This window comes from Oryzias latipes, chromosome 17 (genome assembly GCF_002234675.1).
Source record: "Oryzias latipes chromosome 17, ASM223467v1".
NCBI lineage: Eukaryota > Metazoa > Chordata > Actinopteri > Beloniformes > Adrianichthyidae > Oryzias > Oryzias latipes.
The window spans coordinates 28,219,899-28,291,987 of NC_019875.2; the positions used below are offsets into that span (position 1 = coordinate 28,219,899).

At 38.3% G+C, this 72,089-nt stretch overlaps 1 protein-coding gene across 1 annotated transcript; it reads right to left on the minus strand.

The window, feature by feature from the left end:
* Positions 1-595: 595 nt before the first annotated feature.
* Positions 596-49,152, minus strand: LOC101157488 (corticotropin-releasing factor receptor 2). Its single transcript, XM_004079414.4, has 12 exons — positions 48,867-49,152; positions 48,605-48,724; positions 14,734-14,819; positions 14,002-14,108; positions 11,818-11,935; positions 11,591-11,744; positions 6,724-6,784; positions 6,563-6,635; positions 5,983-6,068; positions 3,495-3,630; positions 2,920-2,961; positions 596-1,593 (listed from the first exon to the last, which is right to left on the minus strand). Exons 1-12 carry the CDS (start codon positions 49,135-49,137, stop codon positions 1,453-1,455), a joined length of 1,395 nt encoding a protein of 464 aa, XP_004079462.2. The 5' UTR covers positions 49,138-49,152; the 3' UTR covers positions 596-1,452.
* Positions 49,153-72,089: the final 22,937 nt, after the last annotated feature.

Consider the following 72,089-nt stretch of genomic DNA (forward strand, 5'->3'; position numbering starts at 1 on the left):
CACAAAGATTTCATAAAGCCAAAAAAATGTAATCTGCTTTCAGTGGGCAAGATCCATAAATCCACGCATGGCACTTAATGCACTGTTTGTACACATTACATAATGAGTGAAAATCCTGTCCACCTCACAGGAAAGGGACTGTTTTTTGTTTATTTGGCAAAAGGTGGTCATTCTGAGGCATTGGAAGGGGTTCTAAGTGCTTCATAAGTTTCTTTTCCTCTTTTCCGGCACCAGTCTGGGTTTTGGGTTTATTCCTCACTCAAATGAAAATTGAGTTTTTAACATGTTTTGGGCCATTTTTCTGAAGATGCTAGACATATATAAAGAAAATCAAGCGTAAAATTGTCTTTCTGTGTATTTCTTTATTTAAATCATTGTGAATCAGGAGCAGACGAAAATAAATTTGTTACGTAGAAAGCACATTCTTCCTGCTCTGCTCCATTCTGCTGCATCCACTTGTAGACCAACAGATCCATGCATGTCTTTGTTTTTTCTCATCCGAGCTGGCATCTGGATCCAAACTGTACGGCTGGATTGCCTCGAGATTTCTTGCCATTTTTGTGAAGCTGGCAGGAGAGCATGTAAATACATAGGTGACGGGAAGTGGGGACAGGCCGACAGTCCCACCCACAACTCACAGGCCAATTTCTAATGAACCACTGCCGCTCTGCAGAAACTATGTCCTTGAAAACGACACAAGGTTTTGATTTTAACCAAAAACTGCATAGTCATATTAAAAAAACAAGAAAACTGGGAATGCTTTTACAACAGATGAAAAGATTTATGCAGTTGCACTTTAAAAAGAATTGGGTAAAAAATATATAATATTAGGGTACGATGATTCCACAAAAAAATCCACAAAAATCCCATCTGTCATTGAGGTCAAGGTAAAACTTGACAGGAGGTTCGAAAAAGGGTCATTTGTTGCAGCTTCAGCACACGTCTGATACAAACCAGTCATGTGCTGCGTTTTGGAGACCATTTCAATCAAATTCAATGCTTTCAAATTCCATCCCATCTGTTACAACCGTTTTTGGGTCATATTTCACCTTTAAAATGTCTCTGAAGCAAAAAAAAAAAAGGACAGGGATGCAGAACCCTTTCAAACAGACAAAAGCAGCGAGGCTACAGAGAGGACATGGTAATGAAGTTCTCTGTAAAATACCCCAGTTTTCCAACAAATTCAGACCAAACGGCTCATATGTTACATATTAAAAGCAGGTGAATCACTTCCTGCAGCCTCCCTGACTGAACAGAGTGGCGTATAGAACATTTGATAGATAGATATGTGGATGAATCATCCAAGAAACTATTTTTATGACAAAATAAAAAACACCCCGAGCACTCAGGCACACAGTTGTTGCAGTAAAGGAATCTTGTAAACACTGTTCCTGCTCCGTCCATGCAGGAGAAACTTGATGACCTCTGCACGTCAGCATCCGTGTCTCTGCTTCACACCGCTGTGGTCTGCTTGATGCTGTGGAAGCTGATCCTGGTTGGCGATGTGGGGATGGACATGGCTCGCGCCACTCGCACTCGAAGGGCGTGGTTGTCCTGCCAGCGGTGCCAACGTTTCCTGACAGCGGAGCGCACCTAGAAAGTGGAGATTGCATACTGTAGGTCACACTGTACACACAAGCTAAACTGTCACTTACAAGACAGACTTTTATTTACAGATTGGATGAGAGGAGACTTAAAGCAGAGGCCTCAACTTCAAAACAGGTTTTTAGTCTATTTATCTGTATGGCACAATGACATAAGACGAACATTGATGTAATGTTTTGTTCAAAACATGCTCAACTTGCATTCCTAATAGATAAAAATCCCCAGACAGAACAAAAAATATATATTTTTCTTGTAAATACTAAATCATTTTCAGCTGAACCAGCTCACAAAAAGTTGCCTTTCTATGTTTTAATGAACAAAGTGCATGGAGGGATATTGGTTGCTAATTTTAAACAATTAGTTACAGCATCATATGTGGTTCATTTAATCCATAAAAAATGTGAATATGAAGCCATCAGCAAGCAGACAGACTACTCTTCTGGTACCAGTCCTCAGGCTATACAGCATGTCTAGCATCTTTATTTAAGATCACACACAAGACTGTTATTGACCTTCTTGTTTCATATTTGTCCAGAGGGGAAATTTACTAAAACAACCAATTAGTGCTGAGTTTTTAGAAGCTTCTATTTGTTTTATCTTAGTTAAAATCAGGCACATTTTACAGTAAAAAGTTTAAAATTGTAGCTGTCACAAAGACAGGTTTTTAATTAATTTTCTAATTTATGATAATTTAGAGGATGACTTTCCTAATATTCTGCCAATGCTTTCCTACAAACTACAATTAATTTTTTCTTTTGTCTTTGACGTGAAAATCCTTAAACATTAAGCATGATGGAGAGAGAGGAGAACGAAGGACAATCATTTTTCAAAATTAGCATCAACTGGATAATTCCTATAAATGGCTAGAATGACTTTTAAACAGCTGTTGGCATTCTGGTAATCTGCTTTCATGCTAATCAGGAGGAAAATGATGAACTCTACTGAAGGCTTTTCTAATATCCTTAATGAGCACAACAGCAAACCACAATATCATCAATGACGACAAAATCTATTTGCAAAGCAGCATTTGCTGGCGGAGTGAATTAAACAAATACTGTCGGTAATAAAAAGCTAAACCAGTGAAAAAAATGAATAATCAATGAAGGAATTACATTTAGGGCTTCATTGGGATCTTAAATAAAGTCCAAATGATTAAATTAGCTTCTATTTACAAATAAAGGCACTTTAAGAAAAAAAGTACGTTGACTTTTCTTTAAACCACTGCAGCTCAACTATTCAAAAGACATTATATACAAAACGTTACATAAAAAAACAAAACAAAACTTTTTTTTTCGCTCAACTTTGGTGACTCACCTCTCCATTTAGGAAACAGTAAAAGACAGACACAAAGAATCCCTGCAGAAAAAAAGAAAAATAGTTTTAGCCTCGGAGCACATAGGAATGCCTAATTATATTCCAGCATACGGACAAATTTAACAAGTATGATAAGAAAAACTAAACTAAAAGAAAGAGACACATTTTTGAGGCAAATTTGACGGCAGCAAAATCAATTCTTTTTTCTTTTTCTTTTTTTGAGATCTACATTTTCCACCTCTCACTTTGCCAGAACATATCATAAGTAAAAGGAAACAACAATTCTACCTCAAAAAAAAAAAAAAAAAAGATAAATTAGCCACAAAGCAGAACTCATGCCCACATGACCCGGTTCATCTTGACAGCAGAGAGCATGGAGCATAAGGGAGAGGGGATCTCATGTGTGAAAGCACAGCCAGGATGCTCCTTCAAATCATCCTCCCACAGGAGAGCTTTAAATCGAGTCTGGAGCGCGCTCAAAGAGCTGCAACGTCTAACCTGATACAAGCATGAAAAAAGGCAACACGCGCAGGAGCATGTTTAACAGCTCTCTGCAGTTTTACTCTTCTTCTCACCTGAAAGGACTGTAAAAACGAGTTAAAATAGATGAAAACAATTTGTGAGATGTCGTCCTCCCCCGGATTCACAAAGAACAGCATGTAGGTGATGCCCAGCAGAGGCAGCAAGACGAGTGTGGCTTTCACAGCTTTTCTATAAAGACAAGAAGGAAACATCAGCAAGCCAAGTTTCTAAATGTAGAAAATGCTTCAAATTGGCCGATCTTTGTAGAAAATAGATGATCACGATCTGCCTCTTCCCTTAAATACTGTTCACATTTTTTTATAAAAAATTCAAAAGTTTTTTAATCAGATTCAGGTTTGTAATAATGTCATTTATATTCAGTCTCAACATACATTTGATGAACTTGTAAGCATTTTCTCATGTTTTCTGGTCTGACAGAATCATAATCAGCGTGAAAATAGTTACATTTTGAGTAAATTGTACCCTTAAAGACCCACTCTGATGGTGTTTTGACATGTTCTAGTGGCATTTTTCTATTGATGGAGGACATAGAATAAGGTCGCAAAGCCTCAAAGTATAACCTCACCGTTTCCTTCCATTTTATGCTTTATTGTTGTCACTCTGAATCTATTGTGTCTTGTTACTTTTTATTGTTTATATACATATTTTATGTCGAGCACCTTGTGATCAGCAGGGCAGCGTGTTAATGGAAGATACTCTATAAATAAAGGAATGGAATATTAGATATAAAAAAGCAATCAAGTTCAAAATTGCAAATCAGGGGCAGACGAAAAAATGCTGTTTGGAAAAGACCTTACTGGTGACGTAGAAAATACAAGGGATGGGCTACAAGCCTCCAGTTCAGCCCTATTCCGATGCATTCACGGGGTGTCAAACTCAAGGCCTCGAGGGCCGGCCCCCTGCTGGTTTTCCACAAACCCTGCCTCATCTGCTGCTGATTACTTGAATTAAGTCTGTTTACCCTGTAAGGATTTTGATTGGTAGGTTGGTTGGAAAAGATGTAAGGCACTTGCCCTTGAGGATTGGACTGGAGTTTGACTTTCCTTGTTAGAGCTGGAATCTGGATCTAAACTGTACGGCTGGATAGCTCCAACATTGCTCCCCGTTTTTGTTGCACCAGTAATGTTAGTTTAAGGGTGTGAGGCATATAAACAGATGGGTGATGGGATGTTGAAATTCTGATGAACTCCTGTCGCTCCTAAAAAACAACACAGGTTCATTTATTTATTTATTTATTTAGGCTAAAAATGGCAAAACCATAATGAAAAAACGACTGGTAACGCTTTGAAAATTGATTTAAATATGATCGGAGTGGGATTTTAAAGGTCAATTCTTCCACTTGTAAAAATTTTCTTATGTTTTTCTTGTTTAATAAGTTCAAAACTGAAGAGATTACATGGATCCCCTAAAACCATTAAAGAAATGACTTCAATGTGTTGCTGGATAGGAACAAACATACGTTCACAGTTCATGTTCACCCACCCTGAAAACCCTGCCTGAACTGCGAGAGCGTTCGTGTTTTTATCGACAACAATCCTCATATTAGGAGAAGGAAATAACATGTGGCGCTCTGACTGACAGCAGGCACTGAAAGCTAGTTTCCCCTGATGGCCATCAGACGCACAGCAACACAAATCAAGACAGAAGACCCCTCACCTCATTTCTCCCAAGCCTACACCAAATGACTACTTTTGCTCCCTCATCATGTCTGGGCTCAAAAAGAAGGACGCGAGACTCTACGCTCTTTTCCAACCCTTCATGGTGGGAGTAAAGAAAGCAGACTCATTTAGAAAGCAATAGACTGTCCTTGTTTGGGGCCTAAAGCATAGCAGGCACATCTCAAAGCTTAAAAGGCTGCAATCATATTTGCAAACACGAGAACAGAAAATGCTAAATTTTTCTGGCTACAATAAAATGTATGTAAAAAGGATTTTTTATGGCTCTTTTCAAAATAAAATGGCAACAAGATAAAGGGTGTATTCAAGCTGGGAAAACCGTTTGGGAAAACCCTCAACGGATATCTGCGCACATCAACGAATGACGATTTATTTATTGTTTTATGAAACTTGTTGCACATGAATGTTTTCGTTCATGTGTAAATACATCAATAAAATTAAATCAATTTAACATTTAGGGAAATGTCAACAATCAGCAAGTTTTGCCAAAATTACACTTGTCTCGCTCAAAGTGTTATCGTCATAAAGAAACACTTAACATAAAAAATGTAGGGAAATTGCTTTTGTGATTTATTGTTTTAATCTACTGCATCAAATGCAAACTTATTTATGAAAATCACACAAGATTTGCACAAAGTGACACATTTGAACAAACTTGTTTTGGTGCTGATTTGATTTAACCCTCGTTAACATTAAATCCATTTATTCCAATCTTGATTTTGGGTAATTCAAACTTTCTATGACATTGTAGCAGATGGTGCCTCTAGATGCAAATGTTCCTGCTGAAATCCAGGGTGAATCTTCATCCTGTCCGTGAAAGTTAAAATTCAGAAAATTCTCCTACCTGTATTGAATGGTTTCCGATGTGGTTGATGCTCTTAGCTTGGTCATAAGAATTCGTACTATGTTGAATAGGAAAACAAAGTTTATCTAGAAGCAAAAAAAAAAAAAAAGAAGAAAAGAGTCTGAGAAACCCTGGGGTTGTGATTTGAATTGAAGAACAGAGAGAACAATTATCTGGCTTCAACAGGCGGCTTGGTGAGATGGGCAGAGTGAGAAGAAGATGAGAAACCGAATCTCAGAGCACAGAGATGAAGGAAACAAGGATCAGAAAAAAGGCATCACGATGCTACCTGCTGGTGAGAGCTTCTATAAAAACCATAACCACGGATGCACTTGTAGAAATAACATTTCTTATGTTCAGGTGACTCACGCTTGAAAATGACTCTAGCCATCAGGAAGATGGCAACACACTTACAATTTTTATCATAACATTTAGTCTGAGGCGGGTTTTTAAAATCAGGTTAAAGAAGTAAGTTGGTATTAATGTCAGATATTACACTGGTGCAAAATGCATGCTAAAGGCTACGTGAAAAACCAATTAAAAAAAAAACAGCTGTAATGAGTGTCTGGTTCCTGCTCACCAGGAGTACAAGGATGACTGGTCCTTGGTAAATGTAGTCCATATATTTTCCAGGTTCTTTACCAAACCAACATCTGTTGAGAGTAATACAAAAAAGACATATGACAAACCATTGCATATTGAAAAAGTAAAAAATATCTCCATGCTTTCAGAAAAACTTACTTTTCATTTTCAAAATAAAGCTTTCCAATGGCCCAAGTGACAATTATAGGGCATGGAATACCTGCAACAAAATAAAAATGATCAAACTGGATTCAGTTTTGGTTTAAAAAAAAATAAATAATGCATGGATTTATATAACTGAATATATGGACTACAAAAAAGGTTTTCCATTCAACGGCACAGAGGGGGATAGTACAGAGCAGCAGCAGACAAAACCAAACAATGTTCTTTTTTATTCTGAATGTAGAACACAGAAACACGAAAGAAAAATACTGACTTTGGTTCACCGCAAAGAAACAGCAACTCATTCTCTATTGTATAATAAAAAACCATGTCTGAGGTCAAAGTGGTCTTTTTCTATTTAAAGACTCACTCCAATTATTTTTTTAATCTATTTTCAAAGCATTCCCAGTGGTCTTTTAATTATGACTGTGCTATTTCTAACCAAAATTAAAAAAACAAAACTTGCAACAAGCAACCCCACCCCCTTCCCTTTACCTATAGTATAAGTGAGAGCACTCTGTTTACATGCTCTCCCACTAGCCTGTCAAGACCCCATCCTAACCTAAATGTTGAGCAATATTGGAGCTATCCAGCCGTAAAGTTTTAATCCAGATCCCAGCTCAGACGAGGAAAACACAGACGTACATGGATCTATTGATATATCAGAATAAAGCAGAACAGGGTGCTTGTTTTCTTATTTTCTACGGCACATATAAGCCCTTTTTCAAACAGCATTTTTTATCTACTCAGGATTCATTATGATTTGAATAAAAAAATGTTCACATATGCAATTTAGGAATAAATGTCTTCATATATGCCAAAAGAACATGTTAAAACATCAAAAATACCATTTTCATCAGAGTGGAGCATTAAGGTCCAAAAGATATCAACTATATTAAATGGTTGTTTAAAGAAAACTATGCTGTGGTGGTTTACAATGTTTACAAATTAATCCTAAGAAAGATTTATTGCTGTATAAAATGCTTTTAGGATTCACCTGTTTTGTTAAAACTGCTTTGGTTTGAAATGTTTTAGAAAAGTAGTTCAAAATACAAGAACATGAAATTATCTTAAGTATGTAAAGAAAGATAAAAAGACATGGAAATAAATCAAAAGATGTGTGAAAGGCGGGAGAGTTTCTTATGTTGATGTTTTTAATCCTTTTTTTTCCACTGAAAGTATTCATAAAAGCGTCAATGCCACTGTGAACTCTTTTCATAGAATTTACTTGTTTTTGGTAAATAAGACTCTGCCACTTTGAAATGTATTTTGCCGTATTTGGTTGAAAAATTAGACTGAAAGCTAAAAAAAATACAAACTGGCAATGTCAATTTCACACTTATGACCCGACATCAGGAGAATCAGATCCTTTTTAGAAAAATGTTTGATTCTTTTGGTCTTTGAAGAAGCTTTTATGATTCAATCTTGTGATTTTTCATTGATTTATTCCACTGAGGACCACATTTTCATTTAAAACTCTCCTGAACAGATAAAATAAACTTGTCCATTAGAGCTCTCAGCCAGTAGATCAGATGTTTAGACTCCAAAGTAAAGTGACACTTAATGGACATTGAAATCCAGGTCTAAAATCGCATCAAATCCAGGGTAAAGCACAGATTTAATCTGACCTTTTCCAGCATAGAGTTCAAAAAGTGGCAAAAAACGTTTTCAGACACACAAAATTCAGTGAAATATTCTTAACGGCGTATTTACAGGTTTGTTTACGATCTAGTAAAAATGGGAAGCGATAATGGATTTCTACACAGACTGTATGAATTGACATCTAAGGGTTTGACAAAAGAACAGAGATTATTTAATCTATTTAAAGTAGGATGATAAAGTGTATATTTTTGTCAGTTTACTAATTTAAGATGTTTTTTTTTTCTTTTTATCTGCTCTTTTTTTAAAGTTTTGCCAACGCTTCATCCATCTGTCATCAACAGTCTCCATTGCTAAGATCTATTTATTTATGCGTCTTTGCTGAGACTACAGCTGCAGTCAGAGGAAACATGTTTTCTCACACTGTCCCTCTGCACCACTTTGGGGAGTGTGATAATGCAGGGATTCCTTATTAAAACTGGTTCAACCAACAAAACTATTGAAAACATTTCAAAAACAATTATGGGTTTGAAATAGATCTGTGTTGCTCTTGCTCTTAAATTGCTGTAATTTTGATGATTTGTTCTGATGGATTACAGGTACCTCGTGGTTTATTTCAAAATCAACATTAGGATTAGGATTAGGATGAATGCTCAGTTTGACTGATAGCACTCTTATAGTCTTGTATTTGTTTTAGTTGCATTTTTAATATATTTTTTTCTAAGCTTCTGGGCCTTTACAAAACACTCTGCTTTTGCTCTGTGTAAAAATAAATTTGGGAAAATGACTAAAACCGCTTTCATTTTCCAATACTGGTGGGGGTAATTTATCTGTTTTTTTTTTTAAATATATAAACGTCTCCAGTCTGGGCACACAAATGGTCTGGGCTCTAAAAGACCAACACTCCACAACAACCAGCAGGATTTCCAACAATCCATTTTTCCTATCTGCCTCATCCAGTTCACGTCTGTGGGGAAGTGAGGCTGTTTACGGCTTTTGAATTTCAGCTTCAGGACTGCAGAAGTCAGCTCAGATCACTCTGCAGAATTACCTTATCGTTAATAAATCTAAGCTTGAAAGTTAAAATTTGAGGATAAATTGACAGCAACAAAAGCATCATTTATCTGATTTTTATTGCAATGTTCTTTTGTTGCAGCTGTGAGTTTGTGTCTGTGTGACAGCATTTAACCACACATTTGTTGACTATTACAACAAAAAGTTCATTATTATAGCAAATGCATCTATTTGTTTAGCTTAACGTTTTCTAGATCGCATTAAATCGATGATATTGTTAAATAAACACAAGCACAGACATGAAGTCAATCCCAGGGGCATTAAGCGGGTGTGTGGCGGGGTCCCGCCGAGAAAGGATGCAGAGGAGCCAAGGTGAGGAGGATCTGTTTTTATTAAAGACCTGGTGAGCACCACGCAGGGCCATGCAGCATGCAGCACTCTCTGTCACTCCCCTTCTCTCTAACCTGTGATGCTCCTTTTAAATGAGGAGCCCCTCCCATGGGGCGTGGCTCTTAATCCTCACCCAGGTGGCACCACAGGTAATAATTTTAAACATAAAATACATAAATGCACAAACAATAAAACACGGTGTGGCCCCCCCTCGTCATCTGACGGTGCCACACCGTCACACCATCCCCCTCCTCTGAGGGATTGACGATGTGCGGCAATCCCCTCCGCAGTCCGCCGCCGTGCATTCCCCACGCCGATCCGCCAGAAACACGTCCTTGCGTCGCGTCGGATGGTTGCATGGACTGCTGCTCCACGACGGCGACCCCTCCGATCTGCTCCTCGGTGCCGCTCCGGTCGGTCCCAGCCCCGGCAAGGGCCCTTCAAACGGCAACACGCCCCCGCTGGTCCCCTTCCGGATGGCACCTCCGCTGATCGGAGCCGCCGACAGCAGGTTACAGGCGAGATGATGCGCCTCTCCCGGAGCACTCCCCTGACGGCCCGGTAGACGTCGGTCCGCCCCTTGTCCCGCTCCGCGCAGGCCTCCAACGCCCGCATCCGCGGCAGTGGAACCGGGCGGTGTGCCGTCCCGCCTCCGGCTGTCCCCGCGCTCCGGCGGTCCGCCCCTGCTGCCCGCGAGGTCCTCCGCTCGTCATGGACGCCGATCTGGATGCCGTAGTTCTTTCCGGGCCCCTGGCCAGGCCTGACGCTCCGGCGAGGCGACCCGGATCCACCCCCTCTTCCTCAGAGGATGGACTGCTCTGAGGAGGCGCTGAGCTGCCGGGGAATCGTTGTCCCCACCACGCCGCTGCGTCCTCACCTTTTTGTGGCCCCTCTGCGATCCCACTTCTGACACCATATGTGGCGGGGTCCCGCCGAGAAAGGATGCAGAGGAGCCAAGGTGAGGAGGATCTGTTTTTATTAAAGACCTGGTGAGCACCACGCAGGGCCATGCAGCATGCAGCACTCTCTGTCACTCCCCTTCTCTCTAACCTGTGATGCTCCTTTTAAATGAGGAGCCCCTCCCATGGGGCGTGGCTCTTAATCCTCACCCAGGTGGCACCACAGGTAATAATTTTAAACATAAAATACATAAATGCACAAACAATAAAACACGGTGTGGCCCCCCCTCGTCATCTGACGGTGCCACACCGTCACAGGGTGTTTTTCATTTCTCTGACACTCAGGCTGTAAATGAGGCTTGTTTCATCAAACTGAACATATCAAATAAATGTGCTCACAACACTTATTTACTCAATTTTCTAAACCATAGTGTCAGATAAAATAAAAGCATCAAATAGAATAATTTGAACAGTTTTTCATGTTGTTTTGGTAATTTTTTCTCTTTTTTTAACATGTTTCCAAGGTACTTATTACACTCTACTTAACTCTAATATAACCTAAATGAATGCTAAAACAGAATATACATTTAGCGATGATGGGAAATGTATTTTTCATAATACAAATATATTCAAATGTGTGTTGTCCAATATCAAGTTTACTTTTTGCACAAAACAAATAAATAAACTTGGTAAATACTTGGATAAAACATTTTTAATTACTTTAAAAATATTCCAAAATTTAGGTAAACTACTTTTTATATCTTTAGAGAAGGGAAAATACAAAGTACTGTGTCTAAAAGGAAAAAAAAATACTTTTGTGTGGGTCAAATTGTAAAAATGAGCCATTTCAGACAAACAACTGCTTAGTGAGGGCAAAACAGAGAGACATCTTGCTTTGCATTTTTAATCTGTGCAATTGGTGATGTAAATGAAGCGTGTGCTGTTACTGTGAAAGCACTTACACCATCCGATGAAGAGGAAAACCCACTTTCTCAGCTTATCGGTGGAATAAGTCATGACGATGGCCGTGTGAAGGTAGCATCCTTCAACGAACATCCAGAAAAAGTTCGTCACCACAAAGTAGTTGTATATGGTTGTAATCAGTCGACACCACGGCTGAAAAAAAGGAGAGACTGAGTCAACCAGAGGATTCTGAAGAATTCTGTTCGATGATCATCAGTGGTAGTACCTCATTGCTTTCGTGGATGTTGTGGTCAATCAGCTGAAGCAAAAACCACATCACGTTCCTCAGTATGAAGGTGGTGATCAAGTTCCAGTGGATGATGTTTCGAAGACACCGTATGCTCCTGAACCACGACAGAAACTGGGATTATTATGACAAAGGTGCTTGAGGTTTGCTTCACTGTCTACATCTGTCCTTGTAGATACTTATACTCATGTACCACGAGACGAACACGTCTTTGTAATTTTTAGAATCAGCAAAAGTAAACTTTTGGATTTCCTCTGTGTTTTTGTCAACCACGCCCACATTCCTAATATGTCAAAATGTATATCGTTTTTTCAACGTGAGGAAACAATTCATGTATTACACTTTCAAAACAGTATTTGTAAAAAGTGAAAGCAACAGGGAAAAACCACTTTTGCAAGATCCCCACGCTACTGGCTAGAAAGCCATCGGTCCTGTGGCCATCCCATTTTCATTTCCAAACTTTCTTTGGATATCCCTGACGCCTGTATTTTGGTTTCTTTGGTGGATCTTAAAGAATTTACCATCTTTTTTTTTTTTTTGAGCCTCATACAAGATTTTGGTCCCATTCTTTTTTTGATGGTTTCTCCCGTGGTGATGTCATCATAAGGTATTTTCACCGGCTGCTAGGTGTGTGTGAGATGTGGCTGGGGTGACATTTTTGCTCAAAAGCACAGTAAGAAGGAAAAGTTGTGAAAACAATCTTGTCCTTGTGGTCCAACACTGCTGCAGCAATAATAATAATAATAGACAGGGTAATGGTCAAGATCTCAAGAACACAATGTAGCAAGTTTTTCAAAACATCCAGCATTTCACGGTTTCAGCTTCTCTGCATTTTCTCTGCATAGTTTTTCATTTTATTTTTCTTTGAGGAGAGCAAACAAACATCATGCATGCAGTTTTTTTCAACTAAAACCTATTAAGTTATTCCAACTGCACTCTTATTCTTGGTGTGATAGCTGTGATTTACTTCAGAACAAATTCTAAAACACATGAACTCTGATAAATGTTTCTATGACTCAGAAGCAAAAGCATTTACATGCAAATACAGGTTTCACTGCTTAAGATGTAGACTCTGTCTCCTGGCTCATCTTACTACTAAGAGCTACTCAGGAGCTACTTAAAAATCAACTCTATGCAAGATTTTACATTAAGTTTACATAAAAGAGCAGATGGTAGGCATGGGGCACAATAGAGTCAAAACAGCATTTTGTAAGAGCATTTTTTTAAGATAATATTCAAAAAATAATCTTTGAAGACCCTCTCTGAAATTCTTTTGAGTGGAACATAGGCCGGATCTGAATTCACTCCCTACCCCTACGGCCGCTCCCTATTGCTCCAACTGTAGGGGCATGTGGAGCTTTAGTGGTGTCCAAACTTAAGCTGTAGTGACTTAAGGCTACGCATCAACCACATTCCTTCCTATGGGTGTGCTCTGAAGCCCAGAAGTTTACATTACATTTAAATCCAAATAAAAAAAGTTTTAAAGTTTTAAAGTTTAAACCGATGTTTCGTATTTTCTGAGCGCTGGCAGCTATGCGCTGACGTAGATGAACGGTGACTATTGATGTCGTCATCAAGTGGGAATAAGGTTTTTGAAGATGCTATTTTTCCATAACTCTCTGGTTGGTTGGTTGATTGATTGATTGATTTCAAGCATTGTAGTCAAAGCAATAAAGAATTTCCACAGATTTTTCAAATTACTTACAGAAATGATGAAAAGCATAGATCATTAAAAAAAAAACAGAAAACAAAACCAGGAAACATTGAAATCACTTTGCTTAATTAAATATAGTAATCATTAACCAAAGTCATGCTGAGCTTGATTTATTGCTTGAAAAGGAGTGGGAAGCAGCAAGTTTATATTCAGATTCGGCCATAGTTTCTGCAGAGCGGCATTGATTCATGAGAAGAACATATAAAAAACACATTTTTTCATCAGAGTAGGTCTTTAAACTAGGACACTCAAAGAGGAGCTGCTGCCCTGAAGAGCGAAGTGTTGGGAGATGAAGCCTCTGTTAGTCAGAGTGGTCGTCTGCACGGAGATACAGAGCTCTGCTCATTTGACATGAGCGAGTTAATGGTATGCAGTCTCAGATATGACATGAATTCTACTGATTGTCCTCAATGTGGTTTCATGCATTACCGAATTATTTCTGTACTTGCCTTAAGCACAAGAAGAGAACGAAGGCTACGACCAGAGCCCCCACAGAGATACAGTGGCCCAGGTAGTTGATGATCAGAGCAATCTTATAATGCATGGGATATTTCCTCTGCAGAGACATCACAGAAAACATTATCAAGGTTTTTCATCATCCAGAAATAACGAACGTTTAAAAGCAGACAAAATAAACACCTTCTCTGGTAATAAAATAGGTATTTTAGGACCCTATTGGTGGAGTAAAAGTGGATTTTTTTGTAACAATACATTAAATTAAACGTATCTCTACAACATTGTGACCGCACTGGAGACACTTGAGATATCTAAAAAGAAAAAAATGTGTCACAGCTGCGTTTCTGTCAAAGCTTGAAAATGCAAATGTCATTGACATACTTCTTTTCTTAAAAGGATCCGATAAAAATACAGCAAGACCCAGAAACACACATGACCTGGAGAAACACGAATGGAGGTAACCAGGCCACGGCTCAGCACAAACTGCGTGTTCCTCCTCCAGCCTTTGTGGTGACATGAGAATGGATTTGCATGTTTTCATGCTTTTTGAAGTATTTAATAGCAGCACATCAAACAGAAAACTGCAGTTTAATGAGCCAAAAAGGAACAGAGCAGCACATTTACCTTTTTTTATAAACTGGAAAATTGTGATATTTAACTCCAACTACTGAACTAAGACGGTTATCAGGCTGTTTTCAAATGGACCCCCTTATCACCCCACTGACCTTCTCTTCTAAAATGGGCTCACAATTAGAGTAATTGATCTTCAAAGCCCACGTTCCATTATCCATGCACTCCCTGTACGCACTCCCTGCAAGAAAAAAGGAACAAAAGCATGAAATGCTCCATACACACACATCAGAATCTGTGTTTACCTGTGGAGGGAAGCAGTTTAATACCCTTTTCAAGCTTTTTTTTCTTCTTAAACATTTACGTTGGAGTGCTACATAGGTGAGCTGAAATATGCTTGTAATTTCTCCCAAGCTCATTTCAAAGTTGAGCTGTCGTATCTGTCTGACTCCTGCACAGAATACCAATTCAGCAAACACAAATTTTTATTCATAGGAAGGAAATGCAAAGCCTCTTACTGTCACTTTATTTGCATATCTCCTAAAACCTGCTTTCGACAATCAACTTTGAACAGTTTTTCATTTTGAAGTCCCTCAGAACGAGAGAGCCCCTTATCTCTATTAAAGAAAAAATGAAAAATTTAAATAATTATTTTGTAAGAATGAGTGGCAAAGACAAGTAATATTGTGTACAGAGCATTTTCAGAAATATGTTCATTAATTGGGTAATTTATTTGATATTGCCATTGGTTTTTCAGCATAAAAATGTAAAGAAATATTTAAATATAATGAAAAAACTGTGCACATTTTGAAAGGTGACATAAAATGTATAAATATTAATGTTGGAATTTGAGCAAGAATAAAAATAAACGTAATAAAAACAACTGTGGAGTAAATGAGCCCTTGAGTCAGTGTTAAGTTTGCCTACATACATGAGGAGATGAATAAATAACTTGATTCATCCTCTGCACATTTAGATTTTCTCCCTCCCCATGGCAATAAACAGTTCAGACAAATCTCCGACAAGTGTAGACTCCTCTGAAATCTCGCACGAGTCTGCGGTTAATGCGTGCTTATCCCTCACTCGAGGATTCGTGCTAACAATAAAGGGAGAACCATCCACCTCAGAAATGCCTTTAGCAACTTTTGAGGCAGCGACAGCAGCAGAGTAATGTCTTTTGCAATCAAATGAGTCTTATGTAATGTGACATTTTGTTATTTAGGAGAAGGCAGCAGAAAATGCTTGTGGCCAGCGGAAAGATAAACAGAAGAAATTCTCCAAATCATGGCTCTCTAAAATCTTATAGTGTGTTTTGGTTTGGCTACATTTGTTTTTTTCTGTGTAAAAAGTAAAATTATTTCTTAAGATAATTGGTGGCATGACAACAAATTACGGCAAATTTAATGAGAACATTTATCGGTAAGTTGAGCAAGAAACATATGTGTTGTAGCCCAGGATTGGAAAGTCTGAAAATTGTCAAAACGACACATTTCTAATAATGAAGGACATGTATAAATAAAGTTGAGATCAGAACTGCATTTCTGAGTATTTCGCAATTCAAATAGTTATGAATCAGATGATGCATCCTCTTTTTGACGAATAGATCCAAATGGATCCATATTGGAGAGTGTGTGAACAGAGAGCTCTCAGCAACAGGGAGGGGAAGCGGAGCGGGGTTGCTCTGGGCCAACAGTTACACCTACAACAATTTCTGATTAACTACTGCCACTTTGCAGAAACTATGTTCCTATCATAATCATAATTAAAAGATTTCTAGGAATACAAACAATTATAATTATTATAATCAGAATTATAAAGTAGATCAAGGGATGATCAGAGTGGGTGTTTAACCCTTGTGCTATCCTAGGCACTTTAACAGTGGGAGTTGGGTCATCTAGACCCACTAGAGACTGCTCTGAACCTTTTTCTTCAATGATTTGTGATCTTCACTGGTGTCCATGGATTACATGAAATCTTTCCACCTTTATCCACCTTTGTCATGGTAGGGATAACACGTCCATGTAAGGGGGGGGGTCATCTAAGATAGCACAAGGGATAAAGACTCCTTTTTTGAGCAGCTTCCTTAGGATGACTGATTCATTGATGCAACATTTGCATGTATGGCTGTTTTTTTTATTTTTTTATTTACCACACATTAGCGAAAAACTATAAACTGAGGTGTGGATTCCCCCCCCCCCCCCCCCCCCCCCCTGTGGCCAAGAGCTTGTCTGTCCACTCTCTTAATCAGCCACTAACTTCTGGTTCAATGTGGGAGTGTCTTGCTGAACTGTCATTTTTGACGTTTTTTCCTCAGTTAAATATGATTACTTTTTTAAAAACTGCTGGTTTGTGACGGCTTTGACAATGTAAGACATGTACTTAAACACTTTAGAGTGCCTAATAAGTTTTTCCATGCTTGTTTTTATTTTTGGAAGTGAGAGGCTGAACATCTAAATCAAATGTCCTTTCCAAATGATTTTTTGTTTTTGTTGTCAGTTTTAAAGGGGATCCACAAATGGTCGAAAACTCCCATCTGCCCGGCCAGGAAAAGAAGTCTAAATTTGCACAACCTGACCACAATATTTTGAGCAAACTATTGTTGATTAAATGCCACAGCCACAAACCATACTTCAATTTGACACGCTGGAAAAACAACAAAATCCATCATGTAAAAATGCAGCAAGGAAATAAAGGTAAACATGCTGTGTGTTTCCATGAAGGGTCACAATTCCACTTTTCTGCAGCGTAAAGAATTGAAGGATGTACAGTTCACCAGAATGTATGTGCCTTTCTTAAATTTGATCTTTTTCTCCATTGGTTTTGGTTTTGGCAGTGGAATATCAATCACAGGAAACTTATTCTGGAGCTGAAAGCTGGAAGTGGGTGCAATGGCATCAGCAGCGCACTGGCATGTCTGAAAATTACCAACTTGCTAATAAATTCCTCCCATGATGCAAGTCTGCAACGTCAGAGGTAACACCCCAGCCAGTCAGACAGCTGGTGTTTATAACCGTTCAGGGTATTTAATCCCCTTCAAATTTCAGATTTGTGTTTAAAACATCATACATTTCGTAACTGTATTACATTTGCAAACAGGGCTGGACAAATGTCATTGACATACTTTTTTGCATGTGGGTAGCAGCTGAGCTAATATTAGCATTTCAAAGATAAAGTTCTCATGCTCTTCAGGCAAATATCACACATCATGTTTGTGGAAAAAAAAAAAAGAAGAAGGGAAGGTGCACACAAAGAAAAAGGAAGCAGCTTATCAGGTTTGCCCCTGTGAGCGGTTCCACTGAGGCAGGACTAATTCGAAGCTCAGCGCAGGAAAGCCACATTTCTGACAAACCATCTGTGCATTGACCATGAACGGCTTCTCTTGCCTTTTATTGGAGTCTGTGTATTATTTTCACGCTGAAACCACTTAATGAGTCAGTTTGAGTGGGAGACAAATCTTGCATTTAAGGAATGAATCAATGCAGTAAGTAAATCCAACTACACTTTTGTCTTGTAAAGGAGGATGGAATGAAATGTGAAATCCCCACCTGACAAGTTAAATGCCAACATTTCACGGCTATTCTGCCAGCAAAACTGCCAACTTTCATTCTTTTCTTGTATACTCCTACTCATATATGCAGAAGGATGCCTAAATGTTTAAAAAAGTGTACTTGATAACTGAATTAATAGGCAGATGGGCCTTGCAAAACAGGCAAAATAAATGTGCTTTTTTAAATAAAATCAAATATTTCAAATATGTCTGGGACATAAATGTTATAGTGGAAGGCCGGATTTTCTTGACTGAAAATAAAGGAAGAACAAAAAAAAAAAAAAAAAATATGATCCAAAAAATATTTTCTTTACATTTTAGATAGTTTCTTTATGTTTGCATCTATGAAGTATGCATTTAACATTCTTATTTGCAAAACTCTTTGGTTTTAACATGAAGAATACATTAAAAAATTAGTTTCACTTAATTCAAAAATCAAAATTTATCTGCAAAGCTGTTATTAAAAAAATCCAAGCCATTACCTGTTTATGTTTCTTTTAGCTTATGTTTTATTAACATACTAGTGAATGCCACAGTCATTTCACATGTGTCTGTGGTCTCAAGTGCAGCAGAAAGTCACCAGAAGCTCCCTATAGGACTTACATAAGCTCACTGATACAGAAGCTGCTATGGGGAGTTTGCCTGTTGTGAAAATCACACAATTAAATAATAAAAAACAGGGTCACATACAAAAATAAAATGAAAACAGAAAGAATGATTCAAATATTGAAAATTCAATATTAAAAACATAAAAACACTTATAACTAATTATATCTCTTATTTATTGACAATTTTTGTTTTTTTTATATTTGCAAAATCAACCTTTTGAGCTTTTAAGTGTATAATAATGTTCATTTCTCTCTATAAACAATCCCAAAGCGGTATTTTAAACCATTCACGCACATTATGACGTAGATGATTGAGGAACAGTTGCTTCCAGGACAAGTCCATCATCATTATTATTATTATAAGTCTGCGCTCCAAGTCCCGCCCCCAGGCTAACAGACACAGCCCCTTTCTCCTTTGAGCTAGTGGCGATCGGCTAAAACACTTTACTTTCTATGCACAAAATGCACATCCATCTTTGCAAAAGTTCAGATATGTTTTTTTTTTTTTTTGTGGGCGAAACGTAGACACACTGTTAGTGTTAGTTTGATGTCATAAAATGGGCGGCACCCAGAAGGAACGAAAGGCGGAGCCTCAGAGATCAAGTCATCTTTCTTCAGTGATAGGAAAATACACTGTGAAATTATTTCCTATTTCTTTAGTGTGCTAAAGGTAATATATTATCATCTACGTGGATATAGTTTACTCTGAAAGGCTAAAGAATAGCATGATATGGGCCCTTTAAGGTCCTCTCTGCATTTTGAGTGTCTCCCAGGAGCTTTTTGGACAACATCCTAAGGAACTGTCATCTGTTTTTGTGTCACTGTTCCTCTCTATTGTCACTAAAAGGAACAAGATGAATGTCATGCTGGACGAGAACACAAAACAGAACACTTGTGCAAAAATCAAACAAATAAACAGATGCTGTATTAAAAGAAAATCAGTAAAATGATCTCAGTGTCTTACGTTTTTTACAAATGTTAGATCTAATAGAGCGTGACCTGCCACCTCGAGCTCCTGACCTCCTTTACATGTGGCTGCTCCAAAACGCCCTTGAGTGGCCCGGGTTGATAAGACCTAACATGGCAGCTAAACAAGCTAACAGAAGCATCCAGTCCTGTCCTTGTCACATTCATTTTGTGCTGCAATCCATTTGTCCCCAACTCCCCAGCTTTATCGACAAATCTTTAAAACCTCAGAGCGCTTAGAGTGAACATTATTTGTTAAGATTTTTATATGACATCTCTTTTGCCTCAGACATTTAGACAGATTAAACAAGCACCATAATCTAGTGACCACTTGATAATCTTTGGATCTGCTTTAGATCTATGAGGTTAGGGATGTTTTATAAAAGGAAAAAATCTTTTGTTGTTTTACAGAGTAAGCCATACCTACTCCCATCCACTTAAGTCCTCTGAACTGAGAATTTGCATATCTCTAAAAATCTAGAAGTCGAAAGTTGCGCTGAACCTTTTTTCTTCAATGATTTGTGATCTTCACTGGTGTGCATGGATTACATGAAATCTTTCCACCTTTATCCACCTTTGTCATGGTAGGGAGAACACGTAAATGTAAGGGTGGGGTCATCTAAGATAGCACAAGGGTTAAAAGGTTCCCAGTGATCACTTAATTAATTATTTTTAGCCCAAATCAAAAACGTATCATTTTCTTGGACATAGAAATTTGCCTGTTAGTTGTGGTTGAGACCTTTGTAGTGCCCACCCGCCATAACTGAGAGCTCTCTGTTTACATGCTCTCCCGGTTGGCTTACAGCCCCTCACGACCCTGACCTAACATTACCAGTGCAACAAAAATGGCTAGAACTATTGGAGCTATCCAATATTGTGCACGTGCGGAGTAACGATGGCTGGAGGAGGAGGTAAAGCCATGTTCGCTTTACCTCCTCCTCCAGCCATCGTTACTCTGCACGTGCACAGGTGCCTTGGGGCTCTGAGGAGCACCATAGCTCAGGGTTTGTTGTGAGTCCTAAAAAAGTGTTGAGACAAGTGTTGTTCCTTGTTGAGACAAGGAAAACCAAGAAGTACATGGATCTATTTGTCTACAAGTTGATGCATACGAAGTGGAGCAAGGAGCTTGACGCCTGCTCAGTGTGTTTTCTACATCACAAATAGTCTCTTTTTTAAACTGCATTTTTTCATCTGCTCCTCATTCACAACAATCAGAATAAAGAAATACTCAGAAATGTATTTTTAGATTATTTCTCCATCATCCGAAAAATGCCTCAAGAATATGTTAAAAACACCATTTTTTATCTAATTGGGTCTTTACGTGAAATGTCGATGGACTTCTGTACTTTTGAGCAATTTAGAGGTTCACCTAACGTCTTTACTGATCGTCAGAGAAAAGTTTCACACCTTGAGGATGTCTCAGAATCTCTATAATCCAACTAAGGATCATAAAATGTAACATCATGACCTGGCTGAATGAGAAAACCTTCACAGACATTAGGAATGAATGAATAACAGACTGTTTCCACCTAAGAACCTACAGTCGTATTTGGGCGCTGTATTTTATTTTATTTTCCCGCTGTTAATTGCTGCTCACCAGAATGCACAGATAACCAAAAAAATCAATTTTACCAAGCTCTTCAGAGTTAAAATTATTAAAACAAAAGACTTTTACCCCATAAAAACAGTAATGGTGTTTTGGTATATTATCTTATTTACATTTAAATTTGCAGGAACATTTATTGCCTATCAGTTATCACCAAAATAGAATTTGGCTGGTGAATTTGTGATAGGAAAAAAGTAAATCCAAACCTTGAAAATGTAAGAAAAAGAAGCACTTTTGGCAAGCAAACTGAAATGAATCAATGCTTACTCATGCTGTCTATAAAGAAAACAGCCCAAGGGAGAAAATCACTCTAAAGAACAGTTGGCTACACAGTCCTGCTCAGGAAAGACATATTTCCAATGACAAATGTAGTCACCTACTTCTACTGTCCAAGCTTTGCACAATTAGAAGTATTCTGCATTTTGTCAATACTCAATATTTAGGATTCTTACAAGTTGTAAATTGATTTGGCTTCATAAAATTCAATGCATGAGACGAAATTTAAAGCTAAAACAGTTGTAGTGATTTCTCCTTCTGTGATCAACAGCTATTACAGCTGGAGGTTGAATGCTGCTGCAGACTTTCTGGAGCCGCCTGGTGGACCACTTAGCTTCCCAGGCAGGGGTTGACATCAACAAAGGACAAATGGGGTATTACAGCAGAAAACTCCAGCAGCAAATGGGGCTCGCCAAAGTACAGGTAGCTGCTGGATCAATGGGATGTGTTCCTTGTACAGAAACGCTGGTTGCTGCTGAGCTGCAACATAGTTTTGTGTTGAAATATTCAGGTTCTGATGGAATTCTTCCCAGACGGTCAGACAATTTTTAGTAGTTGACATTCCTTTTCTAACAATTCTTTTAGTGAACATGATTTAGTAGTTTTATTATTCATATAAAAATGGATAGACTCTTTTTAAATAAAATACAACAGAAAATATGAAAAAATCTGTTGCAATGATGGCCAATATCAAGCTGGTGATGACCTAAATCAGGCGTGTTTAAGCAGGGGCAACATAGAAAACATGCAGGACAGTGGTTCCCAAAGACCCGTACTGGGAGAGATTGATCTATTGATCCCCTTTCTTCTGGATGGAGTCAACATCATTTTTGTCCTATGGATCTGTAAATTATGTCTACACGTATTGGAGTGCTAAACAAATGCATTCACGAGCTAACCAATTTCCCAAGAGGCTACTTCAACTATTTCTGGTAATGGTGGTTAATGAAATGGACTCTACCACCTGTCCGCTTGACCCTGTTCCACATTTTCTACAAGCCATTGCTCAATATTAGCCAGAAATTAGAGCACAGCTTTGAAAGCACAACCTGTCTTGCATAAAAATTACAGGCCAGTTGGTATTTTCTTTTATATGTGCTCAAAAGCCCTAAAACGTTGTGCTCCTCAGCACAATACTCTGTCATATTTCTGCTCGTACTTTCTCAACACAGAAAAATGTGGCAGGTGTTCCACAGGGCGCTGCTCTCAGCCTCCTTCTCTTTTTGGTTTGAATCTCCACTCTAATGGTTCTGTTGGAAAGTGATCTCAATTTCTGCTTTATTTTGCATTTATTTTCTATTGTGTATTTTATTTTGAAACTGGTTTGTATGATTTCCTGTTTTGTTTCTTGTCCAGGTGTGATAGGTTCATGAATATGGGTGTGTCTAAATAAATGCAGCGATCACTCCCAGCTGCTGTGTGGCTGAGAGTAAGGTCAGAGAAAAAGGAATTGTTTGTGAGTGTGACTATATGATTCTGGAGAAATTTATCCGGGTGAAGTTTGACACAGAAGTCCATACCACGCAGCACTGCAGTGCAGTTACTAACAGGCTAACAAGTACATTTGTGTGGCCAATTAATCTCTGTTTTGACACACCTTTGACCCTCTGGTTGACGCCTGTCTAAAAAAGTGTTCATGAACCTGCCACTCCAACCACATGATGTAGCCTCATTGCTACATCATGGATGATGTTGAGAAATCAGGTGTAGATGTTATGAAGAGCTGTAAAAAAAACAAATATTGGTAATCACGTCACCTTAACTGGGTTTATGAGATAATTCACAGACTCTCCTAACACGGTGAGCTTCACCATCTACTGCAGAAGCTGCGTCTGAATGACGGTTGCTTTTAGCGGTACTTTGGTCTCTCTGTGACCCAGTTTGACGACTTGCTGTCCTGCATTATTAGACTGAGGAAGAAAAAATAAAATAAAAATAAAATTATTGCTGTCTCCATATAAATACAAAAAATGTTTCTAACGTTCAGGATGACTATGATCAGATTCTCCTCCATGTTGGTCACCCTCTGATTACATCATCAACATGTCACTACTGAAGCTGAGTTCCTGATTGTGATACGGCTTCACCAAAGTCCAGACATTTAAACTCTGGAAGCATCGCTGCACCTCCCAAAATATGATGATGATTGAAAATCACACTGTGCCCGATGCTCAAAATGCAGTTCCTTCGATCACATCCGTACATTGTCTTAACCTTGAAAATTGACACCACCGCCACACAAATCAGTGGGAATGCTGCATCATATGCCACTTTTAATTCTTTTGTTGTGCTGAGGACACAAGTCTGGCTGTTTGATGACTTGACAGTGCTCTTCTCACTAACATCTTTTTTTTTGGATGTCTGAAAAACGATTCCAGCTTTATCTCTCTAAAGAACACATCTGTTCACCACAGCTGGTGCTGGCTTGACTTTTCCACCGCAATTTTAACAAGAGCATCGAACCTCCAGACGATCCAGATGCAGCTGTTCAATATAACTCTGCTCATCTGATGAGGACGCATGTCAGACCAACGTGAGGACATCTGGACCGACTTCCTGCAGCTGACTGTTTCAGGGGTTAAATCCACAACACTTGACTATTAAAGTGGTCAACTCAACAGCATCTAATAAAAAAGCAGCAGCTGGTAATCCCCCACACACCAAAAGATCATGGGCTAAGCTGTTCAGCTCAGTGAACCCATGATCCATCCCATCCTGTGAACATCCTCACTCCCTCTGAAACAGACAAAATGAACCTTTTGCTTATTTACTTATTTTCACTTACTATGCAATTGATAAAGAAAAGTGTTATTTATTCATTTATTTTCTATCTAGCATTAGACTTCTCTAATAGCTGAAGCTTTTTTCCTTTGGAATGTGTTTTCTCTAACTTATTATTTGTGTCTCATGCATCTGACTTGTAACTTGCTGTTAAAACACATTTTTTCCAAATTGATAATATCTAAACACAATTGCCTGCTGAATCTAATCGTTAGAAAAGTCAATTTTATTTGGAAAAAAAAATGTACACGAACTAGAAAAATACTTTTAAAAAAAGGCTTTTTTATTAAAGAAAAAACTCTCTTTAAGATTCAATGTGTCAATTTTTATGGACAAAATTGACTCACTATGTCAAACCCATTAAGATCTGAAACTATATTATTAGAGATAAGAAATTTTTATTTCTTTTATTTCAGGGCTGCTCATCCTACTTTTGTTGCTTTGTTACTCTGCTGTTGCACTATAATAGCAGAAAACCAGTAAAGAAATAAAAGGTTTATGAACAAACCATGAAAGCAATGCCTCATTCTGTCATCTGAAGCAGAGTTGCTATTTTAAACTAAATAAGAGTACCAGGTTACTCCTGTAAGTTTTAGATTATTTTTATTTTTTTAAGACAAATCAATGATAAATGCTTTAATAAGTAGCCCATCATTATTTTAGGTTGCAGGTTGACATCTGGGAGACATGTTATCAGTGAACGATTGGTCTGATTCGATTTTATTAGATCGCTGGCCGACCCTAACCATACATATGTACTCTGTCTGCATATCTCCATTTGTGCAAGTTCAGTTCTGATGTGTTGGTCACCTTCTACTGCAGGTAAAATAAACAGGAAACAAGACTTACTCTTCTTCCACACAGGGCTGAGAGTCACAGACAACCGTCTTGTTGGGTTTAATGGAAAATGCATTCAAGCATTGGTCCAATTACTCTGCAGAAGTCATGGATATTTATCGGCTCCAGTTTCAATCAGCATTGATGGGCATAAAGTGATCCACAATGTTTGTCATGAAAGCAATGAAGCCCTTTCGGCCTCATCACTGACTTCACTGACTCTGGGGGAGAGGCACCAGTTCCATCTGTCTATGTTCAGTCTTTACTGGCCTTGAAGTAACAATCTAAACAACTGAAAAAGTAAAGGTCATGACTTGTCGTTGTCTCTACTGCTCTCTATAACCTTTTCCATTGACATGACATGGGTTACTTGACCGCCTTGTTTTTAGAGTAAAAACTTCAAACTTTCATTCCATCATTTATAAACTTTTTTTTAACCAATATAAGAGCAACTGAGCTTTGAAATAAAAAAACAAAACCATTCATGAAATGATCCTTTAAGGACTCACATTGATGAAAATTGTGTTTTTCACATGCATTTTTCCCATGATGGGGGACAAGTATTAAGAAAATTAAGCTTAAAATTGCATGTCTGAGTATTTTTTGCAGACAAAAAAATTCTGTTGGAAAAAGACTTTATTTGTGATGTAGAAAACACAAAAGCTCCCTGATGCATTCTGATCTATCGACTTGCGGACGGCTAGATCCATGTTCGTCTTGGTTTTCCTCGTTCTAGCTGCCGTTTGGCTCAAAACTGTACGGCTGGAAAGCTCCAGTATTTCCTACCATTTTTGTTGCACCTGTAATGTTAGGTTGGGGGTGTGAGGAGCTGTAAGCTAGTGGGAGAGCGAGCAAAGAAAGGTGACAAAAAGGAGGGGAGGTCCCTCCATGCCAATGGTCCCGCCCACAACTTAGAGGTGAATTTTTAATGAACTCCTGCCGCTCTGCAGAAACTATGTCCCAGAAAACAAGAAAGGGTTTTGGATTTAGGCTAAATATCAATTATGTTTTTAAAATAGCGGTTGACTAGAAATTGTAAAAGAAAAAAAAATCAATCCAACCGTTTTCTTAACCGGCTTAATCCCTATTGGAGTCACATGGGAGGCTGGAGCCTATCACAATCAAGGTGGGGACACCCCGGATAACTGCCAGTCCTTCTCAGGGCCGTTACGAAATAATATCTACTATACCTTTGCCATGTTTTTACCATGATTCTCAGAAATTCTTATAAGCTTTTGAGTCTAGAAACCACATTCAGGAACAATTTTATGTCAATTGTGGATGTTCTTCCAGAAACTTCTTAGATTTAGTGACATATTTATCGCACAGCTTTGCGTTCAGTAAGTGTGTCCTGGCTGTGTTTGATTACACAACAGCATATTGTTTTTGCTTTTCCAACAAATGCATTGACTTGTTTTCGTCTGATATGTTATTACTGCCACTGCGCCAAGCTGTGTTTGCCACTTGATTATTGCTGCAGAGAATATGTGAATACTGAGCTCTTCCCTTCAACTCAGCAGATAATATGTACTCGTGATCCTATTATGCTGTTGCAGGCCTACTGCTTGAAGAAAAACTGATGAGAAAAACTGTACAGGTTTTGGTTTTTAAAGTTCCACTCCAATCATCTTTTGATGTCATTTAAAAGCGTTTCCCAGGGTCTTTTAAATATGGTTATGCTGCTTTTAGGTAAAATTAAAAAACATGTGGCAGCAATGCAGTTTTAAGATTTTAAGATGTCTTCTGTCATCAGAAAAATGCTACAAGAACAAGCTAAAAACATGAATTTCATTGGAGTGAGTCTTATAGAATTAATCAGGTCACAATTGAAATAAATAATATTGTTCTTAATCTGTCAGCACAAATAAAGGTTAAAAGAAAAAAGCTTTATAAATAATGTTCTCATCGGTTTGCTTTGATAACGTATAGAATAGAATAGAATAGAATAGAATAGAATAGAATAGAATAGAATAGAATAGAATAGAATAGACTTTACAGTATTTGCCAGCAGCAGTTAAATTATAGGTGGTCCAACAGCATAAGCGCACAGGGAAACAGTGAGCAAAAAAATAAAAATCTAAAATAAAACAATACAAAAAGAAATGATTGTTTTTTTATAACTTCCAAAAAGTGCTGATGATGTTTCTATTTTATTTATATATGTTGCTGTCTATTTAAAAAAAAAAAGATTTAAACTTCTTGGAGTTGCTGTCGCCTGCAATCAGCTCCTAAAAGATCAAAAGAAACAGATCGAACAACCCTAATAATGACAAATTTAAAAAAAACACACACATCTGCTTCAATATGTGCAGTCAGATATGTGTTTGTGTCATTTAGGTAGAGAAACTAACAATGACGATTTAGCAGTTATAAGTAAAATATGTTAATTACAGCAAAGAATATACATGAGTATGTATTTCATTTTTTTAAATTTGAATACGACTCATGGCATTAAATGCCACTACATAAGAACATGTATAAAAATAGCTCTGTAATAAAAAAATAACATGACTGGAGTGAACATATTCTTCCCTGACCAGCTCAGTAAACAGGGAATTTGTAATAAAGATCTAAATCCAAAGTGAAAAGAAGGCAGCTGTTCCTAACGGAAGATATAGAAAGAGACAGCATTTGTTTGGGTTTCAGGGTCAGTCAGCTAGAAATTTTGGAGACATGTGGAGAGGAACAATAATGAATTCAAGGGATGTGTTTTCCAACTATTCACACACAAAACTATTTGGTGTGGTTTAATTTTATTTTTGCAGAAAGCAACTTCAAGTTATTTGCATCTTTCACTCTAATGATAATTTTATTTAATAGAAGGGAACTAAGGTGTCCAAAAGTCAACTCTTTCTTCACCCAAAATGACCCCACATAAACACACAAATGATGAGAAAAACAAAGGCAACATTTGTCTGTTCACATCATCACTGTTTGGTCCCCCCCCAAAAAATAACACTTGGACACTTTTCTGTGTTCTCCCTCACAGACATTGGGTCAACATGTAGAAAATAAAAAAGTAAAAAAGTAAGCCTGACTGTGCTGACGATGGGTTGCACAGCAGAAGGAAAAGGTGTCAGACTTTGCCTACAGCACACTGGCTTGGTGCATTAAGCCCCGGGGAGTTTTGGAAACAACAGAAGTCAGAGTTTAGCTATAAAAAGAAAACCTATAAAAACTGTAAGAAAAGTTGCTAGGTGGTCAAAAAAAGTTATTTAAATACACTTGAAAATAAGGAATGCTCAAGCTTCATGCAGACATGTTACTCTGATCTGCCAGGTGTTTTTCTTTTTTTATCAAGTCATATGTATTTGTTGTTTCATACTGAGCAGGTCTATCTGTTACAGCTTGCACCAACAAATACAACTAAAACATTAAAAAGCTGAAATAATTGATTATTTTAGTGTAAGAAAGCCTCTGAACAATTATCTCCCCATGAAAACTTCCCAAGCAAAAAAGCTTAGTGTAAACTGCTATAAATTGTTTATAGTCTAGTGTCAGCAAATTCATCTTATATCATCATCCAAACATCTTTTAATTGTTTTTTTTAATTGTCTTTTAATTATGATTATGCAGTTTTTAACCAAAATCCCAAAATCCTGTGTCGTTTTCTAGGACATAGTTTCTGCAGAGCGGCAGGAGTTCATCAGAAATTCACTTCTGAGTTGTGGGCGGGATGGCTAGCACGGAGCAATTCCTCCCCTTCCCATCATCAATCTTTTTACATGCTCTCCCACTAGCTTTAGACCCTCACACCCCCAACCTAACATTAGCAGTGCAACAAAAATGGCCAACAGCAATATTAAAAAATCAATTTTTTTCAGAGTGGCTCTTTACGTATTTTGTGATATTCACATTACAACAAGCCACCAAATGCCCTCTTTTATTTAATACATTCAGATACAGTATTTAACCAAAAAACTGACTTAGACAAATCCCAATTCTTTAAAAACAAGGTAATTGGTAATTACCGTATATTCTTTGGTAATGTTCTGATAGCTCTCAGTGTGAAAATGGCTTTTAGTAAGTGTTTATCTGGAAAAGAGGCTTTTGTCCTCTCGTTTCAGTTGTCTTAACATCTCATTCCCAGTGTAATTCCCCCTCAGTGTTTTCACCTGCCCTCCCTGATGCATCCTACATATTTTGTCCACACCGGTCTTGACAATGTCACTTATATTCACAAAGATAACGGCACCATAAGACAAGATGGGGACTTCACTGATGAAGGAATTGGTTAAAGTGACACTAATCCAAACACAAGTGCTGTCGGCTGGTCAGTTAAGCAACACAACGTCTAGTGTGGATTATTTCAGCAGCTTAGATTTATAGTTGAACAATTTGGTTCAGCGCGTATGTCTTGATCATATTAGACCCAGAACAATTCATAGGAAAAGGAGATTGGGTAATTTTATGTCTGCCTATTCTTGTTCAACGTGGAGTAGATTTTCTCTGTACGCGCCTGAAGTAATGACCACTGAAGCAGACCAACCAACAGAGCCTGAGGAAGATGAAAGACCAAATCTTTTTACCCACAGTGGTGTCTCGCAAGGACTGCTGCTTTAATTCCGTGTCCCCGTGACATACTGGGTAAAGCTGTGAAGACAAACACTTGGGTCCTTGTTTGCTGTCAGACTCTGACTGCTTAAAGCAATATGGAAGTCAGTTGGTGAGAGAAATTGAGCAAAGGCGTGTGTGCTAAGTCTGTGACCCCCCCAGGGAAACTCCGAAACAAAACAAGCAGGATGTACGATTTGGTCATCATGCACTTCATAACTGCAGAGCATCATTTCACTTCACTTTTTTAGTACTAATAACATTATCATTATCGAGAATTAAATATTACATTAGGAACTTATTGAGTCTTTTTTCCAGACCATCAACACCAAACTGGTTATGTGGAAGCTGATGAGCCGTTTAACAAACTACAAGGGCTGGACCTGGATTTCCCTTTATTTAGCTTTTTGGGTCAAGTACCTTTTGAAGTCATTCCGCTCCAACCTCATCCGTTCAAATAAAAGCAGATGATGAGTAAAGTTTCATAAATTAACTTAAAAAACGTACTTCTATTGAAAAGTCCTTTAGGGAATTCAAAGAGAAAAAGGGAAGTTTCTGCTTCCCACCCTGTGGCTTTTTCAATTGTCGTGCTATAGAGGTGAGCTGATAGATTTGTTCTTAAGAATTTGTAAGTGTAATAAAGGGAGATGTGTGGCAACCATGAAAGGATCTCACTGAAATGTATTACCAAGAGGCTTAGTCTGCTCCACTTCTCCATCTCAGCTCTATTTTTGTGGGTAGAACTCCACATTTCTACTCCTTCAAGTTTTTTGGTAATAGCATCAGTCACTTGCTTGTGCTTTCTTAGTAGAGTACTGCTTGACTGTTGATTTTCCCTCTACATAAATTTGCTATGAAACTGATTGCAAACGTCACTATAAAAGCTTTCATCCTGTGTGTCCAGGTATCTACTAATTATGAGTTTTAGAGCTTTTAAATGTATTATAAGGTTAAAAAAAAACAACCCAAAGCGGTATTTTGATCCATTCCCACATTTCTGAGCATTCCTCTAAGAACCTTCTCTCTGAGCACCAGCCACTTCCTAATCCAGAAGAGGGCTCTCACATTGTGACATCATAAAGTAAGAACAGCCCCTTCCAGGAAGAGTCTGTGTCGCCAGCACCGCCCCCCTGCTGACACACAAAAACCCACTATCTGCACGGAGCTAGCGTTGTTCGGCTAAAAGGCTCTCCTTTTAGATGCACAATATGCACATCCATCTTTGCAGAAGTTCAGATCATTTGTCGTGTTTGTTCATTTGATAAATTACTGAGGTTTTTCTTCCCCATTTGCCCTTCAGAGCTGAACAAAGAAATGAAGTGTTTTAACATCTGTAAAAGCAGACAGAAAGCAAAAGTTGGTTTGAATTATAGAAACTAGATACGGTTAAAACGCCTTATATTGAACCGTTAATATATTACTGCATCGCCTTTGGTATGTGAAATAAAATTTCACTGTCTTTGCATCTGCTGGAGTTTTAGCAACAGCAACTATTAAGTTAAGTAAAATAAGAAAAGAAACGTTTAATGTTTAGGGTTGAAAAATCCTGAAATGAAGTGCTTTCTCCTTTCTTCCTCTAAAATGAAACCTGTTTCTACAAAAGGAAAAATACTGAATAACTCTGGATGTTTGTTTCTCATCTTTTACAAACTCTTAGCCTTGATTTTAAAGTTTCAATCCTCCTTTGTTGAGATCAGTGTAATGACATTTGAGTGAGCTGCTCTGGTTTGCTTTTTTGAGGATATACTGAGAGGTTATGTAATTAAATCTTTCTTTTTCATTTCCTAATGCTAATCAGAGTCTCTTACAACCCTCTTCCATGAATAAAGCATAAGTTCAGATAAAAGCAGATCAAATATAATTAAGAAAAAGAAGTAGAGCCAGCTGACCAGGATTGTGGATCGATTGGCTCCATTTCACATCTTCAGATGGGGGTCTGTAGCTCAACTGTATCAAAGTCAGAAATGAATTTTCTGACTTTAGTCTTAAAAAAATCATTAAGTGTCTTGTGCATGATATAGTCAAAATATTATAACAGTTCTTGCAATTTTTTTTGGCAAAATAAAAACCCAAAAGTGTTCGAGGCAAACATGTTGACACTATCACTGATAGTCAAATTTAGATTTTGTGCAGATTTTTTCTCAACTTTTTGTGTTTGATTTGTTCATTGCATGGTGTAAACAGTTTGTACCTTTTTTTCTGAAGAAAAAAATAAGATTTATTTGTAATAATTTTGTTCTCAGCTTAAGGTCTTGTGAGCCTTTTTTTGTTGTTTTTTTTTTGCATTATATTGATCTTCTGAGGCAGTGGAAAGACAGTTCTAGGGGTGTTGGATAGCAGACAAAGTTAACTGGGCCACAGCAGAACCACTGTTCTCAGTGGTACCCCCGAGGAACCGCTAACTGCTTGACTGGCAAGCTGCCCCATCCTCTCAGCTGTAAAGTGTGAATACCCTAATCTAAGATGGGCTGGGAAAGCAATTTTGGAATGTGAGAAACAATATAGTCGTTTGCTAAGACATGAATACAGAACTTAAAATGAAGAAGCTTCTCTGAAAAATCTGAAGGAATCTATGAAAACAGGTTGCACATTGGTAAAGATGCTGTGTGCAAATCTAGAACAAATGAAAAGTAATTTTAATTGGAGCAATTAGAACTATTCACAAAAAAAAAGGCAGAAGAAAAACTTGGCTGATTGTTCATTTAAGGGCAATGAAAAGACTATTCTCCAATGCAACAGAGAATAATATATGATTTTAAAGACTAAGAGCTCCTTTTCAGTTGGAAAGTGCATTTTTGTGTTTGACAAAAACATGTGCCCTCAGCTTTGTACTGCAGTGTGAACTGTAAAGTGTAGATGCAGTGCCAGTTGTGAGAAGAGCCAGGAGAGGCTGGTGCTGATTGGAGCCCTCGGGGAACGTGGTGTGCAGTGGCAAGTGAAATGTTTGTTACATGTGTGACCTGAATATGCTGAGTGACTAAAGTCTTACCCAGCCAAACCATGTAGAGTGCATTAAATGTTTCAAGGGGTTAACTCACTGCAGGAAATGTGTTTTACACCAAGCAGCGGGGTAAAAAAAAGTCTCTGGAAACACTTTCCTGATGTTCTGCACAGACTTTCCTCAAGGCTTCGGTTTCTTTCGGTTCAACTCTAAAGCAGAACCAACGTGATATCACAGCCCGGAAGGTTTGCTGATGACACCACCCTCATCCATCTTTTCTCTGATGCTACATCCACATCAGGCTGAACACGCATTCTTGACCGGACAAACAGGAAGGCGATTTTTCGTCTTTGGCTCTAACGCACGTCCATCACCTACAGTTGGAAGAAGTTCGGTGCGAAATGTGAAAGCGGGAATCGTGCTCCAGGCCTTTTCTTTCACAGGTGTATTCCCATATATACTTTCAGCCAGGCACAAACCACATTTATTAATTTTTCCTCTATAATCAATAGTTGGCATTTTCGAAATTTAAAAGGAATTGCTTAAAAAGACCATTTGAGACCATTTGAGAGTTCCTGATTGGTTGAAGTCTGACGTAATAGAACTTTCAACGCACATTTAATGGCCGTGTGTTTTGTATTTAAAGCCCGAAAATGCTTGTAGAACTTGCATAGCGATGCGTGAGTTTTGAACTTTTATGCACATTTACATAGACTTTTTTTTCAACCCAAGGTATTTTTAATGAAGTTTTACATTATACAAACACAATTACAGAGTTCTGAAAGACAAATTACTAAAAAAAAAAAGCTAAGGAAAAAGAACAACATAATAATATGTAAGAATAGTAAATAAAATAAACAAAATACCCCATGCCATTCCCTGTCTCTGCCACAGTCATAATATCCCTCCATCACGAAGGACCTGCATTATGTGCTACCACATGCAACTAAGCTGCTGTAAGCTTGCATTACTAAAGAGCTGGAAAAGTTCTCAAAATGGGACCCCATAAATCTTCAAATATGTCAAGAGACTTTTTGAATGAACACCTAATTTTCTCCAATTTGAAGCAGGACATGATATCCTGTAGCCACTGTGAATGAGAGGGGGGAGAGGCATCTTTCCATTTAAGCAGTATAGCACGTCGTGCCAGGAGTGATGCAAAGGCTATGCAGTGTTTTTTGGCGGTACTTAAAACAGCTTGGTCCTTCACAACTCCCAAAATGGCTGTTAATGGATTTGGTTTTAAATCAGTATTAAATACATGAGACATTATATCAAAGATTCTCATCCAATATACATTCAAATGAGGGCATGAAAAGAACATATGGTACAAAGAGACATCTGTAAGGTTACATCGTATACACAGTGGACTAACTGTGGGGTACATAGAGGCCAGCCTAACCCTGGAAATATGGACCCGATGTACCACCTTGAACTGAATTAGTTGGTGTCGAGCACAAAATGAAGATGAGCTTACTAGTTCATATCATCTGATATAGCGAGCCCCATATCTTCTTCCCAAGCCATCTTAAATTTATCCACAGAGGGACATTTAAAGTTTAACATAATGATATACAATTTAGAAATAAGACCCTTCCTGGATGGATCTAGTGAAAAAATCTTGTCAGTTATTTCTGTTTCTGTAGTGGTTGGGAATTTTGGTAGTTGTGAAACAAAGAAACAACGTACTTGAAGGTAACGAAAAAAAATCTCAATTTAAAAGATCGAATTTCTCTTTCAGTTGAGCAAATGAGGCCAAGGTATCCTCTATAAGTAGATCTTGAAAGCGAGTGATACCGCTGTGATGCCACTGCAGGAGGCCTGGATCCATAGTCGATGGCTTAAAAAAGTGATTCATAGCAATAGGAATCCAAATAGAGAAACTGTGAAGGCCAAACTGTTTTCTAAACTGGGACCATATCTTCAGTATGTGTTTAACTTCAGGGTTGTTAAGAGATGCAATAAAACATAGAGGCAAACCAGAGCCAACAAAGGTCAGAGGCGAGACATTGTTGTCTTGGCAAAGCTCGAGCGCAATCCAGTCAGGACAGTCCGAGTGGTCATAGTAGAAAGACCAATTCACAATATTTCTTATGTTGGATGCCCAGTAATAGAAGTGAAAGTCCCCCTTCTATTTTAGTTTTCTGGAGGTAGATTTTATTTAGACGAGGTCGCTTACCTTGCCATATATAAGAGAATATAAGATAGTCTAGTTGCTGAAAAAATGAGCCAGTAATGCATATTGGTAGAGTTTGGAAAAGATACAGAAGTTTAGCCAGTATAACCATTTTAACAGAGTTCACTCGTCCAACTAAAGACATCGAAAGGCTAGACTACTGCCGGACTATCAGTTTGTTCTGTTTTAAAGAGACTGCAACATTTTCTTTGAATAAATATTAATATTTTTTGGTAACTGTGACTTCAAGGTAAGTGAATCTACTGCGCTTGACTTTCAGAGTGAAACTATTGAGGTCTAGGCTTCATGCTGCTTCGTTAACTGGGAAGAGCTCACTCTTACTAATATTCACCTTATAGCCTGAAAAACTTCCAAAGTGACTGAGCAATGACAAGGCAGAGGGAAGGGACTGAGCTGGGTTGGAGACATAGCGCAACAGGTCGTCTGCATATAAGGAGACCCTGTGCTCCACACCTCTTTTCCTAATACCAGATAGGTCTTTACAGCTGTGAAGTACAATAGCAAGAGGTTCTATTGCTATATTGAAGAGTATAGGGCTCAAGGGCCTTGTCGTGTGCCACGGTACAACTTAAAGGGGCTTGATATTTGGGGGTTAGTGCAAATCCTTGCAGTGGGTTTACAATAGAGTAACTTGATCCGTAGATTAAAGGCAGGCTCAAAACCAAATGCATCCAGTACAGCCAGCAGATAAGGCCACTCGACCCGATCAAATTCCTTTTCTGCATCAATAGTAATCACAGATTCAGGTATGTCTTCAGGGGAGGAATAGATTATATTAAAGAGCTGTCTAATTTGATTTGATTTATTTAAGTGTCATGCACTAATGTGCCCAGCCCACACAGGCTTGTATGACACTGAAAGACAAAATACATAATACATAAAGATACATGCCCATCACAAAAATCCAATAACCCCCCTAATCAGAGTCTAACAGAATACAAAGTGTCCATTCTTATTGTCCATGCCTTTGAGACAAAATTTGCCAAACAAAAGATTTAATTTTCAATAAGCCAACGTAAAATTGTATCTTCAGATAACCAAAACAAATCAGGATATTTCTTTTCTATGACCTCATACATACAAAGTCTCTGTTTTTCATATAAAGGACAATAAAACAAAAAATGAAATTCATCCTCCTCCACTTGCAGTTCACAGACCTCACAGTCTTTCCTCCTCAGGAATGGCTTTAAAGCGCCCTACTTCCACCTGTAGAGGGAGCACTCCTGCTCTCAGTTGAGCACATAAGGATCTTTGTCCTCTTTTTAAGTTATGCATATCATATGGCTCAGCAGAAAATGTGTCCTTAATTTGCAAATAAGTTCGTAATTTTGGTTTTTAAAGGAGTTTCATTTTCCATTATTTTTCATAATATCCAACTAAAGGAATATTAGAATATTCCTGTCTTCCCTTAATGGAGCCAGTTTGATCTTTGGAAATAATGGTAGGAAGGTTGCTCTCCAATCCATGAGCTAAAATTTTTACTAGGATCTTAGCATCCGTATTCAAAGTGAGATGGGTCTGTATGGTGTGCAATCAGTAGGATCCTTGTCTTTCTTTGCAATAAGTGTAATGCAGGCCTCAGTAAAGGACTGAGCTAATCCATCCAATTTACAAGATTCTAAAAAGACTGAACAAAGTATCGGTGAGAGTAACCTAGAAAATCTTTTAAAAAATTCTTTGGGAAAGCCATCTGGACCAGGACACTTGTTTGACTGCATTAATTTGATGGCCGCAACTATTTCTGCCTCCGATATGGGCTCTTCCAATTTTTTCCGAGAGTCCTCTGAAAGAGCAGGAATATCAAGATTGCTGAAAAAGTTATAAATGTCACTGGCATCCCCATGGGACTCTGATGTGTACAGTTTAGTGTAGAATTCTTTAAATGTCACATTGATATCTAATGGGTCAGTTGTAGTTCGACCAGCTGCTACTTGTATTTTGGAGATAGTCTGTTTTGTTTTAAATCCTTTGAGTTGGTTGGCTAGTGATTTGTCAGACTTATCTCCATAGGTATAAATCATGGTCCTGTTTTTTAGAAGCAAACGCTCGGTATGGTGAGTACTTAGCAAGTCAAATCTAGATTTGAGTTCAACTTGGGTTTTTTTACAGCGCTGGGCAATTGTTTTGAGCATATTGACTATCGATTGGTCCAATTTGGTGAATGAGCTCATTTCTTTCTCTATTTTATTCGCACTTCAGACGAGCAGTATGAGAAATGATCTGTCCCCATAGGTAAGCTTTGAGGGCATCCCACAGAGTAAGATATGATATCAGTGGATCAGCATTACTGTCAACAAAAAAAAGTTATTTCCTCTTCAATAAACTTAGTTAAATTAGTGTCCGATAGATGAACAGAATTAAATCATCACTGCCCCGTTTTCAGAGATAATACCAGGGAAAGACAGAAATTACAATTGGAGCATAAACATTTACCAAAACAACCATTGTTTTGTCAGTCTGCCAGAAACAATCACATACCATTCAAATTTATCTGAAACCACATTATGAGATTAAAATGGGACATGATGGCTGATAAGAATTGAGACCCCTCGTGCCCTCCCCTCAAAGGAGGAATGAAATCGCTGACCGGACCAACATGACAGCAGCCGATTGGAATCCATGCTACGAACATGGGTTTCACGTTAAAAAAAAAAGAAATTTTGGTCTTAAAGTGTTTGAGATGGAAGAAAACCTTTCTCCTCTTGACAGGATGGTTTAAACCCTTGACATTACATGTAAAATTGATGTGGTTAGTCATACTGCATAATTAGAAAGATGTGGTGGAGAGAGAGAAAAAAAGTCACAAAGACCCAGTAATTGAAGCAACAGAACTATGTAATCAGCACTTTATTCAGTAGCATTATTGACAGTGAAAATTCCCCCTCCCCACCCTCCCCAACCAAGACAACATCTCACAAGTACTCTTCGAGTTCCCATTCTTCCCCCAAAAACAACAGCAACAAAGCATCAAAAGTCAATGCTCTGGCCCAAAGAGAGAAAAGAAGACAGCACCTCCAAAAAAAATTCAATGAGAAATGTATCACTCAGAATGGCGCTCAAGACTGAAGAGGTGGCAATCAGTGTTGAAGAAGTAATCCTTGTCAACACATCCTTCAAACAGGACCAGATAGTTCAGAATGCTCATCGATATATTTCTGTGCTTCTTCAACTGTGTTAATCCACTTTCTGGCTCCATTGGGTGTTGTTATGCGGATGCGGACTGCATACAGTAAAGCCCTCTGATGAGCAGCTCTTTCGTCCGGAAGCGGTGCAGGTGGAGGATGACAGGACGCGACGGCTTTCCAGTAGTCAGCTTGGAAACTAGCAATCGATGGGCTCTGTCTATTTCAGGGAGCGATGGCAGGGTTTCCTTCCCATATAAATCTTGCAGTAGTTGGGAGAAAATCCCTGTAGGATTACCGCTTTCAGAAGCTTCTGCCAATCCAAGAATACGCACGTTTTGACGGCAACTGCGATTCTCCAAATCGCCAGCCTTAGCCTTTCTCTTAGCATTCTCATTCTGGAGAGAAGATCAGGTATTTTCCAAATTCATAACACGCTGGCTTAGATCATCAGTGACAAGATCAAGTGAAGAGATGCGCTGGTCAAGATTATCCAGTATAAGTTTATTTTGGTCTAATTTGGAGTCAATCGCATCAAAGGACGACTTGAACTCTGCGGACAGGTTTTCACGGTGTTCTTCAAGTAGCACTTTAATGGCATAAAGTGTTAAGCTAGGGCTAAAACTAGCATCCTCTTTATCAGTAGCTTTTTTTGTGTTCCATTTTTTTCAGATGCGATGATATAAAGAAGTGATAACAGGAAAAACGTAAACAGGATTAAAGCATATGAGGGCTGAAAGGTATGAAAAATAAGAGGTCGGCCGGAGCACGCTCTAAATACGACTACTCCATCTTCTCACCTATCAGAAAGTCTTGCTGTGTCATTTACGTAGACTTTTCTTTGCCCGCTGAGGGTGGTGTGAATTTAGCTGGAGATTAAGGGGTGGAATTTATTGCTTGGTGTGATAGCTTTCTTCCCAAAACCTGGAAGATACGGATATAAAAGAGAATTTCTGGTCACCAGGAAATCTTTTTTTTTTCCTGGCTACGCCATGAATCAGGATCTCAAGTGGGACCTTGAGATTTAACCTCCATCTGTATAAATTCAATCTACCAAAGACAATGATCGATCTGCACCTTGATCACTGAATCAATCCCTTCCTCCATCAACAGCTGGTGCGCCGTTGCTAGATGGAAAAAAAGCAGTGGAGCATGGTTTTTGTTGGGAGAAGATTGTCTGCCATCTGATCCTCAGTATGTGGACTGCATCATGAGAGAGCAGAGAAGATTACAGCTGATCCTTTCCATCCCAGACCCAGACTTTCCACAACACGCCCGTCTGGCAGAAGACTGTGGATCATGAGAACCAGCCAGGCTGATGAACACATCGAAAACATGCATACCGGAGGGAAAGCACACCAAAACATATGTATGCAATCATCCCAGTTTACAAACTCTTAGGTGCATTCCTAAATACAAACAATTTTACTTTTTATTTTTACATTTGATTTTACTCTTCTTCTGGTTTTTATGACATGAAACCTAAAGGAATCTGTGTTGTCCCAAAACATAAATCTCTGTTAGACTCGGAGAAGAAGTAACAGCACGCACCCTGGCAGATATAATTGCATGATCCTTTACATGACAAACTGCACTCAAGAGGCATACAACATATTCTTAATTATGAGTCACCATGACAGCTATGCACTTACATCAGAACATTGATAACAAAATCCATGGACTGAGATGAGATTTTGTCAAGAGGAAGACTGGTTTTAAATGTCTGCAGTTTTAATATTTATTGAACTGAAAGAGAAACCTGAAATGGCATCAAATTAACAGAAAAGATTACTAACCAAACCTGCGTGAATGAATGACATGAACATATTAAAGCATTATTTTTTTTAAAGCTTGGTTTTCAAAATGCTTTTGAAAGCAACGTAAGTTGCAAAGGAAAATGTCCCAGCAGGTCAAGATGAAGGTTGGAGGAGACCTGTCAACTTTGAGATCCTTCCATTCCTTTCAGCTCTGCATTCCAGTTTTAAGACGCTAGGAATGAGATGTGCGCAACATTTGAAAGTGTTTTTCCACCAAAGGTTAAGTTGCGTTAGTGTGGTTTATTTATTTGTTATGAATTATCACTTTGTCTCAGCTATGATTAAAATGTGTTTGCTGACACTGTGTCACAAAATAAAAACTCTCAGCAGCAAAAAAGCATCAAGGAAAAAAACACGTAGGCTGCCTGACCCTGGATTTTACAAGCTTGTTTTCCAGCTGTGTTTTCCGTGTTCACTGCTGGATACATGGATCAGGTGATTCCAGATTCTGATTGACTGATTTCACCCGATCCATGTAATTAGTAAGGCAGAGATAACTGGAACACAGGCAGGGGAGAAGCTCTCCTGGACCAGGAGCTTAAAATAAGCATCAAATAATTGATATGAAATGACCAAAACTCACCTTTACCCATCTTAAGTCAATATTTGACACCAACACACATAATCACAGGGTCCCAGTTAAGCAGAATTGACTACTGTGACAATAACACCTCATGTGGATGCCAGGTCTTAAGAGGTTAAACACAAAGAAAAACCACTAAGCTGTTTTGAAGTCAACAGGAAGTAGTATCTATTTATGTTTTTTTGTGCACTCGTGATTTACACATAAATGAGAAAATAAAAGCATGTCTAATTGAAGTTCTCACACATTTCTTCCACTGCCTAAGTTCAAAGTTAACTGAAGTGTTTTTTTTGTTTATGTGAGGTTAAGAGGATAACACGCACCGCTGAGTTCGGGATTGCGAGACGTTTAGAAATCGATTTCACACATGAAAGAAAATGTAAAAAACTGCAAATGTTTTAACAACTTAATGAACCAAACTCTGAACAAGCCACTGTTATTGAGGATAATGCTGCAGTTTTACTGTGTGAAAGTGGCACCTGGATGGAAACACTGTTAGATAATCTGAAGCTTTTTGAAGCTACATGTTGCTAAATTTACAAAGTTTACCTATTGCTGTTTAAATAATGCAAACAAAACATGTAAAAATAAAATACCCATGGCCCCAGAGTCTGTCATTTTTAGGTCTGATGGTAATGCTAATCTTTATTTAATCATTGCTCATTTCAGTGTAATGTCTGCCAGTGAAAGCGAGGCAGAGCCAAACTCGCCCTGACTGATTAAAGATAAAGGGACACCCTCATCTTAGAGGTCGGTACGCCCCGTGGCACTGATATGTCTCAGCCTTTATTAATCTCGATAAGAGAATCAATAAAGTTCTATTGAAGAAAAAGAAATCCAGAGCTTGAGTTAGGTGAGTGGAGGATGTAGACAGAAACCTGTGCTCACTGCAAACAGGCAAAACAACAGAGGGAGGAGTTTAGCAAAACCTTGATTCTTACCTCAACTTTACCTGAAATTAAAGTTTGAGAATGAAAAGAAAAACAAACATCCAACGTTGATCTAATTTACCCAGACTGAGCACAGTGAATAATTGCTATTGCACAATGTTTTCAGAAACAGAAACCGTGAATGTGTCCAAGCCACGCCCAAAATCTGCTGATGTTCCTCTCATGTGAACCAGAGAAGGAAATACAGACCCCGCAAAAACAGGGGCACAGAATGCTTTAAAAATACATAAAGCTCTTAAGACACTCTCTGCTAACATTAATATTAATTGGAGTTTGGAGAAAGGGTAAAGAATTTATGACCATCTACCTGAGCACGCCTGCTAAATTAGTGAAACTACTAATTTTTATAATGGAGCTTCTCTGTTCTGCTGACTCTCAGCCTGTCACTCAGAAGAAAGCCTCATTTTCATACACAATATTGCTACTGAAAGATCAAAACAAAGCCATTGTATTCATGTTACACCAGTGCATCTGTTGACAGACACATTTTATGTGCAGCTTGATGGTAATGCAATTTTTGCTTCATGAGACCAATACTGCTCACATTATATGCAGATGATACAACGGCTTCAGTCTCCCCTTCTAGCTAAGCTTAGGTTGGTAACTTGCTAACTTGCTAACTTCTATTTCTGAGTGAGTGGTAAAAAACAAGTTAAAGTCCCACTCAGTGGCAGTTTTAGGTACGGAAGCGGCAATTTAAAGGGGGCGTCGCCTAAGCACTCGGAGAACAAACATCTGCGCCGCTATGGTTTCCTATTTTCCACAATGACAAACTTCCGTGGAGTCTGGTTCTGTCTGCACATTAAATCTGGACATTGCAAAGAACCCTCAGTTATTGCCCACCTGTAATAGACACGGTATTAACACAAGAAGAGCCTCTCATTTTACTTCTACTCTTCCTTTGCCATGAACTAATGCACTCAAAAAAACATCCATATTTGGAGCCAATTCTGTCTGGAATATGCTGCCTCCAAAAATAATAGTAAAACGCAGTCCTAGTAGTTTTAAAGCTAATCTTAAGAAATGAATTATATTAAATAACTAATTTAAATTAGGAGTCTCATATATTGTATTGTTTTGCTTCGTCCGTGAATGAATAACTAAGACTATGAGAACGCTTTTCATTAATGACGTCTTTATCCAAAACTCAATAATGTAATAATGTATGAATTTTTAAAAAGTTGATCCCAGGACTGTTAACAAGACTAATGGGGATCTTTAAATGAACAAATATACAAACACTTAGCCACAACTTTAAATTAAAGTTTTTTTGGAGGATGTCTATTTTTTCTGATCATTGATACTTGATTATGGGATGTTCTACCTCTCGGTGAGTGCTGCCGTTACCCAGCTGGATCTAAACACATTAATGTTTTTCATGTCCATGTTGGTTTCCTGTGAAAAGATCCCGCCTCCATGTGTCTCCTGTATCCATTGTGCAATTGTGAGTTTCACCAGAGCGCTCCTCCTGCTATGCTGTTCCTGATGCAGTCAACTCAACATCAGGAATTAATGGTTAAATTGATGCGTCGGACAATTCTTTTAATGTATGCAACACTCTTAATACATACTTTGGAGTTTATCACAAATAAGAACGCAACTATGTGACAAATTAACAGCAAACACTTCTGGAAGAAATACATTTTGGATTTTAAATATAAATCTTTTTCAATTAAGGCCTAAGCTGTTGTGGCATTTTCCTGCACAGGGTCAGCTGGGACTGGAGCTAGTCCAGAACAACATGAATATGCAAAGTTCTTACAGAAGACAACCAGCATAACATGTTCTGCTCTGTGGTGACAGTGCTACCCAGGGCTCCACACTACCATCTGTCAGGATGGCCGTTTCAGTGCCCGTTATTTCTGAAAACCCGTTGAAACAGCTAAAAGCAGCAACACGCCTACAGCTTTCTGACGATGTTTAAGTTACTACCATGGAACTGTTCTCTGACTACCTGATAGGATTACACCAGCAAAGATTGTGTTCATAAAGACACACAAAGAAAAGTATCTCCTACTAAATAAGTGACAATACATCTAAAATACAATAAAGTTAATCACTGAAAGACACAAGCTTTGTGGCCTTCCTTCTTTACAAAGTGTGCTTTTGTTTGTGTTGTTCTCCCTATGGATTTTTTTTTTTTTGATTCAATGTTTTTCTAATCATCTTTTGGTAAAGTTTGGCTTTGGTCCCCACCATTCACCTGAAATGACATCATAGTCAGCTTAATCTTATTAGGGATTTTTAGAGCTTTAGTTAAAGATTTTGCGTATTTTTTCCTTATCCACACGTTCACAAGGCTAAATGTTATAAAGTTGAATCATCTTCAACTTCAAAACTTCACCCGGATAAATGAGAACCTTCATTCACATTAGGTTAAATAATGGTGTGTTCTTATGTGGCGCTTTAGTACCTTCAAAGTCCCACTCTGATCATCTTTTGATCTGATTTTAAAGCGTCCCAAGCGGTCTTTTAATTAAAATTGTGCCATTTTTTTGCCAAAATCAAAAAACCTGTGTCGTTTTCTAGGACATTTCTGCAGATTCACAAGGAGTGGAATAAAGAAATCATCAGAAATTCAATTTGGAGCTGAAATCCTGTCTTATCAGAAAAAATCCGCAAAAACGTGTTAAAAACACCAAAATCACAGTTTTCTTTAAAGCCCTTTTCAGCCCCTGTCCCATTTGTAACCCTTATGCTATCCTAGGCATTTTAATGTTGAGAGTTGGGTCATCTAGACCCACTAGACAGTGTGTTGAACCTTTTTTCTTCAATGATTTGTGATCTTCACTGGTGTCCATGGATTACATGAAATCTTTCCACCTTTATCCACCTTTGTCATGGTAGGGAGAACACGTCAATGTAAGGGTGGGGTCATAGGATAGCACAAGGGATACACAGTCATACACTGATGGTGGCAGAGCTGCCAATCAAATCCAACATCCAAGACCACCAGGAGGGATGAGGGATTCGTTCAGTATCTTGCCCAAGGACACTTTGACTCATGGGCAGGCAAAACGGGATCTGAACCTTTTGATCAGAGGTCGATTGCTCTTTACAGCCGCAATTAGTGTTGAGGTTCTGCCGTTTTCTGCACCAGTTATTCTAAAATGAGGATTTTTTGAGTTTTTTATAATAAGGATTTTTTTAATTCATTCTTAAAATTATTATCCAGTCCTTCAAATAGCTGTGTGACACTGACAAAATCTCAGCCAATCAAAGTTACAAAAAATGAAACAAATTTAGGCCAAACCCTTTTTTTGTTCAGACTGGAGTGTCTTCAATTGTTTCAGAAGGTTGTAATAGTGACCTGTATCCTCCAACATGAGATCGTTTAAAAGGGAGTTAATTATTCACCTTTTATCCGCTTAATTTCTCTTACATCAAAAGTGTAACAAATAACTGTTCTATTATTATGCTATTCATTTATTTCAAAGGCTTTTCAACGCCACAGCCTGAAGCTAATAGTTTCTACCAGAGCCTGGTGTGACTTCAGAGGGCAAGAACCCTCTATGTTATTAAGATTAGGCTTAAAGCTTTCCTTTAAAAAAATAATTATAGTCAAGGTTGGCTCAAGTGACCTTTTGACACCCCTTTAATTATACTCTTATAAGCCAAGGGACATTCCCTATGCGCACTGTTCCTTTTGAAGTATGTACTTTTTTTGATACAGTACATAACCAGAAGAAAATAAACGTATGTACTTATAAAAGCAAAAAATAATAATGTAACTGGATTTAAGCTTGACGTGTTTGCTTTAACTGTAAATTACCTGTGGGCACTGAAATTACTTAAATTAAAATACATGCTAACTCAATTGCATTACATTGAATTTAAAACTATTGTAATTGTTTTATATTGACTGAATGTAATAAGACTAACCACAAGGGGGCAGAATTCTGGACTTTCTTGTGCTGGTCCCAAGTCCGGGTAAATGCGTGAGGTTGTGTAAGGAAGGGCATCCATCATAAAACCAAAGCCAAATTAGAGATATGAATCATGAGCACAACATTAATAAAAAAAACTTTTTTTTTAAACAAAACTGACCCCGGGACAAGAGGAAATAGTTTTAAAAAAAACACACTGAGAGGACGGCTGACGGAAGTACAGGAAGATGCAGCATGAGTTAAACCTGGAGCAGAAAGTCCAGACAAAGGTGCGTGAGGACTTTTAGACAGGTTGGACATTAAGAAGGGAGAGGCGGATCTACTTGGAAGAAACAGATGGAAGGATGTGCAGCACAGTAGGAAGACGAAGGACAGAGATGCCAATGTGTTGTTTCAAAAGTGTGATGGAAAGATGGAAGGAAATCTTTGAGGAGCTGATGAATGAGGAAAATGTTGGAAATCACAGAATTGAAGAGGTGGATTTTGTGGAGCAGCAAGTAAATAAAGATCAGAAAACATCCGAAGAGGAAGACACTGAAGAAGATGAGGAGAGGACAACATGTATATATGGCGGCATGGAAATGTTTAGGAGAGGTAGCAGAAGAGTTTCTGACTGAACTGTTGCTCTGGTGTCCATTTTCAAGAAGAAGGGAGATATGAAGAGTTGTGGAAACTACCGAAGAATAAAACTGAAGATTCATGAAGTTATGAGAAAGAGTAGTTGAAGTTGAGATCAGAGGTTAACATCTGGGAGCAACTGTTTGGTTTCATGAGGAGAAAAAGAACCCCAGAGGAAATATTTGCTCTGAGGATGTTTCTAGAGGTCAGAAGAAGCTGCTTTACATCTTTGTATATCTTTGTGAATATGACAGGATTCAGAGAGAGGAGCTGTGGTTCACATGAGGAAGTGTGGAGTGAAGTTGAGAGAAGAAGAGTTGTAGGAGAGCTGGACGACAAGGGTCAGATGTTCTGCTGGCTATGAACACACCGGGGATGGGACGTGCATTCAAGAAGGCACTAAACCATGGCCCATGGTGTTCACACTGGACAAGCAGCGAGGGGCTTCTTTTTCTTCTGCTACTGTTTGCTAGTGCATGTCCGCTACCTACAGTTGGAAGAGTCTTGGTGCGAAATGTCAAGGTGGTGACATTTCTGTTCTGGGTTTTTTCTTTCACACCTCTATATGAAAGACTTAGAATTCCAGCCGGGGACAAACTGCAATTAATAATTTCTCCTCCATGATCGATTTTCAAACGGTTGACACTTCCATGAATTAAAGGGGACGCCATCCGTATGTCACAGTGAATGCGCGTTCCTGATTGGTCAAAGTTTGACTTGAGTTAGTTCGAAACGCCTCAGGTTTCCATGACCTCACGTTTTGTAGGTAGAGCCCAAAAACTGTCGTGGAAACTTGCGTAGCGATCCGTGAACACAAGACTTTTGAAGGCGGAAGCCTGACAGAGGAGCTCAATGAGGAGGTGGCACTGCACCAAGGATCAGCTTTGAGCTCCTTCTTGTTTGCTGTGGTGATGGACAGACAGAAACTCTGTTTGCGGATGACATTAGGATCTGTAATGAGAGCAGGGGGGCAGGTGGAGGAACATTTAGAGAGGTGGAGGTTTGCTCTGGAATGAGTGATATGAAGGTCAGCTGCAAGGAGACAGAGTACCTGTGGATCATGAGAGGACTCATGAGGAACGGCCAGGTTATACGGAGGAGAGGTGAAGAAGGTGGAGGACTAAAGCCTTTGGATCAACAGTCCACAGCAACGAATTTCAATTGAATGAAACAAATCTGTTTAAAATCCCATTTTTATGCTGCGTAGAGATTTTAAAGCAACACATCTCAAGATACCTTCCTCTTATGTGATCACAACATATATTTTCACTTTAAAATGACTTTTAAAATAAACCAAGACAACCCTCTTCTTCAGAATAAAGGTCTGTCTACCTGCAAAAGTCTATTTCTTCGAAGTTTGTCTCAAAACTGTCCACATCCGTCCAGTCACTTTGGAGTCACAAATTACACTCAGTTGCTCAATAACTGTTAATTTCAAATAAGAGAAAAATGTAAAAAGCGGTCATTTTGTTCCTGGCTATGTTGGGTTGCCTTTATTTTTAGTTTGCTCATATTTACTCTTCTGTCTTTAGAACTCAGTTTTATTTAACATCTCAGTTTATGGATTTGATTGCAGGTTTTTAGAAAACCACATTACAGAAAGAAAGATATAATATATAAATAATTCAACATGTGAAATAATTTTCTAAATATCTGTGAATCATGCGTTCAGTAAACCCTCAGCATCTTTGACAGACATTTCATTCCTTTATGTCTCAGAGAGTAAATAGTTTTCCATTTAGGCAAAGATTTTATGAGCATTTCAATGTGTTTGTATCACAGAAAAATCCTGGGATGTTAAACTGACATGTTCCAACTGGGGAAATGCGAATGTAAAAATCCTCATGTAAACTGTGAGACAACAAAATTTTTATTTTAAATTTAGTTTATTAAGTCGTGAACACAGCTGAAATCCTAAAAATGTTATCAAATGTTATCATTGAAAACATGAAACAATAAATGACTTTTGCACTTTAGATTTTCCGATCCCGGATTTATCATCTTAAAATTAATTGTTGTTTTTTTTTGGGGGGGGGGACAAATTAATTTGAGATTTTCGAATAGTCAGGACTTGTGATTAAAGGGAAATGGTTCATAAACATTTGACAGAGTTGTACATGAAAATTTTTAAAATCAAGAGGGAAAGGCAGCCCATTGGAGAAGAAACAACGTTTTGTAGACCATCACCACATGAAGTGTGTATTCTTCTCAGTATTACTCTGTCTTTTTATTGTAAAAACTGGAATTTTAAAGAGTTATGGTGCTTTCATTGCCCAAACAGTTTCTGAGACCATAATATCATCCCTGTTGCTGGTTTTGGACATTTTTACATCTCACGCACGGATAGACTTTTTTTTCCCCCAACAATTCACAGCTCCAGAAACTCAACTCTGACTAATAACTCAATTTAACATTTGAATCCAGCTGAGATTTGCATTAAAAAAAAGTGTAGTGCATTTTTCTAAAGACGCCCACGGAGCAGCTGTTTCAGTAACAGCAGGTGTGAGCGCAGGAGGAGGGGGTCACTGAACTATGAACAAACTGCTCATTTTTCTATATTGATTGTCTTTTATTTCCTCTTTTTTGCGCCAAGAAACACTCACATCTGTCTACTTTGCGCATTAGGAACGGGTAAATTCATTTACCTGGATTAAACACTCATTGTAAAGTGAGTTGACTGAAATGAACATTAAAAAAAACAATTAAGTAAAACTTTTGTGATGACAAATGTCTTACTTGTTGCGTTGTACTTCACCCCGTTGATGTAGGCAGGGCAGGGTCTCTCCACGATCCTCCCGGTGCTGCTGCGCGGCCAGCAGGTTCCAATCTCATCGACTGTGGCATTGCAATACAAACCTTTGAGGTTTGCAAGAATAAAGCAAAATATACATATATTTTAAAGAAAAGAAAATATCATCCTTTTTAGAAAAAAAAATACTAAATAAAAACTCTTGTTAAAGCTACTTAGCGCAAAAAAGAGAGATCAATTTAACCTTACCATCAGCGCTCAGCAGTGATAAAGAAGCATTTTCCAAAAAAGTGTCATGAAAAGCCTCTACCAAACTACAATTTAGATCCCCGAGTTCTCCGAAGATGATTTCATAAATGGTAGCATCCATCACGACAGCCGCTGCTTCTTGGAGATGAGACAAATCTTCCAAGTTCCAGAGGAAACTGTGCGCACTGAGCCCAGCGGCGCTCAAGAGCGTGTGAAGCGGCGCGAGGCTAAACGACAAGCGGAGAGCTCCGCGCGCATCCCGGGAGCGCATGCACGCACGGCCAATCGGAGCTCGCGCATCCATATGAGAGACAGCCGACTAACCGAACTGACCACATCGTTGGCGTTTGACATTTCACACCTGCCACGCAAATGTCCTCGTTTCTGCGGGGAGCCGGCAATAGCAGGTAACATACAGGAGATGTGCTGGAGAAGAATAAGGACCAGGATTCACGAAGGGCTAAAAACATTCGGCTAATTAAAAAAAACACATACACATTAGAACACATTAGACAACTTCGCAGGTAGAATTAAATTAAATTTACCAAACACTTTTTTTTTGCCTGGTTTGTTTAAAATAACTAACCAAACGTTTGTGCAAAATCTTCATAATGAATAAATTACACACAAAAACACACGTGCAGATTAAACATTTGAACAGACGTGCTAATAACGTGACCAAGAAACCAATAAAACTGCAAAGACAGCAAACATTAAATGTGTGACATATTGAATGTGATGACCATCACAATGCGTTTTTGATACTTGACTAAATGCGGTCTCCTACTTTACCGCTTAGGGTCAGGGGGCATTTCCATTGAGTTTGTTTTTAATTAATGAGTTTAAAGGCCTATAACATTCCAAATCAACTTTTTAAGAAAAGACTTTTAAGTGTTTGGAATTTTAATTCCTCATGAAAAACAAACCCAGAGACTGATCCATTCACACATTTCTGAGTATTCCTCTGAGTAAACCTGCTCTCTGAGCACCAGCCCCTCCCAGTCCCAGAAAATGAGCGGTTTCTCACATTGGGACGTGGATAAGTGAGGAACAGCCCCTTCCATGAAGAATCTGTGCTGCCAGCACCACCCCAGGCTAACACACACATCCACTTTCTCTGTGGAGCTAGCGGTGATTGGTAAAACGTTTTCCTTTCATATGCACAACATGCACATCCATCCATCACAAAGTTCGGACGTTGTTTGTTTTCGTGGGCGAAACTCAGACACGCTGCCGAGGCCGACGCTAGGTTGATGTCAGGACATGAGCGGCAACCACAAGGAGCGACAGGCAGAGCCTCAGAGATTAAGTCGTTTACTTCCCTGTAGGAAAATTCGCTTAGAAAAAAACTCAGATTTCATTTAAAAAAATTGTTCTTTAGTATGCCAAAGCAGAACCGTGCAGTGAAGGGAGGCTTAGATACAGCTTTAAAAAAAAACACATTAATCAAATAAGATGAATGCACAGATTTTTTGTTTGAAATTAAAGTCAAATTGTATTAATTACATTACTACTGACTACTTTAAAAGAAATGCAGCAAATTTGTGAATTTTCTGTCCAAAAAACATGAGAAAGCGGCAGGTGAGGCACCGGTCACTTGTGCCTCCCCTGCACACACTGACCGAGCTGCAGCTGACACATGTGCTTTACTATTTCACCCTTTTCTATCATCATAAAAGACACTTTATTTTTGAAATAATTAATTTGCTTATTTCTTGTCAGTTGTCTGATTGCATTGGTCCCACATTGTGACCTGTGTTGTCTTTTTTAACCGCTAAAAATGCGCATTAGAAAAACGCTCAGTGAATTTGTGGACACACACGTCTCTGGCAGAGACCTTCATTGAGCCAGAGAGACGTGTAACCCTTGTGCTATCCTAGGCACTTTAACATTGGGAGTTGGGTCATCTAGACCCACTAGACAGTGCTCTGAACCTTTTTTCTTCAATGATTTGTGATCTTCACTGGTGTCCATGGATTAAATGAAATCTTTCCACCTTTATCCACCTTTGTCATGGTAGGGTGAACACTCAATGTGAGGGTGGGGTCATCGAAGATAGCACAAGGGTTAAACTGAAGAAAGAAAAGGAAGACTTCTACAAACAGCTCATCCATGTGTTTCTTCAGAAGTAGAGCCCTACGAACTTCATTTATGAGTCAAAGTAAGTCAATAATAACAATTTTGGTGATTTTTTTTTCTATGCCACAGTTTGCAAATGGAAAAAAAAAGTTGGAATGAAATTTTAAACCCAAACACTTTAACTGTTGCCAATCAAATGGTGAATAAGCTACTCTGTAAGATTCATATGTTTGTAAATCTGACTGATGACGTCTGCGCCTCACCAGCCAGAAATCGCACCGCAAGTCACTGTGCCAGGGGTAATATTATCATATATCTATATGGATATAGTTTACTCAGAAAGGCTTATCCATATATATGACTTTTAAAATGTCACCTTTTTAAAAGAGTTCCCAACACCGTTGCTCAAATTCATTACTGCCATCTCTGGACTCGATATGAGGTATTATGAAGCACAGCTGCCTATTTTGCAGTGTTTAAACAACATTATTATCAGTTCTTGCATTACCACCAATACACAAAAGTCTAAAGGTGTGCCACACTTTCACAAACTCCTTAACTTTTGAGCAGACAGCTGCTGCAGTTTTTAAGTTGAGGATTGTTATGGTTCATATATTTCTGAATAAAATCTGATTTGCAGCTCTCAGTCCTGCTAAAAATAATAGAAATAATTTGTATGATGAGCCCAACTTGGCACCTGCAGCTTTATGTAATGTTTTCATGAAGCCGAGTGGGATTTCACATTTCGATGAGTGTCATTTGGAAAAAAAAAAGACTGACAGTTCCACAAATAGATACCCTCTCTGTTTAACAGGCCAATGAAAGGTAACACACAGATGAACACTCGGCATACTTAACATTTTCCCTAGAAAACTGTAATAATGTTGAGCATCTCTCTGCACTGCTGTCAGCTGGCTGAGGATGGATCACACAGAAGCTGGAGCTCTTTACAGTTCGCCGGAAAAGAGTGCATTAGTGACTGTAGTGGATCCATTTGTCAGCTCACCAGAGAGACGTTTACTTCTCAGACTTGAACTTCAGTTCTGCTTCTTTCAACCTGGAGACGAAAAATCTGCTCTTTCATAAGAATTGGTTTTGTCCTTTTTTTACAGAGCAGCCCAATTATATAGTAAATAAAGTAAAGGTAAAAAAAGATTTGCAAAAATATCCCTCTAGAGGTTTCTGTGTACCAGGAGGCTAAAATGACTGTCTAAATTATGGTAAATGAATACAATATTAAAAATAAATAAAGCACCGCAAACAAATAGATAAACTTAATAAAGGTTTTACGAAGCTAAGACTGTAATCCTGTTCAATAAAACCGTCTTCATCTTGAAAATCCAGCTCATAACTGGTTCAAATATCTCGGCTGTTTACCTTTCAAAGTCTTGACCTTTTCACCAGAAAGTGGCTTCCTCACTAAGCAGCACTCATTCTCCACTGCAGCGCCTCCCAACCGCACACACACAGATTTGACCAGCATCTGAAAATTGAATTGGCCACGTGATGAACACTAATTGCTCGTCTGACAATAGAACATGAACACTCTGTGATAAATCCCTTTCTGCGGGAAGAGACGTGTTTTTTTCTTTTATTTTCTTATAAATTCTGTAGTCTTGTAGTCTTGTGGTGAAAATGTAAATTGCAACGCAATCAAAACTGGTCATTTTTCACATTTGGACAGCTCATTACATATGTAACCCTTGTGCTATCCTTGGCACATTAACATTGGGAGTTGGGTCATCTAGACCCACTAGACAGTGCTCTGAACCTTGTTTCTTCAATGATTTGTGATCTTCACTGGTGTCCATGGATTACATGAAATCTTTCCACCTTTATCCACCTTTGTAATGGTAGGGAGAACACGTCAATGGAAGGGTGGGGTCATCTAAGATAGCACAAGGGATAACAAGCTCATTTCTAACAATGATTATGATCCTAACATCCATCTGAATGTTAAGTGTCTCACATTTTTGCAAAAACGAATATTAGACAAATGAGCCTAGTTTGTGAGTGTTAACAAAGCTAAGCCAGTTAATTGAAACACATTTACATATATGTGTCCTTACTTTGAGAACATAAATTCTGGTGTTTGCCATAAATCTTACCGCGATGAAAGTCAACATGATTAGCTCAATATAAATCTGCTGGTTCAAAAGGGGTTCATTTTTGAGGCAGCACTTTGTAGATATAGCTTTATTGTTATAATTGTAATTAACTAAAACGCCTTAAATTTTAGTTTAAGCCCTTTACGCCTTATATGACACTGATTCACAACGTACTATTTATTCTAGGACTACGCTTAAAGTGCCACTCCGATCATCTTTTGATCTATTTTCAAAGCGTTTCCCGTGGTCTTTTAATTACGATTATGAAGTTTTTTTTCTAAATGTCATTTTCTAGGACATAGTTTCTGCAAAGCGGTAGTACTTCATCAGAAATTTGGCACTGAGTTGGTGCAGATCAACCCAGCTCCTCCTTCCTATCACTCATAACGGAGAGCTCTCTGTTTACACTCTAGCTTACAGCCCCTCACATCCCCGACCTAACATTAGCTGTGCAACAAAAATGGCGAGTAAGACTGGAGCCATCCAGGTGCACAGTTTTGAGTCAGATGTCAGCTCAGACGAGGAAAATAATAATAATGGATTGGATTTATCTGTGCTTTTCAAGTCACTCAAAGCGCTTACATTGTGTCCATTATTCATTCAGTCCTCATTCATAATTGGTGATGGTAAGCTACTATCGTAGCCACCGCTGCCCTGGGGCAGACTGACAGAGGCGTGGCTGCCATTTCGTGCCTACGGCCCCTCTGACCATCACCGGGACAGTCAAACACATTCAAACACCAGTGGAGCCACACTGGAGGCAAGGAGGGTGAAGTGTCTTGCCCAAGGACACAACAACAGTTGGCTGGGGGGAGTGGGGATCGAACCACCGACACTTCAATCATTGGACACTTCAATCATTGGACAACCCGCTCAACCACCTGAGCCACTGACTAGATCCATTTCTAGTCTTCTACAAGTGGACGCAACAGAATGTGGCAGAACAGGGAGCTTGTGGCCCGCCCAGTGTATTTTTCTCGATCCCCAATAAGTCTTTTTCATACAACATTTTTTGTCTGCTCCTGTTTCACAATTTGAATGAAGAAATGCAGTTTTACCTTGTTTTTTCTTTATGAAAGTCCTCCATCATCAAAAGAAATACCACAAGGACACGCTGAAAACCCCAAAACACAATTTTTCATCATTTGGTCTTTAATTAAGCTCTTATTTTTCTATATAATTGAAAATAAATTCAGGCATAAAAATGTTAATGTAAGTAGTGCAGTGAGAGCATATTTATTAATTCATCCTCTGAAGATTTAAAAAAACTTTAATAAACTGTGTGCATGAAAAGATGATGCTTTTGACATTAAAAAAGGGTTGAAAAAAAGAAAACTCATTTATTTTAAATGGCCTATGTCTTGCAAAAGCAACTTTTTGAGCTTTTAAGTGTATTACAATGTTGATTCCTCACAGAAAAAAAACCCAAAGCGGTATTTTGATCCATTTTTATTCATTCACGCATTTGTGAATATCCCTCTAAAATCCTGCGTTTTGAGCCCCTCACAATTCATGAAAACAAGCGGGTCACTTATGGATAAGTGAGGAACCGCCCCTTGAAGGAAGAGACTCTGCGCTACCAGCACCGCCCCCAGGTTAACTGAAGATTAACACTTTCTCGGTGGGAGCTAACATTGATCGGCGAAACGCTTTCCTTTTATATGCAAATCTATCTATGCAAAAGTTCAAATGCTGTTTGTTTTTGAGGATAAAACACAGACACGCTGCCGAGGCCGGCTCTAGGTAGACGTCATGAAATGGGCGGCACCCACAAGGAGCAACAGGCGGAGCCTCAGAGATGGAGTCGTCCTACTTCTGGGTGGGACAATTAGCTGCGAAAATAACTCATATTCCATGAAAAAAAATCGTTCTTCAGTGGGACAAAAGTAATATATAATCAGATATATGGATGCAGTTTACTCTGAAAGGTTTTAGAAAAGCATGATATAGGCCCTTTATAAAGGTGAAGTCTGTTTGGCAGACAGTGCCGCCCGTCCTTTCTGAGGAAAAATGTTAAGATGACTTGTGCTAAGTTCACCTGTACAATGTGGAGAATTTTAGTCCGCGTACAAGTATGAAGAGACAGAACTTGTTTGTCTTCATCCTCCCTCACTTTTCCTTGATGAACCTTGAAAAGTTCATTTGTTGGAGAATGTGAGATGGAAGGCTGTGAAAAGGTCGGTCAGCTGGACAGCAGAAAACTTTCAATTTAGCGAGCTGCAGCTAAAGAAAAACGAGCTAAAACAAGCAGCCGTTCTTCAGAAGTAAGCCTCACAACAATATGGGTAACCAATAAAAGGACAAGGCCAAACACAGTAAAGATTAGAGGCTTTGACACATGTGCTATAAAAGCATGGTCTTCCAGAAAAATGGCCTCTTAACATCTTAATGGCATGGAGGCGTATGATCTTTAGAATGACATGTCAGAATCTAAAAGCATCGCCTCAAAAGCACAGAGTCCAGAACAAGCGTTTGATGTCGGCGGGAGGCTTTCCATGACGCCGAGGCAAAGTTGCTGCTGCTATTTATTAAAAACTCTCATCCTGAAGCATTGTGTTTCAATTTTGACCTGGAAACGTATTTATATGTACATTTTTGGACTTTAGTGTCCTTTAACTAACTTTCTGCAACAAAAAAGACTGATAAAAACCAGGTATGGATCTCTTAACCAGCCAGCGGAAGCTTTATTTAGCCATGCAGCCTCAAGGAAGTTTAGTGCAGCTCAGATATCAGACTGAGTTGGAGCCTGTTTCATCTATTTCTATCAGGGCAAGTTGGTATAACTCCACTGAGAATCATTTCATAAAGGTTGTGTTGTGAACCTCACATGTGGCAGCCGGAAAAAATGTTCAGAGTTTAGAGTTGGTTTAATCTCACATAAATCGACTCAACCGCTGCTGCTGTGCTTATTTTTTTGAACAGGCTGTAGGTTTTATTTAGGATTTTTCTGGGGATTTTGAGCATTAGGAGGTTTGATGACCCAATGTTTTATGTAGTAATGTAAGTTTGAGCTACACAGAAGAAGCTAGCTGCATCCCGCTGAGATCTGACTGATCAGATTGTATTAGAAAGAGAACCTCTTTACACCCCAACATTTATTTACTATCAATTATCAGGTTTTTAGAAATTCACTAAAAAAAATTGATCACAGGCTGCATGGTGGTATGAGATTGCGTGTGGTTGTGTAGCCCTGATGAACCGGCGATCTGTTCAGGGTGTACCTCGCCTTTTGCACAACAGTGCCTGGGATAGGCTCCAGCAGCCCCATAACCCCAAAAGGGACTCAGAAAATGGACAGATGGGTCACAAGAAAATGTTAGTCTGTGTCAATTTTAGTCCTTTATTTGATTTATTTCAAAAATTATATCACTATCAAACCCCTGGTTTCTTTTAAAACCTTTGTCCATCTTTTCTTGGGAAACACGGCGGTGTGAACGGTCATATCCTTCGTCTTGCCAGTATGGGAACCAATGACTGCATGAATGGCAACACATTGCAACTTGTGTTCACGTACCTCTGATACATTTCTCCACTCCAGATTTCACGTCTTGATAATGCGACTTCTGTCTATTGCGTTTTGTTTGACCCTTAGTCACAACTGCCCTTAGAGGTGGATACGGGCTGTCTGGCCTTACAAGCCTCAAGTGAACTGCAAGACACACCCCGTAAGATGCTTCTGCTCCTCTCAACAACCCTCCACAAGCCCCGACAAACCGAAAAACCAGCAGTATTCATATGGGTCAACCTCCATACAGGCACGTGTGACTTTACACAGCTGTTGAGCTACAAGGTTTTAAATAAACAACGATACACATGTTATCCCAAACTGCCATTACCAGATCATTTACATTGAGTTATCCTTTTTACATGGTCAATTAGAGATCGAATTACTCTAATAGATAAGGCTCTATCTGATATTTGCTGAGCATGTTAACAAGATCAGTCAGGAGAAGTTTTTAGCCCTTAAAATGTTTTTGAAGAAATTTGTCAAATGTTTTTTTCCAGCAAATCACAGACATGAAGCAAAAAAAGCAGAACAAAGTTTGGAGAAAAGCTAAATCCACAAGGTCAGTGCATTCCAGAAAACACTGACAGCAATTGATTGAGCTTCACTTGAGGGTCCACAGCATTATAGGAAAGAATGATCCCATCAGTCAGCCTGGGTCGTTTCATTTGACTCCATCCGGGGGAAATGACAGCCGCTGAATACATGTTTTTATGCACTGTTATGCAGGCCGCGAGGTGAATTAATCAAATTATAAAACCATCTGACAGCTCAGCACAAACATACCAAGTTCCTGCTTAGGTGAAATAATTGATAAGCTCTGCCAGTGTAGTTTGACTCCTGCTGGGTTTGGACGCTATGATTCATTGGGAAGCCACGGTATGTTGCTGCTGCCAACTCACACTGACAACAGCAACATATTGTGAGTCATTTAGCCAAAATGCAGGAGAATCTCTGGGCGTTCCCTGGAAGACAGTCTATTTTGGAAAGAAAACATGGATGATTTCAGAGGGGAAGGAGTAAATTAATCCAGCTGACCTGGAAAAATGCCTCAGTGTTAACCTTTCACTCTGGTTTTTCTCAGAATATTTATTCCTAAATCAAAAATACCATTTTAAAAACCCATTCATAAACAACAAAAAATGAAACGTTTAAAAAGGACTTCTAACTGAAATAGAAAAACGTTACAGTTTGCACCACAAGACAGACCAAAACATTACATTATTGCAGATTACCAATAAAAATGTTTGTATCCAAATCAATTCTTAAAAAATTTTCATAAACCAAAATGGAAAATGATCAAAAAGAAGTTGATACTTAAATAAACATCACAGGTGAGCAGCATTTGACTAAATCGGATTCAGTTGTACAAAGAACATCAAAGAAAATTTGGAAAAGTTGTCAGCTTGAGTTCATTCTAACATGAATGATAAATGGTTTGATCAGGCTTTCTGTTCGTCTTGTAGCAGATCGCAGTGTTGGAGACTTCACGTTTTGTTTCTGTCTCGCATCTTTGGAGTTTACTGCCGGCTCAAATCCTGCGAAAGGAGAACGATTGGGTGGAATGATGGACAGGGACAGTCTAAGCAGTGTCAAAGGAAGGAAAGACTGGATCGGGTCACAGAATGTGTTACATTCTCTGACAGTTTAATGAATATTTGTTAGATGGCAGAGTTTAAAAATTAAACTGACTCTCTTGCTTATAATATTCAACCTTTAACGTTTTTATATATATACTTTAAATGAGTTATCAGAATAATAATTGTCAGAGTTGTACCTAAAGTTTAACTGGAAACATTTTTTTATTGTAAAATACTACTAGACATATAACAAAAGACCGTACCAAGTGGCTATTTACAAGGATTACATTGTCATTTGAAGATTTTTTAATTGTTTAAAATTTGGTACCAGAAATCAATGTGGTGTATGATGATGGATAGCCGGATGGATGGATAACTGGATAGATAATAAAATGAACAGATCGATGGATCGAAAAATGGATGGCTGGATGGATGGATGGATGGATGGATGGATGGATGGATGGATGGATGGATGGATGGATGGATGGATGGATGGATGGATGGATGGATGGATGGATGGATGGATGGATGGATGGATGGATGATTGTGTAAATGACAACATGAACAATGTCAATCATTCATTGTTTTTTTGTCCATTCATTTATAAATGGATGGATGGATTAATTATTGGATGGATGAATGAATGAGTAGATAATTGTAAAGATGAAAAACTAAATGGATGGATAGAGGGATAAAAAATTGGATTTATGATAAATTAATGGATGGTGTAACAAATGGATGTGGGATTAAAGTTGAAACGGAAAATGAGTTCTAACAGTGGAAGACGCGTTCTCGAACAGACCTGGATGGTCCTATCCACATGAATGGAAAAAAAAAAGTACTTAACCCTTTAACGACCCCACTATAAGAAACAACAATCAATGGAGGTTTCCTTTTTTCTGTTTCGTTTTGCCTTGGGTGAGTAACATACATAATCAGTGTTCTTACAAATTTGTTTTTTTGTTTGTTTGTTTGGGCGGCAGTTTAGCTCAGGCGGTAGAGCAGGTCGTCCAACAACCAAAAGGTTGTCAGATTGATCCCCGCTCGCCCCAGCCAGCTGCTGGCTAGTCTGCAGCTCACCGCTCCCCCCAAGGGACAGGTCCAATGTGGAGAAGAATTTCCCAATTGTGGGATAAAGAAAGTATCAATCAATCAATCAATCAATCAGTTGTTTGTCTGTTTTTTAATCTGCCTAATCTGTGGTTGGTTCTTTAGGGACCTCAAACTTGTGCGGAACAGTTTGTTCAATTAACATGCTGAACTAAATGAGCAGATTGTTAACATCTGACTACGCTTCCAAGCAAACTAAGCAGAACCGTGACAAATAGAAGGTTATCACAATAGAACGGGGAAATGGAAACCCCACATCCATTCAAACGGGACTTCCTAAAGCAGGTGTTAAAGTGTGTTAGAATCAACATGAGGCCCTGGGAATTATTATGGAGTTTTGCATCATTGATTCTGTTCGTCACAAAGTTTTTTCTAAATGTTCACCTGCTGCGATGCCAGTTATTGTATTGACTGTCACTCTATGTGAAATAAAAATGCAACACATCTTTGATTAAAAAAAACAAACAAATGTTCTTACTTTGTATCATTGTTTACTGTTTATCATCGTTCTTCCTTGCTTCTCACATTTAAAAAGGCTCACATCACAATCCCATTTCTCCATTTTGAGAGGAGCCTCACTTGGTACTTTTAAAAGGAACATCTTTTGGAGTTTTTCCAAGTGAAACCGGCTAAGCAGAAGCTTTTAGGTCAACCCAGGACATGCTTAAGGGTTTACATCTCTAAACAGCTGTGTGTCTCTCAGGAGGAGCTGCAGGAAGTTGATATACATTAGCAGGACTGGGCTTCTGCCTCTTAAAAAAGGCTAAAAAAAAAACAATGCAACTCAGAATGCAAATGTTTAAACTCCTCAAATTTCACAGAAATTATATATTTTCTGCATTGAGACTTACAGTGCTTTTTCCCAACATGTCCTGCTCACAAGTGATGCTGAAGGTAACATAAAGGATTGGTGCACTGAGAGAAATGTTTGCCCCTTAAGAAAACAGCAACAAAGTGTGCACTTCTTTAAATCTTCCCAACCATCCAGCCAGTTTTTTTTCTGCTCATTTGCTTCTGTGACACAGTTTTGCCAACTAAACTTCTTTTCTGGAAACCTACTTTTCAGTTATCATTGGAGACTTTTCTGGTGTTTGGAGACTCAAATTTTGTGGTTAGTTTTGTTTAGCTATTTCTGTTGGGTAATGCTGTGAGGCTCCGCCCACCCCATAACACACTCGGGCCAACAGTCTGCACCAAAATGAAGCAAGTTCCTTACCATTTCGCATCTTGCGTTCACATGAATCTAGCAGGATTGATGTACTTCCTGCTATTGACATCAAAAGATGCTTCCTGTTGACTTATTGACATCCATGTTGTTATGTTGACTGTCTTGGTCAGCTCCATCTATTTTTAAGGGGCAACTCACTCTTTTCTGAGAGTGAGATGGATTCATGCTTAGTGGAGTAACAGCGAAAATAAAGCTTTCTTTTTTTATTTTTTTTCTCTGAACTCACAGAATTAGCAACTCTGAGCTTTAACTCCCTCTATTGGTTTTCTATGGGTGAGCTCAGGAGACTGGCTGGACCACTCCAGAACCTTGATATGCTTCTTCTTCAGCCAATCCTTGTTTGCTTTGGCTGTAGGTTTTGGGTCATTGCCTTGTTGGAAGACCTATTTTAAGGCTCCTGGCTTAAGGAGGGGAGAAGGTTCTCACTCAGGATTTGACCAGACATGGCTCCGTTCATCCTCCCATCCACAAAGCAGCACCATGTACTGCGCAGAAAAACACCCCTAATAAAATTGGTTCCACCTTTTCTGTAATCACTCAAAGATTTCAGGGAGAAACTTAATCAAAAAATTTAGGGGAAAAAAAGGAAATTAGAACACAAATACAAGCTGTGGGAATTTTTAATAGACATGATGAGTCACAAAAATCATCATTAACTCTCTGGAAAATGAAACTGAGAAGCTGGTTTACTTGAAGAAAAATTTGCATAATATATTACCTCTTTAATGAAGACTGTCATGGTAACCTAAAAGTTCAATTACTTTAGCAAATGAAATAAAAAAGTGACAGATTATTTGAAATACACAAGACATCTGTTTTTGGTTTATAACATTTACCAGTGAGAGAAACTGAGTTCTCAAGTCTTTTATTTACGATTTTTTGTTTTAATCTCTTTGCCATGAGACTTAAAGTTATTTTCGGGCTCATTTGTAATGTTTTTGTTTTGTTTTAGGTAAAAAATAATGTATTTGTATTATTAGCTACTTTGTCACTTTAGCTGTTTATTTATGCAGAAACATACCTGGAGCAGTGATACTTCCTAAGTCGTGGCCTTTAGGGCTCCATGTCCAGGAAGTTTCCCAACAGGTTTTGCCTTCACATAATCAATAAAAATGTGTAACTGAATCAGGAATAACATATCAAACAGACAGTGTGGTTAACTTTAAGAACCAAGATGAAGAAAGATTAATGAAAGGTTTTAAACTTATTTTTATTCATATTCCCCAGTGACATGACACTTTCAACCAAATACCCAATGAACAGAACAGGGATGCTTTGTTTCTACTGCATAAAAATAAAAGGACGTGGAAGAAAAGACATTGACAAAAAATTTATGCAAATAAAAAATAAACCTCTGCAGTTTATATCTAATAAAAGTAATTTTAAATGTTGGGCAAAATGCCTGTTTTGGAGTTAGTGGTCTCTCTTGAACTATTTGAAAATGAATAAATATATAAAAAATAACTGATAAAAACTTAGTCAAATAGAAAAATTACAAGATTTAGAAATTATATTAAAGAAAAAATAGCCAAACGTATCCACAGAGGTGCCACTGAAAGCTCAACCTGCGGTACAGGTGTTTGAGCACCACAGTTGGATGACCAAACTCCCTTGAGTCCCTTTTCAACACAGCAGCTCTAAATTATTCCAGTCAGCAAACTCGGTAAACACCGGGGTAATTTAGATAATGGGGCTCCTGGTTGAAATGAACCCAACTTTTTCTCCTTGTCTTCATGTTTTCAGTTAAGAGGCAGGGAAATGAGAATCGACGGCTAAAGTGAAAACCAGCTTCCATGGAAGAACATTAAAGCTAATTTTGGGAATGAAAGACTCATAAAAAAAATAAAAAAAGTTTGGAAGCAAAACACCACCATAAAACGCTTGATGGCTTTTAAACACTGAGTTTTCTAATTTAAAAAGCAATCAGTTTTCTATGGTTTTTGGTTTATGACTGTTTGTCGATAAGGAAATGAAGTGTGGTGCAGCGAACACCTTGTTTCTTCTGCTATGAAGCCCTGTAGACCAAAGGTAGCTGTGACAGTGCAGCACTGAAAGGGAGAAGAGTAGTATAACGTCATGCACTATAGAATTTCAATGAGGGTTAATTTGTAAATGAATTGCATAGCCTATTCTAGTTAGCCAGGGCTGGAGATGTATATTGAGAGATACTGAGAATTTTTTTTTCAAATTGTTGTGAATCAGGAGCAGATGAAAAAATGCTGTTTAAAATTATTTGTAACGTATGAAGACCAAATAACAACCCTACAGTCCTTACTGTGAAAACCAGGTCAAAGATATGTTTATCACTCCTGTGTGGAATTTTAGTTACAGTTCAGGGCTCAAACAAATATGTTTATGGGCATGCAATAGTTGCAATGTGGCCTGCAAGTACACAAAAACCTGTGAATATTAGCAGTTTTGATTTAAGAAAATAATTCCAGATTAGTGTTTTATGAAATCCCCACTTAATTTAAAGCCATTCTTATAATGGCTGCTATTTTTACAAAGCTTAAGTGAAACACTTTAGACTATGGTTAGTCTAATTTTATTACCTTTTTTCTGTCTTACAGAGTTTTTTATTTAAAAAAAAAAGGAGGCATTTACACGCACTCTCTGAGATTGCCATCAATAGCAGTTATTGCTGACATCATTAGCCTCATTTAGTGAAGCATCTTCATCATGAAGGGACTAACAGAGGCTAATAGAGGTGATACTTTTGCCACTCGCCCCTCCTATAGAGAGAAAGCAATTCTGCATTCCACGCACCTTTGACCAGATGTCACTCTTCGACAGATTACACCCTGCTCTCTTTGCGGGATTGAAACCATGCAGGCCAGGATGCTGATGCAGGCTTAAGAGGATTTCTAATAAAAGCCATGATGGCTATTTCAGAACCTGCACAAGTGTCAGAAAATCCTGTCGGACATTTTTCACAAGACATAAAAGGTAAAAAAGGAGTACAGCTTCCTGTAAAATACATTTTTTTCTTTCTTGGCTTCTTTATGGTTGACTTTTGCATAAATTTTGAATTTTATCAATTCCCATATTAAAGAGTATTAGCATAAAGACTTTGCAAGGAGAGTGGAGATTTTTAAAATCAATAGTTCCTCTTGCATCCTAAGGATGAGTCACATTATATGTTTTAGAGAAATGTCTCCACACTGTAGCCTCTGTAGTTTAATTTATTTAAAAGCCACATAGCTGAAGGGAATTCTGTTTAAGCTTTTTAATCCCACATCCTTAAAGTCTCAGTTGACACAGCTTTTTTTTTTTCTAAATAGACAGGCATAGCATCGCAAAACATATCACTTCTGGAGTTTATTTCTGTATATTGGATATGATGAAGATCACCACAGATATCACCCCTGAAAAGTGATTAAATCTGTTGTGTTCCCCTGACTTGGGACGTGAGTAGAACTATAACAAAGCCTCTTAGTGTGAGATAACAGCAACAACAGCAGCAGCAGTTCATGCTATTGACTGTTTAAAAACCTGTTTTTTAGCAAACTCAAGAATATACTAGATTTCAGGAGGACGGAGAATGAATTTTAGATGATCCTACTTTATCTTTGGTGGTGAAAATTGTGTTTTTGGTGTTTCTGATGTGTTCTTGCAGCAGTTTTCTCATGATTCAATTCAATTTCAATGTTATTTAAATAGCCCTAATTCACAACAACAGTCATCTCAATGGGCTTCGTGCCGGTAATTGTAAGGTAAACATACAATCAAAAAGGATCATAAATGCATAGAATTGAATAGGATAATACTAAAACTTTAACTAAACAGACTAAACTAAACTGACATCCCTGCCCTTAGCTCCTCCTTCTCTGTAAGGAAAAACGCCTAAAAAAAAAACATACAAACAACAAAAAGAAATGCTGTTTGAAAAAGTTTGCAGCAGTGACGTAGGACCTAGAATGGCAAGCCACAAGCTTTCCGCTCTGCTTTATTCTGATGCATTCACCTAACATTACCTCATCAGTAATGTTAGGCTGTGAAGGGCTGTAATTGGAGAGTGTAAACAAAGGGATGACGGGAAATCCTCTGTGCCAAGGATCCCACCCACAACTCAGAGGTGAATTTCTAACAAACTCCTGCCACTCTGCAGAAACTATGTCCTAGAAAACGACACAGGTTCTAAGATTTTGGCTAAAGATAGCATAATCATAATGAATTGTTTAACATTAGATAAAAATATGATCAGATTTGGACTTAAAATATGGAAAACCGAATGAACACTCACATGCAACAGCATTTGAAATGCTCCTCACTCTGTCAGATATGAGAACAGTATGAGTTCTGTTATCAGATTTAAGTTTGCTCAGAGATATCGGGCTCTGCTCTGATTTGCATCCCTCGGGGTGTGTCATCTCTGCTCTAACCTGAAACAGGTGTTCCGATGCACACCATGAGAAATGAAGGAAATAAAGATTTTACAAACTTATCACTCCCTAAACGAGAACATTAGAGCTGTAGAGGAACCATAAAACTCTTCATCTGACTCGGTACTTACTTCCTTGGTAATGCATTGTCTCTGAGGCTGGAGAATATAGCTTATAAATATTTTTCAAATGTATTTTGAGATAAATCATGTCTCTTTGTTTCCTGGTTTTTGCCCAAAGCTACAGCACAAATAAAATGAATTGTATGGAATCTGTCAGTGGACATTCTAATGCAGTATTTCTTCTGTTCAGTAATTACTTCCACTTTCTTGCAGCATCTGCTGCTTCAGTTTGTAAACAAAACCCCATAGGATCGTAATTTGAATGTCCCTGGCAACCAAAAATGGTGGTTTCCATCTGGATAAGAGGGAGATATCGAGGTTCCTGCTCACATTTCAGTCATCCCAGACTCACTGAGGATGTTGGATGATCTCAGAGTTTTGTGTGTGGGTGTGTGTGTGTGTTTGTGTGTGTGTGTGTAGTAGTACTGTGTGCTGTGCTTGATCCATATGGTTCTCTTCATCAGAAAAAAGCTAAAGCAATAAAGGTATCTTTCATCGTTTGCTGATACTACAACCCGGAAAAGTATTTTGAAAATCGCACAATTGGACTCTAAAGCAACAGAGGAATAATCAAAAATAGCTTTAAAAGTGAGTTGGTGCAAATGAGGTGTTCTACGGTGGCCCTGATGTCCAAATCCCATCAAGAAATCACTCAATGTAAAAATATATTAAAGACCACAACAGCAATTAAGAAAGCAAAACAAATAATAAAAAACAGCATTAGAAATCAATTTTTAAAAAATACAGTAACCAAAACATATTTAAAGCAATCAAAGAAAAGACAAAGGAAACATTTTGAAAAAACAAAATTAATTTCCCAAAATAAAAATAAAATGTTAAAAAACTGAAACAAAATAGAGACACCGGAAAAGGTAGGTATTATGGGATATCCCTGATTTAATGCTGACGTTTGTTCACCTTTTGAACAGGAATTTATTTGGCATGGCAAAATCTTCCAACACCAGATTATTCTTTAAACTCCCGGCCCCGCCCACTGCAAAAGGGCGACGATTGCTGAATCACATGTTTACCAAAGATCGAGCAAAACATTCGTATGCATTCCCTCTTCTTCAAAAGAAGGACAGGTTCCAGAATACCTACCTTTACCGGTTTCTTATTTTTTAACATTTCATTTGAATTTAAGGGAAATTACTTTTCTATTTTGAATGTTTGAATGTTTAGGTGTCTGGAATTTTGTTTCGATTTTAAAAATGGTTTTTTATCAACTGTTTTGCTTTTTTAACCCTTGTGCTATCCTAGGCACTTTAACATTGGGAGTTGGGTCATCTAGACCCACTAGACAGAGCTCTGAACCTTTTTTCTTCAATGATTTGTGATCCTCACTGGTGTCCATGGATTACATGAAATCTTTCCACCTTTATCCACCTTTGTCATGGTAGGGAGAACACGTCAATGTAAGGGTGGGGTCATCTAAGATAGCACAAGGGTTAATTGTCATTGTGATCTTTAATATGTTAACTGAGGAATTTGTTGATTTGCACTTCAAGGCCACCGTGTTCATATGTTAGATGCTTCAACAACAATAGATATTTGTTTAACTTTAAAAGGAAAGTGAGCTTCAGTTCATATACAAAGCTGATCAATTTCTCCCATCCAGCTCAAAAAAAGCTAGGAATAAAAAGAATCTGTGGCAGCAGTCCAGCATATTCCCACATCTTGCTGCAGTAAGTGGGACATCAGCTGCAGTGTTTTGTGGAACAGCAGACAGACTTCCTCTTGACCTCAGCCTTTCAGTGTTACTTTCAGGAAGCATATGTGCTCAAGTGAAGCTGCAGTAAGTCTGGGGACAAGTGATGTATTAGGAACATGCTTTTGAAAGTTTTCCTGATGTTCCTTAATCCCAGAGCACACAAACGCATGAAGCATATGGATTAACACAGTCAAGCCTGTTCATCTGTAAAAAAAACAAAAAAAAAACTGTTTGTAACAACTTTATTAAAATAACATAAAAACAGAAACCATTTTACACATGAGGTATTTCTTAAAAAATAAATATAACTCACATAAATATTCTTTTTAATTATGAAAAAAATCATGTATAACCTTTTAAAGCTGCAAATGGACCATTATAGAGTCCAACAACATCTACTCTGTTTTGATAGCATCCACAGTCACCTATTTAGCAGGTTACTTTGCTCTTTTCCTCAATAATAATAATAATAATAATACGTTACGGGTAAAAACACTTTAAAGCATAAATAATAAAGACAAATTCTATCAAGTTCAAATTCCATTCAAGGCTTTCTTTCGAGCTCGGTGCTCCTTTCTACGGTTATAGCTTGCAATTCGGTTTGCATTCACGGCTTCACAAACATTTCCGATGGTTCTTCTCCAGTGTGGTCGATCAGTAACCAATTCTTTCCATTGATCTAAAAACTCTTCCCGACTTCAGATCACTTTTACAAGTGTACCCAAATAAAGCTGCAGATCTGTGTTGTTAAGTGACTTTGTACCATATAAACATTGGCTAAATCGTATAACTTTCAAGGTAATGACGTCCATCTGCAGTGCAATTATAACATTTGATGTAACACAGAAAGGATTAGGTATTAAATGAGTAATTCTAGAATCCGTCTCCCCATGGTAGCAGTAAGTAGGTTATCTCAGGCTGTCACCTAGCTTTCAACCCTTCTTATTTTAGTGGTTATTTAGAGCAAATCCCACAAACGCCTGACGTTCCACTTTCCTGATCTACAATCTGACTCTTCAGCTTTTCTCTGATGAGGGATATTTTCTGCGACACGGTTAATTTAAATCTTCTTAATATATAGGCTAGGCTGTATATTGAAACTTTTTTTATTTTACAGTTTTTTGTGATTCTATTTGTGTTAACTTATTTTTTAAGAAATGTCCATCTAAATAAGATTGATGAATCCTTTTAATGGGTGAAGGAGAAATATTACATGCTATTTCTCTAAATCATGTCAATTTGAATGGTTTGAGTGCAATTTAACATACAATAAAACACACACAATATTACACATTTTTATATGGGTACTTGTGAGAAAAAGCATTCTGGCTTTTAGCAGAATAGCAACAGACAGCAGAGGTCACACACTCAAAGCACGTGGGATGGTAAAAGGGTGTGAGGGCGTCACACATAAATGCTTTTTTACAAGTTGTTTTTCTCCAAATTAGAGTGAAAGTGGTTCCAGAACATTAGCTTTGAGACTGGATCCACAGGTACAAATACATAAAAAAAAGGAGACGTCTTTGCCACACAGGATCCTGAAAATAGCCACATAACCCAGTAAGAGGCAGCATTATGCCGCCATAAATGTCAATGACCTATAGAACAGCGGTGGGTCTACTTCCATGTTCACAACAGGAGAGGTTAGTTGAAAATACAAAATGTAGCCTAACCCAGTGGGCTCCAACCTTTTCAGGCCAGGGACGGGTTTAATGTCAGACAATGTTGCACGGACCGACCTGTTCGAGGCTGAATTGAATGTCCAATAGCTTCCAGTTTCCCTTAACTTTTGGGGGTAAAGTTTAATGTCATCCCTTGTAAAATATCTGCTGTAAACTTTCTTTGTACACTGGATTTCATGTAGGAACCACCAAAATGTCAAATATATTTTCTCTTAACCCATGACTGTAAAAGCGAAAGCTGAAAAAAATCAGACGCTAACTTCAGTCTCGTTCAACTTTTACGGCGTGAATGGTAGATACAAAGAAACTCAAAAAAAACTGGTGTTTTCTAAATAAATTTATAACAGTGTGAGCAACTTTATTAGCAGAATCCTTGTAACATTAGATGGCCAGTTGCTGAATATTCTGCATTATTATTATGGTATGTGGGAACAACTGTCACAATAAATCCATATTTGGATTAAAGACTCCTGGTTTTTGTCAGTTAAATGCAGATTTATTTCAAAATTAAAGGCTCTTCTTCTGTTTCCTCACTCGTCTTTTTCAGCTAAAAGAAACTTTTCAAATACGTTTGTTTTTTGTTAACTCTGGGGTTCAAGTTTAGCAGTTGGTGCTGCCGCCCCAAGAAGGCAACGGATGGAATTTGGACATGTAACTGAACTTGACATGCATCAGGAGTGGGTAGGATGTTTTTTTTCAAAATAAAACTTCCTTCAGAATCAGGTTGTGAATAAAATAGGGGGAAAATGTTTGGTCATGTGTCTTATTTTTCTCCCGGTGGCCCGGTAACAACTCCCCCACGGACCAGTACCGATCTGCAACCCCGGGGGTTTTGAAGTTTAAAGTCTTGAAGGTTCATTATCTCCAGGCAATCCAGTGGAGCAACAGTCTATGTTTAAACCTTTAGTCTTCATTTACAAGATCTCATCTAATAAAGGTACAGAAGAAATGAAGAGGTGTAAGAACAGGATGTAAGCTTAATTGAGGTCGTGGGGGGGCAGACTCCTGAAGGAATAATCTGCTCATTCTGGTGAATCTCCCTTTTGTCATCCTGATCTGAACGCCGGAGGTGAACAACGATTATCTGTTTTGCCCAGAACTTCTGAAGCACTTGGGACTCCTGGATGACTGGTGTTAGATTTGGGAGGAAAAAAAGCACTTTTTTCAGACCTGAGAGCTATCCAGCAGGGTTTGTAGGAAGCCACTGGTAGTTGAAAACCCCGGGGTAGATCGCGGCTGACCCTGTCACTGCCACGTTGGCTTATTGTTCAGTCATAGAACGTTAACATGGGAAAAAAGGTCGGTTGCCCCGCAGCTGAGCGAGATATCCGGCAGGCCCTTTAAAAGTCATTCGTGCAAATCAGAATGTGAATCAGCAAAGGTTGACTTTTATCCCTGCTGAGGTATACGGTTTATGATCCTCCTGCTATGTGTAATGCAGCTTTGCATCCATATTTTCCTTGTTGAAAGCACTTTTTCCCACGAGGAAACCGAATTAAGCTTGAGTTTTATTCACCTTTTTTTATTTTTTAATGAATTTCAGAAATTCCTTTTATTTCCCCGTCATGTGTGTCCCTCATTCCCATGTGTCCTGCTTGTCTACTTGAATTATTTTCTGGGTTTCTCCTCTGAGATTTACCCCGTCTCTGACACTCTCAGAGTGTCTCTTCCAACTCACTGTCAAGCTCCTCCCCTGCCAGCAAATTACCTAGTGTGAAGATACACCTGATTAGATAAATCTGATAGATTTAATTGGACTTGATAACGCGTCTGCAAGCCTCTGAAGATGTATTTTTAGAAAATGTCAGCATTTGTCTGTGATCTTGTTAAATGAAGTTAGCTGAGAGGGACAGCATGAGCATTCTGGCACTGATGCATTTGAAGGAGGGTCTCTTTTGAAATGTTTTCTGTAGTTCTTCTTTTATTTTCACAAACCTGTCATATTAGTCTTTTATGGAAAAGTTTCTTTTAACTTGCACTTATCATAGGTAAAGACTAAACATATCCAAAAAAAAAAAGGCAAACCAAATGTTCCAAATGAGTCGAAAGATTAAACCAATAGTTGCTAACTCTTATTATTCAGGCTTCTCAAATTCTCATTTTAGCCAAGTAATAAAAAATCTGTAAAAATTGCATAATTCATCCGCTTTTAAAAAAATAATAAGTAGGTCAGACAAAGGGGTAGATCAGATTTTGGCACAATGGCTGCATGTTAAATAGCAGATCTTGCTCTCAGCAGCACAATACCAGTGGCTACTATATCGGTGTGTGTTCCAGTTTTAACATTTATCCGTTTTACTTAATTCTTAAGCTAAAACAAACAGAAACAAACAAGTCAGCAATTGTAAGAATACCTAAATTAATAGTTCTACTTCTTCGGGTCAATTATGATTTTAAAATTCATGGCTTTAGACTTTTTTATTACTTTGGAAAAAGAGTTATATGTGTAGCAGAGTTTTTTAGGTAGATGAATCGCAGATGTTTAATCCATTCAGGCTCTACTTTTAATAAAGTGTGTCCTTTCCAATCTGTTCATTCAGTGATTTGCGCCAGTCATCGCTCAGATGCAGATGCATGTAATTTCGAAAATGTGTTTCTTGCTTTGCAAACGGATTAAAAAAGCTTGTTCCTTCTGGTGAATACTTTGGCTAATTTAAGGGAAAAGAAGTCGATTTTCTGTCTTCTAAGAGGATACTTTTCAATTTTTGTCTGGATGGATGAAGCCAAAATGAAACACAATTTAAATTGGAAAGGGTTGCGAGGGAAATTGAGAGTGTTTTACTGTCATTTTGATTTTACGGCAAAGAGACTGAGTCACTAATAAAGCCTTTGTCACAAATGTCTTTGCAGGTTGACATGGGCTGTCTGCACGTGAAAAATGGTCAAACCTGGGATTGTGTAGACATCCAAAGGGTGTCCTACGGACACTCACATTTCACGTGCACACCCCATGCATGCAGTATTTGCACGCGATAAGTAAAGGGCCAGTACTAACACCCTGGGAACGACTAAAGGGTTGTAAGGACAAAGTACGACAGCACCACCCATTCATCATAAGTGTGTGCGACTTCCATTAACCTTACAAATACTTTATATAATTCGCACACAAATGACAATGGTACGTTCCATTTTCATGATGTCCTTAAAGGTGGCCGCACAAGCTGCAAGACACACCTGGGCTCCCCTTAAGATGTAGCCTCCCAACCCAAAAACCCACATCACCCGTACAGGTCAAGCCCTGCATTGGTGTTTGTGACTATTGCTTTAACAGATAACACAAAAAGTAGATTTTCTGGAGCGATTTTGGATGTGAAATTTTTGAGACATACATTTTATTTTACAATTCTTATTTTACAAGTAGTATGACGTTTAAGATTTCATAAAGTCATGTTAATTTTTACATGGTAAGGATTAAAAAAGGGAAAAAGCTGACTACAATAAAATTACCCTTGAACACCAGAGCTTACATTCTTTTGACTACTGTAAACATAATCTAACAGATTCTGAAGCGGAGAAAAGCAGCATTGCTCTGGTATGCAACAATGCACAGCAGTAAACTGTTTAAGCATTTGACGTAAATCAGCTAATTCTGTCGCTCAGTAAAGCGCTTTTGTGCCGACATGCAACATCTCACGTCAGTTTTGAATGTTGGTGCAACACCGATATGAAAATTTGCTGTTCACCGCGTCAGAATCAGCTGATTCACATTGATCGCG

What these genes read in the sequence shown, in the direction of transcription:
- LOC101157488 (XM_004079414.4), bottom strand. Translation starts at nt 49,137, where the DNA reads ATGCGCTCCCGGGATGCGCGCGGAGCTCTCCGCTTGTCGTTTAGCCTC. An exon ending in GTTCTCTTCTTGTGCTTAAG is followed by an intron (nt 11,936 to 14,001) that starts GCAAGTACAGAA and finishes GTCGTGGTTCAG; the next exon opens with GAGCATACGGTGTCTTCGAA. An exon ending in ACTGTTTCCTAAATGGAGAG is followed by an intron (nt 1,594 to 2,919) that starts GTGAGTCACCAA and finishes TCCACTTTCTAG; the next exon opens with GTGCGCTCCGCTGTCAGGAA.